Genomic DNA, 72,089 nt, shown 5'->3' with positions numbered 1-72,089 from the left:
TACTAGATGTACTTTTGATCACCTGATTGGTGATAATAGAGGCAGGCTGCCGAACAATTTTTTGGAGTACTGGAAGTACTTTTGATCACCTGGTTGGTGGTAATAGCGGCAGATTGCCGAATAATTTTTGAAGTACTGGACGTACTTTTGATCACCTGGTTGATGATAATAGCAGTAGGGTGCCGAATAATTTTTTGTGGTACTGGACGTACTTTTGATCACTTGGTTGGTGCTATTTTGGGCTTATAGGCCTTCGCCCTCCGTACAACATTCCAACCAATTTTTGCTGTTTTTTTTTTTTTATTTTTTTATTATTACCCTCTGATGGGGTTATACAGATATCTCCGAAAGATACGAAAAATAAATTACATCATTCAAAAATAAATCTAATCCTCTGCTCAATGGGTCACGCCCATAATTTCCTTTTTTGCATGTCATCCCCACCGCAATTATTTATCTTCTTTTGCTTTCTGCTTTACTTTTGCTTTTCTGCTTTTCTTGATCTCCCCGCTCCAATGGGACTCACCTCTTTTCTGCTTTTGCTTTGGCATCAGCTACAGACCTCCTTTTCCTTTTTCTTTGTTTTTCTTTCTTTTTATCTTATTTCTTTTGGCATATGGCAGACAACACAAAGGAGAATAATAATAGAAATATTGTAAGAAAACTTATCTTCTTCCTGTTTTCCACTAGTGCTCGTGGTATTCACAGGAGATGGAATCTGGTTTGTGAAGTGGTTTGTGAAGGTGATGACTTCGGCGCCGAAGAAGGCGAGGTAGGAGTGACCATTAGGTGAGCTCGGCCGCGGTTGAGGCAACGGGTGAGGAGTTGTTTGGCCTGCTCACGGAGGAAACTTGTTGCAGACGATCCCAAGTAGGAAAACCCAAACTCTTGTGACCAGTTGGAATCATATTATTTCCTCCTTTGTTTTTGAAAAGGAGAGCAGTACACAAATAACACCAGAAAAGACCAAAACAAGAGAGTTAACATGCCTCGCTTTCACACTTATCGACAATGTCAAAGAGAGTAGCCTCTTTGTCATTATCTTCTTCATCTGACTCATTGTTCCTTCGTGCTTTTGCATGCTTAGCTTCCTTTTCAACAATCTTGTCTTCTTCCTTGTAGAAGTCAGTCAAAAAATCATCCAACCCAATAGTCTTCCTCCTTCTTTTGGTAACGGCAGGGCTAGTGAGAAATGGGTCTTCTGACTCGAAATCAAGGAAGTTATCCTCCATGTTCACCATCTCTCTCTCTCTCTAGCAAGTCCTTTCTTCCTCTTCTTTTTTGGTTCTGAAATTTCAGAAATTGAAAAGCGCCAAAGTTTGTAGCTGCTTTGAAAAGGCCGCGATTGAGGCAGCAAGTGAGGGGTTGTTTGGCCTGCTCACGGAGGAAACTTGTAGGCGATCCCAGGTAGGAAACCCAAACTCTCTCCTTGTGACCAGTCGAAGGTGGGAGGGTTTGTGGGGGGAGGCGGAGGCGGTGCGGTCGTATTCTTCGACCATGTTGTCGAGATCTTCATCGGTGGTGACGAAGATGAGGGAGTCAAGGTCTTCGTTGGGGAGCTGGTACTTAAGGGAGAAGCGGCGGCCGTTGAAGAGCGTTCGTGAGAGGCGGGAGCAGAGATCAAAGAGAATGGAGTGGCGCTCGACGACAATAATGCGAGTTTCGCCACCAACGTAGCAGAGGGACTTGTCATGGGGGCAGGGGATGTGGTCGTCGTAGCTGCATATGAGGCGGAGCTTGGCGCCGGGGACTTGAAGGAGAGGGTCATCCCAGGTGTCGGCGTTGCAGGAGCGAGGGGAGGAGTCCACGGAGTCGGGGTAATTGAGTTGCATGCTAGTGGCTGTCGTAGTTGCAGTGGTGGTGACTGGTGGGGAGAGGCGGTAGTGGAGGTGGATCCATTTGGTTGTGGCCGTGTGAAACGAAAGTTTGGGGCTTTTTGTATATGCTTTTTGAAAGTTGGTGCCCCTTATTCTGCTTTTGACTTGATATTGAACAGGTACAGAGAGTCTTTGTGCTTCTTAAGGTATGTTGGGTGGATTTTTTAAAACTGCGCAGATTCTGCGAAGGTTTTCTAGAAAAGCCCTAAAGAGTGAGGTTTTCTGGGTTCTTGGTGTCTGCAGTTTCACGGTGGTGAGATGAAAAAATGAAAGAGAACCAACATAGCTTTTTGTGTCGATTCCCACAGACGGCGTCAAATATTGAAGCACAAAACCGGATGTCTTGGAACAAAGTAAATCCGACCGTAAATCTGCAGAAATGTAAATAACACAAGATGTATCGTGGTTCACCCCAATGTTTGGGCTACGTCCACACTGATATTGTATTTCTCTGAGAGGTGAGGGGAGTGAGGGAGAGAGCTTCTGAGGGTAAGAGTCCTTCCCATGGCCTAAGAAAATGGCCTCCTCTAATTGTGAAGGTGAGAGAGCCATTCCTTTATTACATAATTACATTTAAATCCCCCGAGTATTTGTACGAGATCTAAATACGGAGGCCCTAAATATGGTATAAACAAATTAACAGGAAGTTTTCTGTAACAAACCTTATCATTCTCAATCATGATGACAAACACCGGCCCGTCTTGACCACAGTGGGGCTTGTAAGAATATGGACAGTCAACACAATGCGAAGGAAATGTGCAGGGTGGCTTGATTGAATCGTCATAGCCAATGGAGGAGCGGTCTCTGTTCATTGCCTCACACTGCCAAGTGACCACCCATCTGGCCCACTCAACCATCTGAAGCACAAACGAGGGGAGCTTACAGTCGCCTTCCTTGTATCTCCAATGAGCTGCAAATCCAAACTCAGCTTGCAAATGCATCTCCTTTGTTCGAATTTGAACTTCCAATGGAATCATGCCTTCACCCATCACCACAGTGTGCAACGACTGATACCTATATTTATTAGATGAATATTAGGACAACAATGTGGAAAAAAGATTCACTAGATGACTAGAACTTTTTTGAGGTATGTTGACAAAGAAAATAGAGAACTTTAGAGGTATGGCATACCCATTAAACTTCGGTTGAGTTATGTAGTCCTTGAACTTTCCTGGGACCTCAAACCACAGCTGGTGAACAACTTTAAGTGCCTCGTAACAATCTTCCTCACTTTCGACAATCAAACGTAGTCCATGAATATCATGTATTTCATCCATGTTTAGCTTCTTCCTGTGGAAAATAAGCCATAAGCATGTTCATTTCAATCCAAGCATGGAGAATAATGTGCTAGCACATGGATGTCAAAGCATACAACTATAATTCATTCTAGTGATGCATTAAGAACTACGTTTATAAAAAAAATTACGGTCAACTTTTATGATGCAGTAGAGAGAGAGGGAGAGAGAACATACTTTAACATTTTGGAGTAGATGCTATACAAGCTCTTATGCCGCCCACAAAGAACATGGTAGGAAATGGCTTTATCCTTGAGAGCGCGCTCTAATATCTCCGTGGCAGAAGTAATCATTGCCTCGTCAAACGTATCTACAAGCTTAGAGGACAGTTCATTGTGCTGATCCGGGTTGAGATGCTTAAAACATAAATTTTCTAGCTGCACCTTCCAGCTAGAGATTCCAAGTCTGTTGGCCAAGGGCACAAAAATCTCTAAAGTCTCCTTTGCAAACCTCTGTTGTTTAGCCAAGGGTAATGCATCTAGTGTCATCATATTATGCAATCGGTCTGCCAATTTAATGAGGACAGCACGGGCATCTGCCATGGCTAGGAACATGGTATGCAGGCGATCTGCCTCAACTGTTTTGCACGCTGTATTATTATCACGGGCAAGCTTGCTCAAATGACTGAGCTTAGACACCTAATAAATTCCATAAAGAACTAGATTAGAACTACTTAAGGTCAATTTCATATACATATATTTATCGCAACAACACTATTTGAAATATAGAATCCTCACTAGGTTTCACTTTTGTAAATAGAGTATCATTACATAAATCTCAACAGCTGCTTTTTCTATTCTAATTTACAATTAGAACACCGTGCAACATGATTTTTAACTTCATACAGCTGCAACATTTGGCCATTACAATCACGTAACTCGTGTTAACATGAGCTCAACTATGGAATTAATTGATAACACAAGCATTCGTTCAGATAAGAGGACAACAGTTAACTTTTATTCAATATGATCTCTATTATACCATCTGTAAAGTACCAATGCAGATGTTGTAGAAAGCTAAGCAAAATCCATGAAACAATGGCAGGTAGATTTGACATACCATGAACAATGTATATCTCATTAGACAAAAAAAAAACTTGAATTTAGTGTTCAACATACGAAAACAAACAAATATTGATACTTGTGTAATTACTACCATTCAGTAATACAATAAACTGATGAAAATTATCAAACACATACCCCTTCTACTAAATCAGCAACCCCGGCTCCAAATTTCCCAAATATGTAGTCATAACACATAAAAGAATCATCAAGCGTGTCATGCAAAAGCCCTGCAGCAACAATTGTCGAATTAGAACCGATCAATGCGAGCAACACCGCCGTCTCCACACAATGCTGCAAATAAGGACCGCCACTTGCTCGCATCTGCAACAATACAATACAATACAATACAACAAAACTTCTCAACCCAATTCGCCAAAATCCCAAAACGCAAAAATGCACACAAAATTCAAACCCAAACAAAATTTACCTGCCCTCTATGCGCTTTCTCAGCCTCGTAAAAGGCCTTGATAATAAAATCTTCATAGAAAATCTTGTGCCTCAGCTGCGCACCCACAAGCAACTCCTTAGCATAAGGCTCAGCAATTCCCTCCAAAAACCCATCTTCCATGTTGAAAGTCAAATCATCAACAAGCACAGCTGATGAACCCACATCCAAACCATCAGTCTGAACCTCGAAGCTCGGCGAGTCGTAATCTATGCAGGAAGAGCCCAAAGCACCCCTCACAAACCCATTAAACAACCCATTACTTCTACACCGAATCGAATTCAAGCTAATATCTCCATTGCCAGACCTTTCCCTTGTAATTCTCATTGGTGGGCTCCTCACCGACCCTGAAACACCGCTACTGGAAGACGAAACCGGACCCTGAAACACTGAAACCGGGCTCGGGTCCCGGTTCATCGAAGCCCCATTGAACTTGCTCCCAGAATACCGAAACGAGCTGCTCAATTCCTTCAATTCCTCGCCTCTATCGTGCCATAGAGAGCCCAATTCCTCTCCTCCGCCTGAAAAACTCGAGGAGGACGACGCGTGCTTCACCGTCGGCGAGGAGAATAGGCACGAGAGCCCGCCAGTCACCGGCTTCTGCGACGTGGAGGGGGTCGACGCCGTCGACGAAGAAGATCGAGAGCCCAATTCGAAATCGTGTGAGGTGTGCGCGTTGATCTGGCACGGGTGCGCCGCGTACAGAGCTATTGTCGGGACCGTCATATCTTCCTTTTTGCGACGATTTCGGACCCCAACTCACAAATCGAGAGAATCCAGATAAAGCTTTCGCTCAAATCGAATTTTCTCGACGACCCACTAATTTTCTTGGCAAAAGCAACTAACTTTCCCGGGAAACAAACAACTCCAGACACCAAATGGATTTCTCAGAGACCCAGTAAGTTAATTTTTGAAAAAAAACACCCCAATTGGTAGAATGATTCCGTATCTAAAATTCTAAATAAATCAAAGATTGTGAAAAAATGTAGAAATTTATAGAAATTGAGCTCAATAAATACAGAAACAGAAAAAAAAAACTAGACCTAAATTTCGAGAAAAGTGAGTCAAGGACGCTAAGAAACGCACAGGAGAGAGAGGAGGAATGTGAAGAAGAAAAAGAAGAAGCTTCTTTCTTCGTGTTTTATTTTTTTCTTTCGAGAATCTGTCTCCTCTCTCTCTCTCCGTTTTGTTGTTTTTCATCAAGTGGTTATTGCTTACAGGCCTGGCAATGGAACTGTGAAATTACCTAAAAGTCCTGGTGACATGTGAATTTGGTTTTAGACCAACTGGATTCTATTTTTTATTTTTTGGAATTAGACAATCTGGATTATTGAATTTTTTTTTAATAAACAATATCATTTGTATTAAGAAATAAGAATGGGTTAAGCCTTATAATGGCCTAGCAAGAATGTCATTTAAATTTTCTTTTAGCGAGAATTGAACTAAGACCTCTTATTTACAAATAAAGATGAATACCAGTAAACCGTAGTACTAAATAAAAGATTATTGGATTAATTTAATCAAATCAAATCTAATTATAAATTTATGGGATCTTTTGATATGGGTCCTAAGTAATTAAAAATTAGACTTATTTCAAAAATCAAAAGTTACTAAAAATTGGACTTATTTCAAAAGTAAATATCTAAAATTGGATCTATTTCAAATTTTTCCTATAAAATTTCAAATGTTCCAGAAGCAAAAAGGTTGGTGCTGTGTATATGGATCTGGCACTGTTTTGTGCTTTAATTGGATACGAAAAGAAAAGAACCATAATTAGAAAAGTACAGAATGTTTTTTTCTTTTTTGGTAAAAGGCCACATATGTACTGTACATATATCAAATACACAAATTAAATAAGGAAATCGAACTCGAAACTTGAATAAAATACACAAATTTTGCAATACTTTTTCAAATGTAATTTGCATTTCTCTCTTACATTCCCTTCCAATTATCCTTTATGGAAACCCAAAAACAGCAAACACCAAATTGGAGAGTGCAAGTTGGTCAAGGGAATAATAAGGGTCCGTTTGAGATTGTGTTGTTTTTTTTTTTTAAAAAAAAAAAAATCTGTTTTTGTTATATTTTAAGAATAATTAGTTGTAAAATAAAGCAGATGAGTGTTTAGTAAATTGTATTTTTAAAAATGTTGTGAGTACTAATAGCAATGTAAAGCGTATTGTAAATTTTAATGCATAGGTAATGTATTTCTATACAAAGGCAAAAATGGACATGGTAATAGATGTAGTGGTGACGACGTGGTGATGATGGTGGTGGGGGTGATGGTAGCGACAATGGTAAAGGTATATTGTAGTGCTAGTGGTGGTGCTGGCGGGGTCAACAATAGTAGTGGTAGTAAGGGTGTTTATAGTTGAAGTTGGTGACAATTATTTTTATTCTACAAAGAATAAAATGTGTGTAGAAGAATAAATAAAGAGTATTACAAAAATTGAAAATATCATTAAAGGCTCGATTCATTTTTTATGAAAGTAGCTTTTAAAAATAACCTATATGCTGCTTTTAGACCATCTTCAAATAAGATGACAAATTCTAGTTGGAATGCCTTGTAATCAAATTTGAAGGTATGAGCTAGCTTCAATCGGTATGTCAATCCTATGTGGATTGACATTTGAGTTTTCATATGTCAAATTTGACATATAAGAGCATCTCCAAATGAGATGTCAAATATAATATGTCAAAATTTGATGGCTGATGTGGCAAATTGAATACAAGTGCTAAATTCACTTATTTTACAATGGATGTGTCAAATATTTATTTTATTATTTTATTGGGCCTAGAGTTACATTAACTATTAAAAAATAATCAAAATTAATTGTAGTTTTTCTTCTATTGGTTGTTAATGGGACCCATGTATTAAAAAAATTCAATTAAATATATTTGACTCCTTTTTTGTTTAATGTCAAAAAAAGGCCGCTAGAAAGCAAGAAGTCATATGACTCACATGTCATATGACTCACATGTCATATCATATATGGCATATCCATTAGAAAACACATACATGTCTTTTAATCCTGTTTAGCATATTTGACATCTCATTTGGAGATGGTCTAAGAGAAAATGTGATATCAAATAATTATTAATTATTTTATTGTGTAGATCCCATTAATGCACCAATTATAGATCTTGAAATTTTATTTTAATTGATTTTTTTTTAAATGGGTCCTACAAATATCATTTATAACAAAAAAAAACATATCGGTTGGAAAAAGAGACAATTTGTTATTGTCACGCCAGTTATCAAATTAACATTTGACATTTATCTTTTGACATCTATTTTGGAAATGCTCTTAAGAGCTACTATCAAGACTCCTTTGCTTTTAAAATAAACATAATATCTTGGTTTTACCAAAAAAAGAAAAAAAAACTATTGCTTAAAGTAAAACAGTTTTTGGTAATAAAAAAGTTATACCAAATGGGACTAGCATGCACTAATTAAACAACGTATAAAATAGTTAGTTTAGTGGATAAGTTTGTAGAGTTGTTCATTTATCCATTGTTTTTATATTTTATGCTTATCCACTCGAATAATTATCAAATATTGAAATGGTAAGAGAATATAGGACTGATTAGAAAAACCAATTATAAATGTCACAGTAGTGTGCTCATATCATATGTTGCAATCAAGCTTTTCGTCTAAAGTTAAATTCCACTAATTGTAGGAAAACTTGATCATCATTTAACAAACAAGATTATTATAACACATGTCTGATGATATGCACAATATCAGATAGTCATGTCCTTTTTTGTCAACATCAATATTCATGTTATTAGGTATGATTTTGGGCACGGTAGATCAAAGACATGCCAAAGGTATTAACCCAAACATGTTGTGTTAGAGAAATATCACACGTTTTTTAATTTTTTTTTGACAAATGATATTATCTACATTAAGGAAAATGGATTGGGTTTAACCTTACAATAAGCTAGCAATAATATGGTTCAAATTCGTCTTTAGCGAGAATCGATCCTAAGACCTCTCACATACAAGTGATGAGGAATACCACTAGACTGTAGTACTAAGTGGTCATGCTTACATTTTTTTTTGTTGGTAAATTTTTCGTTATAACCATCGCCTTCTAATGTGGTGTTATTAGGTCTATCTATGCCACGTTTGTGCTAGTATACAATTCACATTATAAACACGTTGCTCCTCAAGTTAATAACACATACTACTAATATTATATGACATTATGAACGTTATTTTAAAATTTCAAATTTTCTCCATGCATGTTATTAGAGCATCACCTACCGATGAGTTAAATCTAAAGTAAAATGCCACAAAACTAAATTTGAAGGTATAAAAAAGCTCAAACCAAAATGTGGATTAGCATATAGGAATTGTTTGTTGCCAACTTTAACATAAGAGAAATTATTGTCTATTATTTTATTAATAGTTTTGTTGTGAAGATTCCAGTAATACACTAATAGTTCATCATGAAAATTGGTTTTAATTGATTTATTTTTAAGTGAGGCATACAAATATTATTAGAACAAAAAATTCGTATCCGTTGGAGAAAATATAATATTTGCTATATCTGCCATCAAATTAGTACATTTTCATTAAGAGAAAATTATAGCAATGATCCATCAATTTTAACTCAATTGGAGAAATGATTTTTCAACTAAAAATTCATGACAATTGGTTCCTTACCTTATCAAAACGTGTAGTTATGATCATTTTCATCAACTTTGTTAAAACTTCCACCAAAATGAGTCACGTGTCATGCACGTGAGGTCAGAATCAAGAAGAAATTATGGGACACTAAATGAAAAATTGTACAAATGATCCATCAACTTTAACCCAATTGGAAAAATTGACTCTCAACTTTCACCCAATTGAAACAATAATCCCTCAACTTTAATACAATTGGAGTAATTGTCCCTCAACTTTAACCCAATTGTAGCAATGGTTAGTCCTACACGACTCGTTTTAACGAAGTTTTGACGGAGTTGACAAAAAAGAGCATAGCTGCACATTTTGAGAAGTTAAGAACCATTGGTCATGAATTTTTAGTTAAGAGATTATTGCTCTAATTGAGTTACTAATTGGGTTATAGTTGAGAGGCCATTGCTACAATTTTATTTTCCATTAAAGATGTTATATGGCAAATGCATACTGATACTGCGGCAATTTAAGCCATATGCTACGCCAATTAAAGTAGTGAAAAATTATAGGTTATTCAACAACGCAAAATGAGCAATTGATGTAAGTTTTTCTCGAGACACGAGTCCGTTTAATGTCGGTGGAGATCATTTTTATGACTAACTTCAGGATATAATTGTGGATCACAAGAACTAGCCGAGCGATATCAAGGGAGGGGAAATCAAACACATAACATCAAGAATACTGATAAATATTATAAACTAAGTGAGCTACAAATTTATTAGAACCAACATCTTAAATGCCGATAATATCGGCGAAATATCGCCAATATTATCGGTTTTTCGCGTTACCGATATTTTAATAGGTATCCAATTAGTTTTCGTCAAAATATCGTGATATTATCGATAATATCGCGATATTACCGATAATATCGCGAAATTTTGGATCTGTGCACATCGGAGAAGAACGCCGGAGCTTCTACAGCTCTTGGCTCCGTCGTCGGAAAGGCAGCCGAGGCTGCGTCGTCGCAATTGCCCAGATCTCTCTCTGCAATCCAGGCTCAGACCCAAGATCTGCGCCTCCGTTGTCGGAAATGAAAAATCCATTTTCTCCGAATCCCAAAACCCGCTCGGGTTTGAATCAAACCGTTTGATGGATCCCCTTGCCTGATGGTGGTCGCCGGGAGGTGAGAAAGGGAGGAGGAATTGTCCACAGGTGGTGATGATGCTCGCCGGAGTGTGCGCCACTGTGGTGCTCGGCGGATGTGGGTGTGGTGGTCTGTGCTCCGGGGGAGAAGAAACAAGGGCATGAATGAGGGAGAAGGTTCGAGGGATTGAGGAAGGGGGAAACACAGGGAAGTGGGGTGTGTGTGTCTGTCTGTCTACTCTGGGAAGGAGAGTTGCAGATGAAAGGAAATGAAAGAAAGAGAAATGAATGGAAGTAAGTGGGAAGAGAGGGAAAGAATCAGCATAAATGAGGGAAAATGGGGGAAAATGGAACCGTGAGGGAGAAAGATGTGAGGGAAAAGTGATGAGATATGGCGTGTGTGAGTGTGTAAAAGAGAGAGGGAGAGAGAGAGATATGTGAGATTGTGGGAGAGAAAGAAAATATATTTTAAAAAATGGAAAAGAAATTATGTCTGATGGATGATGGTACAAAAATGTGGATTTTCAAAACCTAATAAAACAATATTAAATTGTCCACTTGCTTCACACTTAAACCAACTTTCTTAGTTTCCAACGTACACAACCCACAAGGCTATTCAGAAAATCAGACCAAAGCAGTGGCACACTGAACAAGAATTTTGAGTTTGAATTCGCCTCAGATATTTTTACACATTTTCAAGCATAACTTGTTCGTTATAACTCCGAATTGAGTTCCGTTTACAGCCATGTGCTCGTAAAAATGAGAATTACTCAAGAATAGTAAAATAAGAGTGGAAAAATGAAGGGAAAATTGAGGTCCACGTGAAAGGCCTACGTGGCATCGTATTTTGGTAATTTCACTACTACTAAAAATAAAATACGATAAATCGCGGGACATGATGTCATAACCTAAGACACACCCCGACCCGGAATGTCCACCTAGACACCTGAATCGTGATGTGTTGGGCGACACCTGGAAGGTGACGAAACCATAAAATGTAGTGATGTGAAAAATGTAAATAAATTAAAACCTAAAAGTGACTAATCTATAGGGCGTATGTGAGCGGGATTGAACCATATCACATATTTATAATATTCCCAATACATACAAAACTATTTTGGGGATTTATCATTTGATGACTACTCTTCACAATACACTCACTCTACACATAGAGATGATGAAGATAGTGAAAAATTTTGAACCTCATAGGAACTCTATGTGGTACTAAGTCACTCATGTATCTTACCATGCAATGTATAAAGTGTAAAATATTGTATTAATTCATTATATATAAATGATTATGGTGTGTTTAATCATTTTTTCATTAATTACTACATATTTTCTACACTTACAATGTTTGCCAGCTCGCTATATAATCAACTTGATAATGTTAAATCCATCATGCAATGCATTTCCTTCCAATTTTTTGTGATAAACTAATAGATAATTGACTAAATAAACATCCTGCAAAGTTTCAATAAAAATTTCCAAGTTTTTCTTACAATTTCCGTGGTTTCCATATTATTTTTATCGATATCGATAATATCCCGATATTTCCATCGATATTTCCGTGTTTACGAACTACCGATATTTTCGATATCATCGATATTTAATACCTTGATTAAAACTAAATTATTATGTGGGGTTACAAATGGAATTTTATCGCGATGATAGAAAACAATAATGTTTATTCAATATGGTGCTGGTGTGATCTCACATATTCATTTCTTTAATATTTAACCTACTAACACTATTACATAAATAAATAATATAATAAAAAACTGTTGTGTGGAGTTTGTAGACAAGAAAATCACAGGGATATTACTGCCATTTCACTACAGGAGGGAGAGATAATTCTCCATTCTCTGCCGTCCTCGATAAGCGCCAGCACAATATAGTCCACTATAAGGACTAATTAATTAATTTGTATTTCTAATTTTCGAATTCATAGAAATATTGTAATTTTCTGTTAGATTCAATTCAGTCCATTGGGACTTCAACAAGCAGGCCACGTGGGCACTGTCACACGCAGCAGATACCGCCACGCGGTCCTCACTGTTGACTTACACGTGTTCCATAATGACGGCTATTAAGCGAGCCTTCATTTGGGCACGGTCACAGTCGATGAAGTCACTCTCCTTGCAGGTGCTGGAGGCCGAGTCAGCTCCGAACTGAGGGGTTGGCTTTGGCGTCGCAGGATCGTATGATTTGTATCCGACAGTCGGTAAAAGGTGCGAGGCTGTAATTGTTTGTGGACTACAATTACTGGACGCTCAATGTCAAACAAGAAGTTAAAAAGCCTGGTCAATTTTGTGGGATTAGGATTTTCTCTCCTCCTTTTTTCATCTCATTCTCTCTTCTTCTCTCTCATTCTTTATTTTATCTTTATTTTTCAATATAAAATTAATATAAGATGTTGATGTGACTTAACCGTAATCGTCGAAATATAAGGGGAGATAAGAAGAGGAAAAAAAAGAGGGAAGAGAATCCACTCCCAATTTTATGTGCCCTTTTTTGGTTTTTAACTTTCAATTTCTTGAGGGTAGCTCAGTAGTTGTGGTTGGTTAGTTGGTGAAAGTTTAAGTTGGATCTTACTGCTATTGGTTACAAAATTTTGGTTGAGTATATTTCAAAATTCTTTTTTTAATCGAACGATTGATTTTATTAAATGCAAATTGAAAAGTTTTCATCTTTGGTTAAAGTATTGAAAAGAAATTATGGACCAATACAATCTCAAATAAATGATACTTATTGTTTTTGAACAAACGCAGCCGATGCGCCGCTCGGTTACCTTCCCTACAAGTAAACTCGAACATAATAATCCTCACTTCGTTTGCAAGATCCCAAACTAAAACAATAAATAAATTTATTTATTTTTAGTCAAGTAAACTCACTAAAAAATTTAAAATACATAGACTAACTTCCTCAAAATTACAATAGACAGAATAAATTCATACAAACATGAGGTAGCATTTGACCATGATTAATATATACATATTACTATCTACTAAAACTTAGTTTCCGTCCACTGTTCATCATGTAAGAGGGGTTACTATTCACCAGCAGTGAACTTCCCAAGCTGCCCTCCCATTCCTTCCTTCCCAGTTCTTTTCTCCCTCTTTACTGCAAGAAAATGACCTTCTCGCCCTCAAATCCAACATTTGTTTTTTTTCCCGCCCGATGCTCTCCACGTGTTGATCATTGCTTCGGCTTCTCTTTGTCGTTCTCCATTTTTCCTCCTCCGAACGAGAAATTTTTCAAGATACCGGGAACTCCAACTCACCTCTGCCAGTTGGTGTTCCGAACCAATGGTTATTAGACAACTGGAATTTTTTTTTATTTAATTCATTCTCTTAAATGTTGAAACTGCACTCCCAAAAAGTAAAAATAAATGGAGTTAACGCGTCCGTCAATAACCTTTGCGTTATATTTTGTTCTCAGTAATCTTCTTTATTTTTTGATGAAATATCTTCTTGTCGCTGAAAAAAAAAGAAGGGGGAAAAGCTTATTTGCTCGGGTTTCATATTACTATCATGTGTGTTGCTTGGGACATTCGATAGTCTCTCTTTCATGGTACGGATCTACTCAAATCTTAGTCCCTCTTCTTTTCTGGAAAAATCTGCAGGAAATTTACGATTATTTCCGATGATGGCTTCTTGCCCAACTCTGGTTGTTTCTCCTCCTCCATCTTGTTTGTATTGTAGGTTTTTTTTGGAGTTGGAAGGCTTTGTGGCTTGATTTGTTGGCTTTTATTTTTTGGGTTTTACACCAAAACAAAAAAATAAAGAGGTGTTTTGCCGATTTTAACCACGAATCCCAGGCAAACAAGAACACTTGAATTATGGATATGAGGGCTATCTAACGAGGAAGAAGACGATGACGAAATCTTGAAAAACTTTTAACTCTATTTAGCTTTTTTCGGCCTTAGGACTAACGTTTCAACATTTAAAAGTGTGTTTCAATATGATTAAAAGAAAATCCAGATGTCAAATAAGCATTGGCTAGAACACCAACTGACGTGGAGTTCCCAGAACCTCAAAAAATTTCTCCCTTCGCACAGTGGAATGAGTTCCATCATGTCCACACGTCGATCATCGTCGAAGGGCTCTGCTTCGACTCCTTCTTGACTTTTCCTTTGACTCTCCTTCACTTTGTGTTCTTCTCTCATCTCTCACTCTTTCTCATGTTTTCCTTCTTTACTGAAGAAGCCTTCCATCCATTTCGATCTCTCCCATAAACCCTTATGTTGCCAAAGATTGCCTTCCTCACTCTCCGATCTTGACTTCTTTCTCTCACTTTCTTGCTGAAAAATACCAACCCAATAGAAATTTCTCCAATTCTCTCTTCAAAAACTACAAATCACAACGGCCAAACTCCAAAAAAATAAAAAAAATAAAAAATAAAAAATTGAATTCGAAAAGCCATTTGCTTTTCCTTGGATTTGGGTTTTCCTTCGATTCCTACACTGTCTAAACCTTTGCCTTGCAGCGTGGATCAAGCTAGGGTTTTTTCTGAGCTGCGATCACTCTGTCTTTTGTCGCCCGTCACTGTAAGTCTTCTTTTGTTTTTTTTCTAGAATTTTCAATCCTTTTATGCTTCATTTTCTGAAATCTTCATGTTTTTGTGCACATATATATATATATATATGTATGTATGTATGTGTGTATATTGTTAAATATACGTTGCATGTGTTACATGTGTGAAAATGCCCTGCCTCTTTAGATCAGTCTACATACCTGCTTCTGTCGCTCTCGAACCTCAATTTCTTTCGCTTTCAAATGCTGCCTTCTCTCCCCCTCTGATGTTGCGATCTTTGTCTCACAAATTACAAACCGCACATTCTTGCTAGAAAAACAACCCAATCTGTAGTAGTTTCTTCGGTTCTTCAGTTGGATGAGGAGAAATTTTGTACCTAGGCGTTTCCTGGTGAGTTTTACGGCTTTCTCAATATAGGTGTTTTAATTTCTTTTATGTGATTTTGGATTTGTAGATGGGTTTTCTGTTCAAATTTCTTTTTTGCGATTTTGGGGATTTTGTTTGTACCCTAGGATCCTACATGTGGGTGTTAAATTTGGATACATATGGATGTTTAATTCGGTTTTGTTTTCAGTTTCAGGGGACCCTGGATTTTCTTTTTCTTTTTTTTGGGCTTTTGTAACTCGAGGTGAGCAATTTCAGCTTCTCTCTTTGGGGCTATTGGGGTGCGTTTGGTACGCAGACGGAACGGAACGGAACGGGACGGGACGAGATGGAACGGGACGAAACAGATGTTCTATGTTATGTTTGGTACGTGCAGGACGGAACATGATGGTTGTTCCGTCCTGCATTTGGTATCACATGGACGGAACGGTACCAAAAGATTAAAATGACTAAAATACCCAAAACCCTTCTTACAGCAACACAGAACATCGCCACTGCTGCTTCTTCTTGATCTTCCACTCTCTTCTCTCACCCTCCAAACCCAACATTCATCGCCACCCCTTCTCCCACGAGAGCCTCGCTGGAACCGTTTTCCTTCTCCCAGGTGCCAAGGTGGATGCAGGGAACTCTTCGATGCCCTTCTTCATGCCAACGTCGTAGATTCGAATCTTGGGGTCGGGCACACCGCGACTGAAGAGGGATTTCGGGTAGGGTTTGTTCTTGATATTTGCTATTCTGATGTTACGGCAGACCAAGGGCAAGGGTATCAACAGTTTCAATTTGATGTTCTGAGTCTTGTTGGAAATCAACTTTGGGTTCCCCATGCAATCCAGATGTTTGATGGAATGCCAAATAGAAGAATTAAGGACCCAATGCCTAATTTTCTCACCTTGGATGGAACAATTCAAGTCTGGTTTGGCTCTTAATGAGTATACAAACTGTGCTTTGAGAGCTTTAAGGGCAATTCGAATGTTGAGATTTCTATTGGATGAGGGAGGGGTACGAGAACTACAAATTGTCGAGGCTGTGTTTAGGCAACTGTGTCAGTTGACAGAAACAAGTATTAAAATTGTTTCGGATCAATTGAGCATTGTGGTCATTACACTTTTGTATCCTGTAAGTCTAGAGCTCACTCTCTTGGCTTTAGATTGGAGCAAGTTACATATTACAAGACCACTAATCTTGATCCTTACAGCAGTGTTTCTGCCCTTTGAAGATTTTTCTATTATTTGTAGACATTTCCAAACAGTCTCGAGCAAGGAAAATATGGTGTACCACTTCAAGGTTAGTTATACTGTCGACGTAAGGTTGATGCCTCTTATGACTCACACTCATTTCCTTCCATATGAGGATATTATTCTTGCCTTGACATCTGCATATTGGAGTTCAGAAGCTATGCACTTACGTAAGTTCATTGCTACCTCTTTTCATAAGAGTGGGCTGCACCTTAAGCCGGTTGAGAAATTCATGGAAATATTTGAGAACGTGTGGATAAGCGGGATGACACTACTTATTAGTATGAATCACAAAGGGGCGCTAAACATGGAATCTCTCATTAAGTTACAGAGACTTTTACCATTCACAGGAGTTATGTTTAAGTACAACAATCTAGTGGCAGCCACCTACTTTAGTTCTGAAAATCAAAGACATGTTTGTCTTATCTTTGGTATTGATTCCATTGCTTTGAGAACTGCTTTTGAAAAGTATTGGGATAGTGAGGACTATGTAACATGGTGCCACTTCAATGTCACATGTAACGTTGATCTTATGGCAGCTATGTTTGTGACTCATACGACTCATGTTTTTTTAATAGAGATGTATTTTTCTGGTCCTACTACTTCTATGTCTCCTACTCATGTTCAGCCTCCAGTGACCACTTTTGTTCATGGTTTGCTTTTTCACCTTCATAATCATGAATTAGATAATGTCTCAGTAGGGATGATAACTCAAGTTGCTGCCACCCTTAGTTATTGATTGAATGTTAATGTTTTGTTTATTGCCAAATGGGTTGAGAAACATATAGTTTTCGTGTCATTGTTCACATGGAGTGAAGTGTTGAGCAGAACTTAGGAAGTTGCTGATCTTTTTTGTCATCATGCCAAAGTGCAAGTTCCCTTGGCAAATATGAGAGCCATACTAGAATTTGGAAGATTTTCTCGGGTGTACATGGAAATTATTACTAATGGCTGGAAATTGTATTATGTTCGACGTGAATGTAACTATAACACTCTTTGATTACTCTAGCTTTGGTGAACATGATCAATATTCTTTATGGGGAAGGAATACAACCATTACTTTCACGAGGTGGACAGGGGTCAAACAACACAGAGTGGAAGAGAAGTGTTTATCTGATTCACTTATTCACCTATGCAGTCCAGATTAATGACATGATGAATACTGCCGGTCTCACACCTAACACCATCAACTACCATCTCCTCGAGGATGGTAAGCAGCACATCCTCCTCATTATCATTCCAATTACGTGAGGTGGCCATATAATCTATCAAAGGTAATCAATTATCAATTTATTATCCATGTACTCAAGGCTACATGGCAACACCAAGGGATAGCACTTACAAACAAAAATTTTAAAGATCATAGAAAATGCACTTAATAAAAATAGAAAATCCACTTACACCAAGAGATCTCAATTACCACATTACAAATCCACTTAATAAACATCTCAATAGTCTTCAAACAATGAAAAACAATTACAGCAATCATCTCAGTAAAATGTCATCAAACAATAAAAGATAATTACAACAACTACTATGTCAACCCATTTTCAAGCCCTCCTTCCTCTCCACTCATCATATATTTCTCTTGCAAGATCATCCCTCCATTGAGTCCATATTTGGCTTGACTCAACGGTTTCAATGTAGGCTAATACTTTTGGTAAATCTTCCCCTATAGGCAATTCATCAAATGCAAGCCTTGCATTTTCCTCAGGATCAACCGCCATGTACATTCTGATAAAATTATGAAGTAAACTACATGCAGTGATCATTCGTCCTTGAATCTTAATTGGATAGTAGGAAGGACTTCGCAAGATAGCCCAACGTCTTTTGAGGAGGCCAAAATACCTCTTAATGACATTCCTAGCACGTGAGTGTTTCATATTAAAATATTCTTCATGATTCGTAGGTGCCCATGAATTGCCTTCCCACTCTTGCAAATGGTATCTAGTGCCTCTATACGGTGCCAGAAAACCCTCACCATTCGTATATCCGGAATCAACCAAATAGTATGTACCTATATTAGTTGATAATAAATTTTAGTTATTGGCCAACAAAGGTAAGGAAGAATACTAGGTCTTGTCTATCTTACCAGTTGGGACCTTGAGGCCATTAGCTCTAGTAACAGCGTCACCCAGAACTCTCGAATCAGTAGCTGATCCCTCCCAACCGGATAACACATATACGAATTTGAGGTCATGTGTGCATACGCCTAACACATTAGTTGCTATATGACCCTTCCTTGTTCTATATCTTGGTCTATCGACCTCAGGCACAGTGACCCCTATGTATGTTCTATCTAGCGCTCCTAAGCAACCCTATAAAAAAGAAAAACTTATATTAATTACCAACTACAAATAATTATGTTATTAATGATTTTACTATGATGCTTACCTTAAAGCATTTCCATCTCGATTCCGTGCAATCCTCCTGGATAGGGGTTGGTTTTGCAAACAACACCTCTTGCAAATTGAGCAACGCACGCAATACTCTGCGAATATACTGACTAATAGTTTCACCAGACCTAATGAATCTAACTTGCATTGACCTATTTTTATTGTGGTGGGCTAATATGTTAACAAAAGTAGCAACTTGCTCCTCTATTGTAACATGACCATCATCTACCAACCCACCACGAGTTTGTAGTAAATCACATAAAACTGCAAATGCATTCCTATCCATTCGCAGCTCCCACAAACAGTTAGTATCACTCAATTGTGTGATACGATTTATTTCCTCTCTCCTAACATGAAGTCTAACAAATGTCCTTTGCTCTAAACTAGCTTTTTCCCGTTGTCTCCTTTGTTGTTGTCTATACCTCAACAATTGGCAATTCATACTAAAGACTTGTGCCATTATAATCCAAACGTTCAAAAGAACAAAGAATTGAGTCTCATATTCATCCATACCTTCACATGAAAAAAAAACATACGCAAGATTCAATTATTGAATGAATCAAAATATGATACTAAATTTTCAGAAACGAAAGAACCGTAATAGGAATTGATAATGATAAAAATGTCCAAACTAAAACCTGGGATGACATATTGAACCACAAACAGTAAATTGCAAATAAGTAAATTGCAAATAAAAAACAAAGTCAACATAGGGTCAGTGGATACTATACATAGTACACTTCCAAGTTTCATACATTTCATCTGGTGTTCGATTTTTCAGGAAGTTGTGAACTTGAGCAACTGTTTCAGTTTTAGCCAATTTCATCTGGTGTTCGAATTTTCAGGAAGTTGTGTGCAACTGTTTTAGTTTTAGCCAAGACCAATTTTATAGCTAATTGATAGTTTTAGCCAAGACCAAAAGACAATATCACCCCCCACATTCGAACCAAATCTCCATAAAACATAGAACCATGAATACAGGCTACAGCAACATGTATTGAGAACCGAACCAGTTGTATTTAAAAAACAAGTACCAGTCTACCAGTGTTGGTAAAGACAGACCAAGTTTGAAACCAAGTCAAGCTCCATATCAACTCAGATCCCAAACAGAAGATAGACAGAAACCCCACCACAAAAAATGAAGCAAATCTTAGTTCAACCGAGTCAACTGGTTCTTCTTCTTCTGCTACTTGTTGCCTACTTTGTTCCCGCAACAACAGCCAGAAACCAACGGCCAGGATTTCTCTTCACAAGAACAACAGGAAGATGCACTCCTCAGTAAGCAAACCTCTCTGGATTCTTATCTCTCTTTTCTTTTTCTTCAGTTGGGATCGATGTGTTGGGGATTAGATTGCAATTACTCTCCGTAGTTAACTAGACTTCCTGGTCAAGCTAAACAATGACAAATCTGATGGAGATATTTTCCACAACATTTAGGTCGCCACCGCATCAATACAAGCTGAGTGAGGGAATCCCTTCGTATTCCGGTGACCTACGGCATGTTAAATCTTTGGCACTACAAGAATTGTAGCTATATGACACCCTTCTTTACACACTAATGAAAGATTTGTGCCTTTCTTAACTCTATATTCACTGAAGTTTTATTATCGGTGGGGTTTGAAATAGGGTCACTGACAATCGGTGTGGCTTATAGAAATGTGATTAACAATCGGAATTTTGGCATTTTTTTACCTTCCTCTTCCGTGACAATTTCAAATAGATGTATTGGAGTTTGTGCATCGGTGCCAAACTCTCATCTACCTGTTTCAACCGACTGCTTCCCATCATTTTTAATTAATTAATCAATTGTAAATTAATTAATTAACTTTCTATTTCTTGGCATATTTTACACCTCAACACACTGGGAATGTTTTTTCCATTCTTTGTTAGGAATTGTGATCCTAGGAGTATGGTGGTTGTGTTATATGAGTCTGATGTTGGGCTTTGTTGATGCTTTTAGAGGAATTTGTGGAGCATGATGTTGTGCATAAAGCACTTATTGCCCTTTTGAGGCAAGATGTTAAAGGTATATTTGTGATCTTCAAATTAAGTCATAGTGCACGATTACAGATTACATGTTTATTACAAATTAACTGATGTTTCATTACATCAGATTGTAAGTTAGCAATTTTATTTATAAGTAAATATGTATATATGAACAAACGCATACACATTTTATGCAGATTTATGTATTTTTCTTACTACGTCCTTAAGTTCAGCACTTGATACATCTAGGATCATCGAAATCTCTCTCTTTCATAATGTACCTCATCTTCTTGTATGCACAGCTTCTTTGACAACATTATTTAAGCACACTGGGAGTGTTGAGGAACCAAGCACATATGAGATCATTCGGGAAAAGGTTTAAAGCTTCATTAGAGATAAGGTGAGAAGATTACTTTTTTGAATGCCCAATATGATTGTTATCATGCATCTCGTTAAGATAACCAGATGTTAAACGATCAAAATTATAAATTCATCAAAGGTTCTAGTTTATATTTAATCCAACAGAACCCAATACAACAGAGGAAAATCCAAAACATAATCCAATCCAACAAAACCCAAAAACATCAGATTTGTACATTTCAGCACATAAAAATCGAAACTTGAACACTGAAAAACAATGAATCCAGATCGAACCTGGAACGGAGATGCAGAGATGAAGTTCACGGAGAGGCACACGGAAGAGGATGAGGAGGAAGTTTGCGAAGGGAAGATGCAGGATGAAGAACTTCAGCAGCAGAGAAGAGGAACTTCAGCGGCACAGAGAAGAGGAACTCCAGCGGCAGAGAAGAAGAACTCCAACTGCAGAGAAGAGGAAAGGAAGGATTAGGGTTTGTCGTATAATTTAAAAGGTGTAAATATTGAAAAAGCTAAGGGGTATTTTTGTCTTAAAAATTTATCATTTTTGTGTTCCACGGGATGGAAAAACCTGTTCCAGGGGGGGGAGGGAGAACCAAAATTTAACCTATTTTCGTTCCATGGGACACGCGTTCCACATAATTTTAGCGCACCAAACGTGGGACGGAACGCGTCCGTTCCACTCTGTTCCGTTCCATCCCACGTACCAAACGCACCCTTGTGGAACCAAATTTTTAATTTTTATGATTGTGAAAGTTGAATACAACACTTTGTTTAGTTTCCATTTAGTACATGAATGCATAACTCTGTTTTTCTCTCCTCCTTAAATTCATATATGGAAATATGAAGTTTAAGGAACTTTGTTCTTGCTAATAGGTTTAATAATAATGACGTTTGAATGATCTTTGTTTTCAGGAAACTGATTTTAAAGAATAGTAGTTGGTGATTCAGGAAATAGTTAGATTTTTTAAAGCTGACACATGCTTTATGAATATCAGGCTTTGAGATACAATATTGTTCTATGCTGTCATCCAAATTCCCAACTGCATGTTTCCACGACAGTTTCAAAGAGGTCCTTGAGACAATCAGATGCTATACTGAGTAGCCACCATCATAATAATTAATAAGGTTAGGTATTGAGGTTTTTCCTTTACTTATTTTTCTCTTGAAATATGAAACCATATGATTTTCCTGCATGTTGGTGCATGTAAATAACACAATGTTTCATAATCTTTTATTTAGAGTTTTATAAATATGTTAAAAGTGGATAAATTTTGACAATAACCTAACATGGCTATTTTTGAAGATAAGAGTGAGCGTCGTTCTCTTGGTCACTAGATGCCTCGAGAATTTATAGTCACTCACCCAACTCGGGATTTGAGTAATCATGAATAAATTGATTTCGTGTTACCATATGTTGTACTGGTGAGAGGACTTTGGGATGGGAGGGAGGACTAGAGAGAGATGTTTGAATTTGAGAAAGGCAATTGGTATTGAAAATTGAGATACCATACAATGTATACCATGGCATGGTCGGTTCCAGCTTTTTCTCTTACTTGGTATGCATTATTTCTCCCTCTCTCTTAATTTTTTTTTCCGTTTAATTTATTTATGCAATTTGTGTGTGAAAATTCTTGAAGGTGTTGGTTTTTTGTGTAGGATTTCTCTTCAATTTTGATTTCCCATTTAGAATAATGATCGTTTCGTTTCCTTTTTTCTTTTTTCTTTGTTGGGGTTTTCAATTGCCATGTTTTAATTTAATTTTATTTATCTGCGATTTGGTTCCTATAAAAATAGAACCATTTCCTGTATTTTCTGGATAATTCTTTTATCCCCGTTTCTTCTGCGTTTAATTTGCTTAGGAAAATTTGTTTTGGAACCGAAAGTGTATGCCTCTTAATGTGATTAAATTCTGTTAAGAAGGATTTTGGTCTCTAGATTTTTCATAGTGGAATTCTTATGGTGATAATTTCTGCCGATGTCTTTGTTTTTGTACATCTCCCAATTATATGTAAATTTAATGAATTGTGAAATTTTTGGTGTAGTGTATTCAATGAATTGGCCAAACGGATTGATAATTAACAATGGTAATAGTTTATTTCACTTTGGAAAACTGTTGCTGGCCAAAGAGAGGTCACAATGTGCCATTTTGTATGAACTATATGTGAATAGTGATAGATTGTATGGTGATTGAGGTTTGTGCAGGTAATTACTATAAATACAAATGGATATTGCACACAAATTACTAAAACTTCAAGCAAAAATAACAGACCCAGATACCAATTCACTTCAATCCCCAAACACCTCGATCCGTTCCAGCTTTTTCTCTTCCTTGGTATGCATTATTCCTCCCTTTCTCTTTGTTTTTTTTTCCCTTTAATTATTTCTGGGATGTTGGAACCTGAATTCCAAAATCATTGTGATGTTGGAACCCAAATTTGGGATGCATGTAAACTGAAAGTCATATATATTTAGATGATTTTATATGCATGATTGAGACAAAGTTGGAAAGACCTATTGACATAGATAGTGTCACCATTGTCCTCCATCTAAAAGCTTGGTCTCTTTTCCATTAATTAATCTCATTTCTTTGCCTGCTAAAGCTTTAAGTCATGTTTATGACATATCCCTTTCATTTTTCTTAGAAAATTCATCTTTGTCGTGACAGTCCCTACTTATTGGCTTAATTAGGCTTTATATTTTTTTTTACCAATGATTGTGGAAAAGATGATATGATAGATACTGTAATGAGAAAAGATGCCATATATGTGGTTGATGTCATTTTATAAACAACATGCGGTTTGATTTTGTGAAATTAGTGTCATTTCAGGTCGAGGATAATATGATCATTGAATCTGTTGTCAAGACATACTATAGTAAGGATTTTGCAATCATGAATTTGGTTGAAATGACTATTAGTAATGATTGAAGTGTTTAATTCTTAATGTTTAATATTAAAAACTATTTAGTAATTATTCTTAAGATATAAAGTGAATAATGAAGGCAAGCGAATTGAGGTGTTTCTAATTTGTATCAGTTGAAGCTCTAAAAATTTAGTGTTTGTTTTTGACAATTTTTGATATTTTCTATTATTTTAGGCCGCACATGAAGTGTAATGTGGTATGCATGCTAGGTAGAATTTAAAAGAAAATTAGGACCTCTTGAGATTGCAGGTGTTAACTTAGTTCTTAGATTGTTTGTGTATCAAGGTTATAGGTGTAATCATTCTCAATTAAATTCTCTAAATCCTACTGTTGAATTCATTCTTCTGTTTGCTTCATTATATGATATAGGAGGGCATAACTTTTTGTTTTTTTGTTTTTTAACTTCTTTAAGGTTTTCCAGACCCCTTACTTTTGAACGTGCAAGTCATCATGAAAAAAATCAAGATTATGAAACGTTGAAGATACTATATAGATTATGAAAGATTTTGTAAGTTTTATTTGGCAGGTATTCCCTCAATATTACATTTGGAATTGATGTAATTGATGCAGTTATCGTTACTCCAACTTTTAAGTAAACAATTATTTTCCCCTTTCTACTTTGAAAAAATAGAATTCTCTTTAGACATTTAAATTTGTTTCATTCATGATGAGGTTGTGTATAAATTGCATTAGTTGCATTGGCGTTCGTAACTCAATTTTTGACTTTAACATTGTTTTTGAAGATTGTAGTTGCATAATCTTTCATATAATTTTCAACCCTGCAACAACGCGCGAGTACAAATTCTAGTGTGTGTGTGTGTCTATATATATGGGATATCAATTTTTTTTATAAAAATGGAGATTAGTTGTGGGGCCCACACGACATCGAATTTTAACAATCCGAACCGTCTATATTTCAAGTTGCACCTCATAGATCATCCTTGCAAAATATTAGCCAAATTGGAAATATTTAAGACATCTAATTGGGTTCAAAAAAAAAATTAACGAATACTTTGTTATATAAGAAACAATTAAATTTTATTTTGATAATTAAATAGGCAAATGATTTTGGATTGAATTGAATTGAATTTTTGAAAGGATGATTTATGAATTGAGACTTACAAACTAGACGGTTTGGATCGTTGAAGTTCGATGTGCAGTGGGCCCACACCTAGTCCTTTTTTTACAAAAAATGAAGATCCTTTTGCATAAAGGGCATGATGTTGAAAACATTGGCATTGTTATGAATACCCACACATAGATTTTCAATGCCCACAAATGTGATATAGACTTTGGAAACAAAAGGATCGTATTTTCAAAGTTATGTGTTTGTAACTTTCAAAATGTAAGAATCTGTTCGTATGGAGTTGCTCTATAAATAGAGCGCTCCGACTGCTATCAAAACACACAGAAAACAAAAGGAAAGATCAATAACATCAGTATATATTCCTCCCACTTTTATTTGTCATCCCCTTGAGTTATAGTTACAGTGTGATATTTTATTCCTGCTTCGTCCTGTTACTAGTAAAGGTTATCTCTCTAACTTTTACATATTTATAACACGTTATCAGCACGAGTCTCTAAAATCTAACCATTTCTCATTTCTCTTCGTCGAACGAAAGAAAAAAATGTTTCCTCTAAGGATTTTACTGTTCATCTTCTTCCTCTGCCTCAACTGCGCGATATACCCTCACGACGAACTGTTTGCTCCATGCTTGCTTTTAGTTCTCAACCTAACAGTTACATATATATTTGATTTCTTGTTTGATGTAGATCTTGATTACTAACCCAGTGTTTATTTATGTTGATTTTACTGCAATCCAAGATGGTGCGGTACAATCGCCCATCTTGAACTGCAAATTTAATCTTACTGCAATCCAAGATGGTGCGGTATCATCGCCTATCTTAGACTGCAGATCTAATTTCATTGCAATTTTAGGTGGTGCGGTATAATCGCCCACCTTACCCTGCTTATTTAAATTTGCCTGTTGTTTAATTTTATTGCAATTTTAGGTGGTGAGGTAGAATCACCCACCCTGCTTTGCGTATTTAAATTTTCCTGCTACTGGAGTGGTGCGAAATAATCGCCCATTCTATGTTATATTATTTCAATGAGAATGGTGCAGTACAATCGCCCTCCTCATTCACCTTGAAAATCTCAACTGAAAGTTTCGAGTGTTTATCATTTTGGCCTGATGATCAAAATGAAATTTTTTTGTAAGAACCAGAAGTTCTAACACTACATACCTCTAGAATACATATTATTGCAAGTTCTTACACATCTCAATTTTCTTTCAGAAAAATGGCGAACTTGGCAAAGCTTGATTTTGTTACCCTGGACAGTACTGGGAAGAACTACCTTACCTAGGTAGTGGATGCCAAGATCCATTTGGAGGCAGCAAATCCTGGAGAAACAATCAAGGATGAGAACAATGCATCTTCTCAAGATCGGGTGAAGACCATGAACTTTATACGTCGCCACCTTGATGATACAATCACCAGAAAACGATGATTCTTCTAATAGCTCGTTATGAGTGGACTCACCTAAGGATCCAGGACTTCAAGTCAGTGGCTGAGTACAATTCTGCGATGTTCAGAATTAGCTCCCAGATGAAACTCTGTGGGGAAACCATCACTGAAGAAGACATGCTGGAAAAGACTTTCAGCACATTTCATGCCTCAAATGTTCTCATGCAGCAGCAGTATAGAGAGCGAGGTTTCACTGAATATAACCAGTTGATATCTGTGCTCTTGGTTGCTGAACAAAACAATAAGCTCATGCTGAAAAATCATCAATCCCAACCTTCTGGATCTGCACCATTCCCAGAAGTGAATGATGCTTCCCTCAAAGTGAATGCCACATCCTCTGGTGGCAATAATCATAAACGAGGACGTAGCCACATGTGAGGACGCTGGAATGGGAAAGGCAAGAATCATGGTGTCCAGTTTCACAACCAAGTTCTAAGGCATAATTCAGGCCCGACCTTCAAAAATATGAATCGCCACAAAGGCAAAGCTTATATGAACAATGCTCCCAAAAACTTTGAATGAGCCTGTCATAAGTGTGGTGACAATGGGCATTGGGCGCGTACTTGTCGTACCCCAAAACATTTGGTGGATCTATATCAAACCTCCATCAAGGAGAAGGGTGTTAAGACCAATTTTCTCGATCAAGCTAAACCAATGGATATACTTGATTCAGTGTGTGACTTATCAGGGCAGTTGAACACAACTCACCTAGATGTTTCAGACTTTATTGTGGAAAGGGGGAATGAAGTATACCGGTCCGACTGAATCGTTTATGTTTGATGTACTGAACTTGTAGTTTAAAACTAGCATTTCAAATTCAATCAAAATGGCATTTAAATTTCCTGTTATAACTTGCTTTTAACTGTGATTCCCTTACTCAGAAAGCATGGATAAAAGCTATGGTCATTCTCAAAACATGAGAAATGGTGGAGATATCAGTCTTGCAGACAGTTCAACCACTTGATGCTTACAAAAGTAAGGGTAACAACAATATCAAGTCAATCAGATGTAATTGAAGGCTTAGGAAAAGCCCAGATTATGTTACCAAATGGAACAATATTGTCCATACAGAATGCGTTATACGCTACTCGATTTACTCGAAATTTGTTGAGTTTTAAAGACATATGTTTAAATGGATACCACATTGAAACCAAAAGTGCAGAAAATGTGAAGTATCTATGCATTACCTCCAATGATACCCAGAAACATATATTGGAGAAGTTGCGTGGTTTGTCGTGTGGATTGTATTACACATACATAAAGACAGTTGAATCACATATTGTCATGAACTAGAAGTTCATTGATTCAAAAGTTTACATGCTTTGGCATGATCGTCTGGGTCACCCAGGATCTACCATGATTCGTAGGATCATTACCAACTCTAATGGACATCCATTATTGAGCAGACACATTGCTATCTCAAATGATAACCTTTACAAAGCTTGTTCTCAAGGGAAGTTGGTAATTAGACCATCACAACTAAAGGTTGATACTGAATCCCCATCATTTTTGCAAAGAATTCAAGGGGATATTTGTGGGCCTATTCAACCATCTTGTGGTCCATTTCAATATTTTTTGGTTTTGGTTGATGCATCTACCCGATGGTCACATGTTTGTCTCTTGTCTACTCGGAATGTAGCTTTTGCGAGACTTATTCCTCATATAATTAAGTTGTGAGCACAGTTCCCTTATTACCCCATTAAGTCAATCCGACTTGATAACGCTGGTGAATTTACATCTCAAACTTTTGATGATTACTGCATGACATTGGGCATTGATATTGAACACCCTGTTCCTTATGTTCATACTCAAAATGGCCTAGCAGAAGCATTGATCAAGCAGCTTTAGCTAATAGCTCGCACTTTGCTTATGAAAACAAAATTGCCAGTCTCTGCATAGGGACATACCATCTTACATGCTACATCATTGGTTCGATAGAGACCTATAGCCAACCACCAATACTCCTTAGTGCAACTCGTGTTTGGGCATTAGCCAAACATTTCACATTTACTAGTTTTTGGTTGTGCTGTTTATGTACTTATTGCACCACCACAACGCATTAAAATCAGACCTCAGCGTAGACTAGGAATTTATGCAGGTTTTGATTCACCATCTATCATTAGATATTTGGAACCCTTGACAGGTGATATGTTTACAGCTCGTTTTGCTGATTGTCACTTTGATGGTACAGTCTTCCCATCGTTAGGGGGAGAAAAAACTGTTCTAGAAGAACGTTAAGAGCTGACCTGGGTTGTTCCCACCTTATCTCATTTTGATCCTCGAAGCATTCAATGTGAAAATGAATTAAAAAGGATTGTTCATCTTCAAAGTATTGCCAATCAAATGCAGATGCATTTAATGATGCTATAAAAGTGACAAAATCACATATACCAGCTGTAAATGCACCTGCAAGAATTGATGTCCATGTTGGACAAAATAAAGTGGCTGCGAATGATTCATCTGGTGCACGCCTGAAGCGTGGTAGACCCCCAGGTTCAATAGATTCAGCCACTCGAAAGAGAAAGACGAGGGCATAACTGAATCCAAATGAAATCATTAAAGAAGAGAAAATGAATGATAAATCCACAATTCATAATTCTGTACTTTCAGAAAAATAAAATGTCCTTGATGAGACATATTTACCTGAAGAAACATAGAGGTACATGAAAGCAAAGAAATCTCCATAAATTGTGCTTGTACTAATGAATTGTGAGGTCATAATGAAATAATCATCGACGACATGTTCGCATTTGTAGTAGCCACTGAAATCATATTAAGTGATGATCTTGAGCCCCGCTCTGTTGATGAATGCAAATAGAGATAGGATTGGCCTAAGTGGAAAGATGCAATCCAGGTAGAATTAAATTCCTTGGAAAGACGAAATGTTTTTGGACCAATAGTCCAAACCTCGCTTAGTGTAAACCCCGTGGGTTACAAATGGGTATTCACAAGGAAACGCAGTGAGAAAAACGAGATTGCAAGATATAAAGCACGACTCATTGCATAAGGCTTTTCGCAAAGACCTGGAATTGATTATGAGGAGACATACTCTCCTGTAATTGACGCAATTGCATTCCGTTACTTAATAAGTTTAGTGGTCTTAGAAAAACTTGACATGCGACTTATGAATGTCATCACCACGTATCTATATGGAGAATTAGATACTGACATATATATGAAAATCCCATAAGGACTTGGGTTGTCTGAAACAATTGACAAACCACGAGGTATGCTCTCAATCAAATTAAGGAGATCATTGTATGGGCTAAAACAATTTGGACGAATGTGGTATAATCATCTCAGTGAGTATTTGATCAAAGAAGGATATACCAACAATGTCATTTGCCCTCGTGTGTTCATCCAACTCTGGATTTGCTATAGTGGCAGTATATGTTGATGATATGAATCTAGTTGGAACCCTTGAAGAGCTTAATAAAACTACTGAATATCTGAAAAGCGAATTTGAAATGAAAGACCTTGGAAAAAACAAAATATTGTCTCAGCCTGCAGATCGAGCATTGTGCTAGTGGAATTTTGGTCCACCAATCAGCTTACATTAAAAAAATCCTTAAGTAATTTGGCATGGACAAGGCTTATCCACTTAGCACGCCAATGGTCGTTTGTTCTTTGGACATTAATAAAGATCCATTCCGTCCAAAAGAAGATGAACTGGTCCTTGGTCTAGAAGTACCATATCTGAGTGCAATATGTGCTTTATTGTATTTAGCACAATGTTCTATACCAGATATAGCTTTTTTCAGTCAACCTGTTAGCAAGGTATAGCTCTGCTCCAACAATTCGACATTGGAAGGGAGTTAAAAATATATTGCGATACCTTCGGAGGACAACAGACATGGGTCTCTTCTACTAAAAGAAATCCACAAATGACCAGGTCCTTGTTAGATATGCAGATGCTGGTTTTCTTTTTGATCCGTATAAAGCTCGCTCACAAACTGGATATGTATTCAAGAATGGAGATACAACAATCTCATGGCGCTCAACAAAGCAAACATCAGTTGCTACATCTTCAAATCACGCAGAAATACTTGCTTTACATGAAGCAAGTCGTGAATGTTCTTGGTTAAGATCAATGTCCATCATATTCGGAATTCATGTGGTCTAACTTCGAAGACAGACAATCCAATTATCATCCATGAAGATAATGCAGCTTGTGTTGCCCAAATGAAAGAAGCATTCATCAAGAGCGATAAGACTAAACACATATCTCCAAAGTTTTTCAGTGTACATGAGCTTCAGAATGCTAAAGTTATTAAAGTAAGACAAATCTGTTCCAATGCAAATCTGGCAGACTTGTTCACTAAGTCTTTACCAAACGCACATTTCAAAAGTTAGTGCAAAGTATCGGATTACGTCGACTTACCAATCAGTTAAATTTGGAGAATGCGGAATCAGGGGGAGCATCCATGATATATGCATGTTGTACTCTTTTTCCTTCGATTAGGATTTTTCCCACTGGGTTTTTCCTATCAAGGTTTTAAGGAGGCAACATAAGCATACTTAACTCTATATCAACAATCCAGTTAAAGTTATACTCTTTTTCCTTCGCTATGATTTTTTCCCACTGGGTTTTTCCGAGCAAGGTCTTAACGAGGCAACTGATGTTGATATGTGGCCATCCAAGGGGGAGTGTTGAAAACATTGGCATTGTTATGAATGCCCACACACAGATTTTTCAATGCCCACAAATATGATGTAGACTTTGGAAACAAAATGATCGTATTTTCGAAGTTATGTGTTGTAAATGTCAAAATGTAAGAATTTGTTCGTATGGAGTTGCTCTATAAATAGAGCGCTCCGACTGCTATCAAAACACACAGAAAACAAAAGGAAAGATCAATAACATCAGTATATATTCCTCCCACTTTTATTTGTCATCCCTTTGAGTTATAGTTACAGTGTGATATTTTACCCCTGCTTCGCTCCTGTTACTAGTAAAGGTTATCTCTCTAACTGTTACATATTTATAACACACAGAAAAAGAATAACGTCAAAAATAAAAATATTATTTGATTTATAACTTTTTTAGTAGAACAACAACATTAGTAAATTAATTAGTTAGTTAATGGCTGGAAAGAAAATAGAGATCAAACTTGTATTAGGGTGCATAGATAAGATATCTTTTCGCTTCTGTTATAGTGTCATCTGCAATATTTGATTCATCATTCGATAAAGCTCAAAAGAGTAACACCATATTAATTTATGAATTGATGTGTGATTGAGCGTTACTAATGGTACTTGTATACTACTCTATACTAAAATTGAGGTGAAAAAAACATTGTTCATTAACAATGTTTTCACAAAAATGCCATTCTGCTGCTTCTAATCCCAACTTATTTTTTGTGTTGCACATTAGATTTACGAATTTGCCCCTCACATACACGTGTTGGTCATCGTGGGAATCTAAAAGAGCTGGTAACTGGGGAGTCTCTCTTATTCCACTACATATTCTCAGCCTTTTCTTCGTCCTGCGTTCTCTGTCTTTTTTCTCGCTTCCATGCGACGCACTAGTCACCACTATACTCCTCCCAACCACCACCAATATATCCCTATCACTCTTCTTAGTCAAAGTATCACAATTTTGTCGCTGTTTTCGTGTAAACAATACTTAAGTTTCACATTGATTTTTTGGCGACCTAATTCCGGTCGATAGCCGGTGAATTGGACCTCGCCATTAACTGGAAACAATTCCTCTCACTCCCAAGAGATAAATTCAGGTATTGCATGTTGGATTTCAATTCATTTTAAGGCTAATAAAAGGTAATCCTAATATCCGCAGTTTCCCATTGAGTTTTAGAAATCCGACAGGCAATTTCAACAAAACAACAAGAGCAAAATTCTAAGGAAAAGACGTGCCCAAATTCCTTATAGAAATCAACAATGAGTGCTGGGAAAGAATGTGGATTTGTCTTAAGAAAAGGAGAAAGCATTAACTAGCTTCTGTTCAACCAATAACGTTACACAGATTTTCCTTAAGATAATGAACTAAGCACGGGGAACTATGAAAAAGATCATCATGCTGTCGTCAGTTTTCACACGGGAAGAAGGAAAAAGTCTTATCAGGCATAACTTGTTTTGAAGTTTTGGGCCAAGATTTGATTCTTTGGCCCAATCCAATCACGGCGGTTAATGTTGGGGTCCAAAAATCTCACTTAATGCCCAATCATTCTAAAAGCGTCACTACCCAAGCTTAAATCCATGCAAAAGTGCGAAAACGAGATGTATGCAAATTTATGATCATGTCATGCCAATAAAATAATAGTTTATTGAATGTTTGTAAAATCACGCCAAGCCTATGAAAATCAAGCATATTTACCGTGCCATGTCGTATTATAATATTAATACATTAATATTGCACTTCGAGTCACGCTAAGCATGTGACGAGCTTAAATGAATTGAAGCCACGTAATGGGTCTTGTTGAGTGGTTCGTGATGTAGATGGATATAAAAGTTTACTGGGCCTATGCTGAAGAACTGTGGAAGACTTTAGGCTGTTTGGGAGCACCAAAATCCAAGCCCATGATTTTGGCTTCACGTGGGAAGGCTTGAAAGAGAACAGCTTTATTGTTACCCTTTCCCTTACAAACCAACTAAGATATTCAAGAACCAACCAAGCCAAGGCTGAGCTGACCAGATCATGTTTAGCCTAGAATCGTGTGCTTCATTAATAGAGAAAGAATGAGTCTTTCCTTTCTAAGCTTTTTTTTTTTGGTCAATACTTTCCTTTCTAAGCTTACGTTGGAAAAACAAGGGAAAAATAAGGATGAGCATTGCCAAAAAGAGAGTCTAAGGAAATTGACGTTGGAAGAAGACGCTTTGGACAATGTGCCCAGCCCAGGCTTCACAAACCCAGTGACACTCTTCAATGCTATACCAAAAGGGAACTCCGTACTGTACCTATGAAAAGAACAAGGAAAAACTTAGCAGATTTGGAGAATGAGAAGAAACTAAAGGATTCCCTTAGTTAGAGCTTGGAAGGATCCATGCTTCTATAAATAAAGATATTAATACAGTGTAATGGGGACACAACAACGCGGGAGGAAGAAGAACGACAAGTGCAAGAACGCACCAAGTAGAACAAGCTTTCTCTAAATGTAGAAAACCCTAGTTCTTTGGAGATAAGTTTTCCTTTCATTCCGAGTTTTCCCAGAAGCTTTTCTAGTTCCTAAAAAACTACCCAAGCATTAGAAATCCTTGATTAGCCACTTCAAACCATATAACCAAGAACAACCTAGCTCTCTCTTTCACACCAAACTAGTGCCTTTTAGCTTCCACACCACGCATCATTCGGGCAAGTCATAATTTATTGTGATTACCAGTCATTCCCAGTGTTTATTAGTTTAATAAATACTCCTCAAAGATGCTAGAATCAGCGAGGGAAACATTCGACTATCGAGTGAAGCACTTCGAAAGCTCTTAACATAACACCAGACCAAGCATCCAAGAGCTGCTGGGAGAACAACAAAGCATTATCTTGGACTTACATTTCCTTCGGGATGCTTTCGGCATAGTCCTCGGTAACTTAGAGATGGGGGATGTGAAGGTTTTGGATCGTCTCTTTATAATACAAGTCCATCAAAGCATTCGACACAAAAACCCCCAACATAGAGCAAGTTTGTCTCTACTTATCTTTGAAAAGTAGCCTCTCTGCATGCATTCACATGCCAGTGAGAGACCTTTCTATTTATCACAGATGAGCCTTATCTATCCAATCTAAAAAAATAGGGGAAACAACTATATAAAAGAATGTAGAAAAAGTCAAATGCTGCTTGATAGAGGGCAATAATGTTTGTTCTTCAAACTGAAACATATAACTTACCAAAGGGAAAAATTAAAATAATAAGTCATGTACTCCTCATTTTATGATAAATCTCCCTCTATATCGCTTTCTTCATCCCTATGTAATTTATATTTAATTTACAACTTGCAAGATTAGGGATATATAGAGACTTACAATGCCAAATTCTCGACGTATATGCTGGACCCTATCTAATCTACATCCCAATTTTCGTCGCCTTAGAGTCTTAGTGATGTGTACACCATAGTCATCTCTGGCCTTATTCTAAAACTGCGTCAGAGAAGAAGTCGTCGTATTCCCTCGCAAAAGACTAGGTGAAAAAAAAATTGTTTGAAATAAATCAATTAAACTTTATATCAACCGCATAAAACCCCATATAATTTGCAGTTTTTTGTTATTGAAATAATATGCGCAATATGCGAAGAAAAATAGATAGAAATCAAAACCTTAAAATAATATTGACACAAATCATGAGAATAAAGCAAGCCTTCGAGTACTCTTATGATTGTTCGTATGCTAAATGCAAAATGAGATCTTTTCCATCCTAAAGATGATGAGGAAGAGATTTCGGACCTAGAAGTTCCATTACCTTAGTGCAATTGGCATTTAGCTCAGTGCATTAGACTAGACATCTCCTTCGTTGTTAATCTTTTGACAAGATATAGCAACGTGCCTACACACAGACACTGGACTGGTGTTAATCACATCTTTTGTTATCTTAACGGTATTACCGATTTGGGCTTGTTTTATCCCTATGCATCCTTGAGAGGAGCCTTCGCCCCCCATTAGTCTCGGAGTTGATTCTTGCCTTGTTGGTTATGCTGATGTAGGTTATTTATCTGACCCACATAAGGCACGTTCTCAAATAGGTTATGTTTTTACTGTTTGAGACACCACAATATATTGGAGGTCAACCAAGCAGACCTTAGTTGTGTCTTCTTTGAACTATGCTAAAATTCTTGCCACATATGAAGCTACGCGTAAATGCTTATGGCTGAGATTGTTGAGCAAATTCGAAGCACCGAAATTCTTCTTCTCACATCATTAGCAAGAGCATCAGAAGATTTAAATCAAGCAAATCCATTCTTAGGACAACCTACCCAACCTTTTCACAAAGTCACTGCTAAAGTCTACCGTCCAGAAGCTTGTTCAAGGAATCGGCATGTGGAAATTGTATGATTTGCAATGCTTATAGTTCTCATTTGGAAGTTTGTCAAACTCAGGAAGAGCATCCAGAAGTATACTCACTTAATCTTAATGTTTTTGTCCCTACGATTAGAAGCACTTTCCCCTTTGGAATTTTGTTACCTGACTAAGTTTTAATGAGACACCTATCCTGGACTGATCATGCATTTGTGTGTTATACTTGCGTCCCAAAGACATTTAGTTTTGACTTGATACAAGTTCTCACGCTTCTCCTTAGACTATTAATATAATTCTACCCTAGATTTTTACCATAGTGAGGTTTTGCGATTTTACCTTTTATGTATTCCTTCCAGTTTGTTTTGAGACTCCCATTGACTCATTATGCTGACTAGACGAGAACACTTCATCAACTATTTTTACATCATCCATGAAGAACTGTTGCGACAACTACTTGAATATTTTTACACTTAAGGAGAAGTGTTATAACATTAATTCTAGTACAAGTGTGATAATACTTGGTAAATTTAGTTTACTCTTTATACTAATGATTCTTTCCTATTATGATTTGTATTATTCGGAGACCAAGTTTCTCTGTTTTTATAGTAGTATTTTTTTTTTTCGAACAAACGATACTATCGACACTAAAGGATGGAGAAGTGGGCTCTCTGACCTCATAATTTACTATAAATAAATGCACAAACAAAAAAAGATACACATCCTAAAGTTTCACTCTTCTTTGCTGCACCTCTCACAGAAAATAGTTCACAACACACCTATATTTATGTAAATTTTCCTTCTCCAAAATTTCAAGTAACCCACGGTGTATACTTTGGATCCCACTATGTGCTTTACCTTTCAATTCTAAAGCCCTTCTTTCCCTCCCTTCATTATGTCACAGTCGTCTCTCTCTCGCTCTCCTCTCTCTCCTCTCTCTCCACTCAATTTACTACCTACAGAAGACTCAGAAGACTAAACAAAAGAACTATAAATTAGACCCAATCCAAATCAGCCCTCTAGGGTTTCCTCTCCAACACAAACATAAAAGCCACAGACAAAAACCCTAGCTCCATCTCTCTCCCTCTCCCTCTCTACCACATTGATATTCCAATTGATCTGATCCAATCCAATCCAATCCAATCCAATCCAATAAAGAAAAAATTTACAAAGGTAAGCTCTCCGACAGCTCTCAATTTCTCTGTCTTTCTCTCTCATTCGATCTCTACCCTTTTGAACAATCGTCGGATTCTGGAATTCCAGAGCTGCCTTTGTGAAAAACCCAGATGGGAAATCCATATTTTTGCTTAGAAAACACCTATTCGGAGCATAAAGTTTGAAATTTTGAGAAAAAAATTAATTGGATTTTGGACCTGAGGATTTTTGGGTCCATGGATGATCTCGAAAAAGCAGTACTTATATTGTTTGATGAGTCGGGCACCGTTGATTCCGAGCTGAAACAGAAGGCAAAAGATTACTGTGATAAAATTAAGGAAGAACAGGCGATATGTAGTGTCTGTATTGAGAGGTTGTGCTTTTCGAATTTAGTTCAAGTTCAGTTTTGGTGCTTACAGGCTCTGCATGAGGTTATTAGAGTCCGGTACTCGTCGACGAGTCTAGATGAGAAGTTTTTTATCAGGAAGTCGGTGTTTTCGATTGCATGTCTTGGTGGGTTTGATGATAAGAGTACTGTTAGGGTTTTAGAAGGTCCTGCATTTATAAAGAATAAACTTGCTCAGGTTTTGGTGACTTTGATTTACTATGAGTACCCATTGATTTGGTCGTCGGTGTTTGTTGATTTTTTGTCACAACTGAATAAAGGGGCAGTGTTGATTGATATGTTCTGCCGGGTTTTGAATGCTTTGGATGAGGAAGTGATTAATTTGGACTACCCTCGGACACCGGAGGAACTATCAGTGGCAGCGGGGATTAAGGATGCTATGAGGCAGCAGTGTGTAGCACAAATAGTTAGAGCCTGGTACGAGATTGTGTCTATGTATAGGAAGTCTGATGAAGAGCTTTGTGCTAGTGTATTAGAATCAATGAGGAGGTTTATCTCTTGGATTGATATTGGTTTAATTGTGAATGATGCCTTTATCCCGTTATTGTTTGAGTTGGTTTTGGTTGATGGGCTCTCTGAACAACTCCGTAGTGCTGCAGCTGGATGTTTGTCAGCAGTAGTATTGAAAAGGATGGATCCACAGGCAAAACTACCGCTTTTGCAAAGTCTTCAAATGCATCGGGTTTTTGGACTAGTAGCTCAGGATAATGACTCAGAGTTGGTATCTAATATAGCTGCATTGCTTACTGGGTATGCGGTTGAGGTTCTTGAGTGCTTTAAACGGTTGAATTCTGAGGATGCCAAGGGTATTTCAATGGAGCTCTTGAATGAAGTTTTGCCCTCTGTATTTTATGTCATGCAGAACTGTGAGTTGGACTCGGCATTTAGCATTGTGCAATTTCTTTCAGGTTATGTTGGCACAATGAAGACTCTTTCCTCATTGAGGGAAACACAGGTGGGTCATGTAGGTCAGATTTTGGAAGTGATCCATTCACAGATCCGCTATGATCCTATGTACCGTGAAAATCTAGATATATTGGATAAAATTGGAAAAGAGGAGGAAGATAGGATGGTGGAGTTTAGAAAGGATTTGTTTATGCTGCTGCGTAATGTAGGTCGTGTAGCACCTGATGTCACTCAGATATTTATTAGAAACTCATTGGCTACTGCTGTTGGATCATCCTTAGACTGGAATGTTGAAGAGGTGGAAGTTGCACTTTCTCTTTTCTATGCATTTGGCGAGTCAATAAATGGTGAGGCAATTAGAACTGGGAGTGGTCTATTGGGTGAATTGGTACCAATGCTTTTATCTACAAGGTTCCTTTGCCATTCAAATAGGCTAGTTGCACTGGTGTATCTAGAGACAGTAATGAGATACATGAAGTTTGTTCAGGAGAATACCCAATATATTCACTTGGTTTTGGCTGCCTTTCTTGATGAAAGGGGTATACGCCATCCAAATGTCAATGTGAGTAGAAGGGCGGGTTATGTGTTTATGAGGGTTGTGAAATTGCTGAGAGTGAAGCTTGTGCCTTTCATAGAAAATATTTTGCAGGTATGATACGAACCATTGTACCCCAACTGCTTTCCTATATATCCACTTACATATATTTCAGTTCTTCCACACTTGATTAATTTGCGTTCCCTTTGTCTTTTTATCTCCATTGAATAGCTTCCCTAAATTTACCATAAATTAATCCAAATGGATCTTATCAGAATTTACAAGATACAGTTGCTGGGTTTACAAGAATGGATTATACATCAAAAGAGCTTTCAGGATCTGAAGATGGTAGTCACATTTTTGAGGTATTGACTTAATATTTTTTTGACATCTGTCAAACCTTTATGTGTGCGCATCAGTGTTTATGAAATGGAAGGAAGTATTCTCACTCAATAAAAATTAAAAACTGTGGGTGTTCTGTTCCGTTCTAATGTGTATTTGGTCTCTTCGCAGGCAATTGGTTTATTGATTGGCATGGAAGATGTACCACCAGCAAAGCAGTCTGATTATCTCTCTTCACTTCTCACTCCTCTTTGTCAGCAGGTTGTTGAATTTGCACGTATAATATAAAATACATAATTGCATGGAAGTCACTCCCCCTCCTTAACACCTTCAAAATATTTTGTATTAACTCAAAAGGAAGAACCGAGTTAAAATGTGAACTAAGCAATTGACGTGGTCTTCCTACCATCTAGGTTGAAGCATTGCTCATGAATGCCAAAGTACTGACTCCAGAAGAGGCACCTCAAAAATTTGCTAATATTAAGCAGATAATTGTGGCAATTAATTCTCTTAGCAAGGTTCTTCAACATCCTCTGACTCTCTAGCTAATGTGTTTCTTGCCCAATTTTTTTTTGGTATTAAATAGCGTATGTGTCTAAAACAGTTATAAAACTCTTGACCAATTCGCTTACAATGTTTGGTAAAATTAAAAGAGAGGAGTTTTAATGTTGCAAAGGTTTTCTTTTTGGTTGAAGTTTTTTGTTTGGTCGAATATGTTGTAGTTTATAATAAAAGTACAAAATTCTTCAGCCTTTCCGCCCTGTCTTTCATGCCTTTAAATTTAGTAAGCACTTTATGGTTTCAGAAAATTAACTACTGAAATTCATGTGCCACCCAGGGCTTCAGCGAGCGTCTTGTGACTGCTAGTCGCCCTGCACTTGGTCTCATGTTCACGGAGGTTAGCATCGATATCATTTTTTTTGTGTTCACCTTCCTTACATGGTCAGTTTAGTTTTTCTGAATGCTTTTTTTCCTCTGGATTAGAATTGTGGATTTGGGCTTTTTGAGTTTGTTGTGAATAAGAGTTTCCAGACCTTGGGTTTTCCCTTATTTGATGAACTTTATAATCAGCAATCCTAGGCTTTCTGATACTCAGATTCAGCTTATAAATTATGACATTTGATATTACATTCCTTTTAGTAAAGCCTTCTAATTAGTGATTAGATTATTTCATGTTTTAACAATGCGTGTTTTTCCCCTTGTTATCCAGACATTAGATGTTCTTCTTCAAGTACTAGTGGTGTTTCCTAATGTAGAGACTTTGCGCAGTAAGGTAAAGCATACTGTGTGGGATACCAGATGTGCTTTGATTTGGTATTTTATCATCTGCACTTTAACCCTGATGCTAATAAATGTGTTATCCAGGTAACATCATTTGTACACCGCATGGTGGACACTCTAGGAGCATCTGTTTTTCCTTACCTCCCAAAGGCACTGGAGCACTTGCTTGTGGATAGTGAGGTAGAAAGCAGTATAACTGAATTCTTTACTTTTGAGTTTTTTAGTTGGATCTAACTTTGACAAAATGATTTTTCTGGTAATAAATAGAGAGAATTTTTGCCAGCTACTAGTCACCAAGATATAAAATTAGAAAATAACAGTTCTGCTCAACAAAAAATTATTTTGCACCAGCTGTCTTTCCCCTTTTTTTGTCGCTAACATGATTTGGTTATGGATTCAATTTCATGCAGCCAAAGGAATTGGTTGGTTTGCTTCTATTGCTCAATCAACTGATATGCAAGTTCAACACATTATTCCGTGACATACTGGATGAAGTATTTCCTGCTATAACTGGTAGGATATTAAATATTATTCCGGTAGACACACTCCCTTCAGGACCTGGATTCAATACTGAGGTATGATTCACTGTTTATTAGTGTTTGTAATTCATGACTAACTCTTAATTCTTTTTCAGCATTAAATTAGCTGTTCTTGTACTAAGTATATGATCTCTCATAAATTGAGTTTTATGATAACAGTGAATATGCATGTTTTTGCAAGTCTTATCCGTTTATTTCATGAATGAATCATACAAAAAATTTATTACTCAAATGAGTATTTTGTGTCTTTCCCTCCCCTTTCCCTCTTTTATAAGCCAGGTGGGTGTTTATGTGTTTTCGTTTCCTTAATATTTGGTTTTCATTTTTTGACGGGGGATTGAAGAGAAAAATATGGAAAAGAAGACTCCAATGTAGGCAATTTAAATTCTCTAGCATTACCAATGCTTGGTGGTTCAAGTGGTAAGGAGCTTGTTCCCCTTAAGCAAGGTCTTGAGTTTGAGCCTTGTGAATGGAGCAGCCATCATTGGGAGAGCTTGCCCTCCGAATGGGGTCTGACCCGGCTTGAGGGATTAGTCATCGCCTACGTGCGGGGGATACCCTGGATTCATCAAAAAAAAAAAAATTCTCTAGCATTGAATTAAATTTCAGTGTTGCTTTAAACAGATCATATTTATAATATTCTCCAATTCCTCTTAATTCTTTTCCTATCTTGGTAGCAATGAGTTTGATTATGTGTGCTTCATTTTTATTGCTGTGAAAGCTTCTGTGGATCTAATTCTACTTTAGTGCGTCATTTTGAATGTTACTTGAACAGTATTGAAAGTTTGTTTGAGTTCAAATCTCAAGTCTGGAACTTTAATACTCTTCATTGTCCTTGCAGGAAAATCGGGAATTGCAAGAACTTCAGCGAACATTATATACATTTCTTCATGTGATAACTACACATGATCTATCTTCTGTATTCCTATCCCCCAAGAGTAGGATCTACTTAGAACCAATTATGCAGTTGCTGTTGTTCACGTCTTGTAAGCACAAGGATATTCTTGTAAGGAAGGTATGTGTACTTGGTTTATCTTTGTAAGTTTGGTTTTTATTCATTCTAATTACTCTGCATAAAGATTAAATTCTAATATAATATTTTTTTAACTCAGGCATGCGTACAGATATTTATTAGGCTGATTAAGGATTGGTGCGCGATGCCTAATGGCGAAGAAAAGGTAAGAGCTTACCTTTATTCTTGCCTCCTACTTGATAATTTTGAAACATATTTCTTCTCATCTTAAAATGGTGTCCTTGCTTTCAGGTACCTGGTTTCCAGAGTTTTATAATAGAGACCTTTGCTACGAACTGTTGTTTGTACAGCCTGCTGGACACCTCTTTCGAATTTCGTGATGCAAATACTGTAAGATTTGAATTTCTAATCTTTTTGATATTTTTATTGATAGTTTGCCTTCTCATACCATAGGGTATATACACCATAAAACAAATAGTAGACTTTGTTGCTGACTAGAAAACAGATCTGAAGACAGGGATTTTCTACTTAAATAGTGTTTACTTGTCTGAGAAGTTCTTCATTTGAAATGAAAAATTATAGCTTAATGAAATTATCATTCGATTGATTTTTGCATACATCATGTATGGTAAGAGGAGATTTGATTTTGGAAAAGTTCTGGAATCCATTTATGCGGTTGTTGAGAGGTTGAGTTAAAAAGTGTGGTAGAATAGGTAGTAAGAGCCATTAACTAGAGTTAAGCTACAATTGAAAGGATTATTTTGCACTTTCTTCTGCAAGGGCCAAGGTCTGGATAGCAAGTTGGCACTTGGTTTGTGGTGTGTGTTCTTATAAATCGGAAGAAGCTGAAATCCATTACACAACTGTTACATTAAATCTGTATTTGGCTGATCTCTAATGTCCGTCTCTAACTTTTCTTGTTTACACAGGTTTAATATCTTTTAAAACAAGTGCCATTTAGCAACTGTATTAGGTACTCTTAGAAATAAGAAGAAGCTGAAATCTGTATTTGGCCGATATATATCAGTCTATAACTTTCTTATTTACAACTCTTAAAACAAGTGCCATTTAAGCAATTAGGTATCCTAAGAAGTTGGAAGTTTTACATGCAAGAAAAAAACAATTTTTTGTTTGTTTCCATTCTATGTTAAGGGAAATTGCTCATAAACATTGCTCAATAAAGTACAATTGAAGTGCGCAATGAATTTCCTGAATGGAGGAGTGTTGTGTTCTGGGTCCGTATAATTTGTATTTCCTATTATTGTTGCGGATGTTGAATTTGTTTTGTTTTGTTTTACTTATTTTACCTATCTAGCAGCATTATATTGTTTTGAGAAATTGTGTTGGCTTAGAATTCTATTGATGTTTGTAATGGGTCTTCATACTTTACCTTGAAAGTTCTTATTTTTATCTGTGGCAGCTCGTTTTGTTTGGAGAAATTGTACTGGCTCAGAAGGTTATGTTTGAAAAGTTTGGCAATGATTTTCTAGCTCACTTTGTCTCAAAGGGTTTTCCAGCAGCACATTGCCCCCAAGATTTGGCTGAGAAATATTGCCAGCAGCTGCAGGTATCAAAAAAGTCATCGTACAGTATTTTGAATCATGAGTTTTGGTTCTCTTTTTCTTATTTTGTTTTTGCATGGCTGCGTATTCCACTTTTAACACTTGGTAAGAGGTCTAGACGTGCAAAAGATGTCTCTGAGACTGAAAAGAGAACCCCCCCTCCTCTCTTCTGATCAGGAAAACTGGACTATAACCAACGTTGGTGATGAATGGATGGACATTACATGGTACTTGAAAACCAAAATTAGTTAATTAAGGCATATACCAATCCTCGAATAAGTATGGAATTGCCAATGATTGAGCTACTTTATATACTGTTGTAATCTCCTAGCTTAGGATTAGTCTAGGCTTCTAAAGAATTGGTGAATTGACTTGTCTCTTGATCACCAAATGGCTGGAGTTAATTCCGGTGGATTTAGGAATAGTTTACGGAATGTTCCTTAAACTATATTTGCTTGAAGAAGAAAGCAGAACTGAATATTTAGTAGAGCAGTACTGATAATTCATTGCACATTTTGTTCTTCAGGGTAGTGATATAAAGGCTTTGAAGTCATTCTACCAGTCACTTATCGAAAGTTTGAGACGTCAGCAGAATGGGAGCCTTGTTGTCAGATAGCATCGTCACAGTCGCCGAATGACATTATCTCGTGTCAGAATGTTCCCTGTTTTTGTTGTGTCACAATTCTGGCAATGCATTTTTGTTCACCCAAGGTAGTATAGCTGACTAGTTGTATATATTTTGGTTTGAAATATTGTATCTTCATGTATGTCCTATATAACGCACTTACTCTGATAAACGTTTCAGGTCCTTTCTGTATACAGCTTTTGTGCGGCTATGTTATGAGAAGGTATAGATTCTTCGTATTAGTTTAAACGGAATATGATAACTAAAGTATCTGAATGACTTGTTTTTTTTTTCCCCGTCGGATTGTTGTGCTGCAGTTGTATATTTACGGAGGAAGTTGTACTCTTTGTATATGAAGTTCAGTTACATCATGGAGCTGCCTAGTCTGAGATCAAGTCCCTTGTGTTTCGGTATTCTTTAAGTCGTTTATGGTTTTTCCAATCTTTGATTCATCCAAGTTTTTATGCTTCTTTAGTCATACTTTACTGTTTGAAGCTCCAGTAGTTTAGACTTGTTTGTATACCTTTTTAATGTCAATTAACACAAAAAAAGAAGAGAAGGAAAAAGAAAGGATGAATCCCTCTGATGGTTTGTGTGTGGAGGGGTGGGGGAGGGAGGATTGTACCAAGTTTTCTATCAAACCTTTTGGAAGCATTAATGTAAACATTCTTTGTTTTGTCACAATTGCTATATATATTTTTTTGACAGTTTGTAGAGTTCGACAATTGGCATGCTATTATAATATAATATCGAACTCGCTATTTACGAAGTCAAACATAAGAAAGAGCATACAAATGAAAAGGAATACCGAGAACAATTATGTCTTAGTTACTTTAGATGAAACACGGCTGCAACTTTCAGCTATTGACGCAATTGTGGGCTACATTGCTTAATTCTCGGAAGTCAAGCACTCGTGTGGAAGCAATTGTGGAATCCACTACGTGAATGACCCGAAGTTACCATGCGTGTGGACGGGTGTTCGAAGCACACGTCCTTTTAATTAAATAAAAATTAAGAGCCATCAGCCGATCGGATATAATGGTTTGATTCTTTATCTGGTTGGATAGAATGATTTAAAAGAAGATTTTTGTTGTAAAACAATGGGCATGTTTGCCCACATGTATATAGTAAAGGTTCACAAGTTAAATAGTGAACTTTTTGTTTGCTTTCATAATGTTTGCTCTACAAATAGAGCATTACAAGGAGATAAGTAGGGAGAGGTTCACGGGAGAGAAAGGAAGGAAAAGAAAGAAAGAAAAGAAAGGAAGGAAGAGGAAGAGAGAAAAGAGAGGAGAGGAGAGGAGATAATAGAGAGTTATCTTTGTACTCTTATTATTTCAGATTATAATGAAAGCACTACTGCTGCCCCGACGACATACTCCAGTCACACTGATTGTAGAGGAACCTCGTAAATTTTTTGTTCTGTTTCATTTATTCCACTGCACTCACTGTCGATTTTACAACACGTTATCAGCACGAAAAGCTCTCATGTCAATGGAAAGCACAACGCCACAAATCTTGTTCACCTCCTTCAGCTGGAATCTCACAGATAAGAAAATCCTTTCATTTCATCTTCAAATCTCAGTACAATTGATTTTCTTGAAGCAACTATATATATTGTTGTATGACTGTATATCATCATTTGCAGAAGCAAAAGAGTACAGACTTAAAATTCGTAGAAAATTGGATAGCCATGTAAACAGCCTCGGAACTCCAACTTGTGGACCTCGGATTGAAATACTTTCTTCTTAAAAGTTGTTCGTCTGCTCAATATCTACAACATATCAAAATTTCAGAAAACTTTAATGGTGCGATCGTCGCAGATGTCTGAAATACCAAACCAGTTTCCAATTTCCGCAGAAAACTGGACAGCCACCTTATGAGTACCAAAACTCCATTTCGGTAGCTCAGATCGAAATTGTTTCTTTACGAAAGTTGTTTAGTATCCTCTTATCCATATCATACTAAAACTTGAGCTAAATCTAACGGTTTGATCTTCTCATAAGTTGCAGACACTCTTGACTTCAAAACTTATGGGAACCGTTTCGACTTTTTCGAAACTCACCGGAGGAGGAATACCAATTGGAACCTATTGTTACTATTATCTCCTGAGTAACCAAAATGACTTCAGAAATGTGAAATAAAAATAAAAATAAAAGGAATCAAACAAAAGAAGTGGCAGACCAAGAAAAAGAAAAAGCAAAAGATGAGGATTTAATCATTACATTTTCTGTTTTGGCATATTTATGTGCATGGTGTTGGTTTAAAACCCATGTCACAAGTTCTATTTATTTAAAGCAATTTATTTACAGTGGGTATAATTATTATCCTTTGCTTTAAAGCTTTGATATTTATGTGCATGATGTTGGTTTAAATCCCATGTCACAAGTTCTATTTATTTAAAGCAATTTATTTACAGTGGGTAGAATTATTACCCTTTGCTTTAAAACTTTGATATTTATGTGAATGGTGCTGAATCAAAGCCCTTGTCACAAGCTTTATTTACTTTAAAGCAATTTATTTACCATGGACGGTTTTACCGCCTATTGCTTTAAGTTTTGATGGTGTTGAATTAAAGCCTTTGTCACAAGCTTTATTTACTTAAATGCAATTTATTCATTATGGCTGGAATTACCGCCTATTGCTTTAAGTTATTTATTGTACTTATCTTTTGTTACGATGAATCTATACAGGACTTGAACTTCCTTGATCAGATCAGAACCAGCAGTTTCTTGATCTTCATCATATAAAAATGATTGGACCTGAAGTTCCATCACGCAAAAAGATTAGGTATGAAGTCCCTTTATCCTGAAGATCAGGACATGAAGTTCCTAGATGAGTACCGTAAGTTTGAAATGCCGCAGTGCCTCAACTTAATTGTAATAAAGGACATAAGAGTCTCAGTTCATAGATTATTAAAAAAGGACCTGAAGTTCCTCATGTCCATACTCAAAATGGTTTAGCAGAAGCATTCATTAAGTGGGTGAAATTGATTACCAACGCTCTGCTCATGAAAATGAAATTGTCAATTTTCTACATAGGGACATATAAACTTTACATGATGTATTATTAATTCGGTTAAGACATGTTACCAACCATCAACACTTCTCAGTAAAACTCGTGTTTGGGAACCAGCCAAGCATTATACTTTTACGAGTTTTTGGTTGTGTTGTCTATGTGCCTGTAAGGCTGCCATAACGTACTGAAATGAGGCATCATCGCGGATTAGGCATTGATGTTGAACACCATCTATCATTCAATATTTGGAAGCCCTGACTGGGGATATGTTTACTGCGTGGTTTGCGGACTATCATTTTGATAAGATAATTTTTCCGCCATTAGAGGGAGAAAATAACATCATTCCAGAAGAACGATGACAAAATATCATTCCAGAAGAATGATAAGAAAATACTGTTCCAGAAGAACGAAGAGAATTTGTCTTATTTTGATTCACGAAGCAAACAATGAGAAAATGAAATAGGAATAATTGAATGATGTAACGAAAGTGATGAAATCATATATACTTGCTGCAAATGTGCCTACAAGAATTGATGTCCCTGTTGGACAAAATAATGGGATAGTAAATGATTTATCTGTTGCACGCTTGAAGCGTGGCAGACTTTTAGACTAAAAAGGTTTAGTTATTTGAAAGAAGAAAAATATGGCACTATTGAACTATTACATTCCCGAAGCATAACTATTGCATGCCAGAAACATGACAATCACCGCATGGATACACGTCCCAGAAAGGACAATCCGCAGACATGGGAATATTGATGTCTCATGCATGAAGCATGATTGACGTATAGGTTCTAAATGACTCAACTCTTGGAAGTGGAGATTAAAATCCAAGCTCTATAACGCTCAAGAAGAGGTTATGATCTGCATTCTTTAAATTATGACTATCCTGGAAGAGATAGTGTAATGCCCTTGAACAGGCAATGGATATCCAAAAGAAATGAAAAGTTTTTATGCATGCGCATGCACATGAGAATATGGGATCACGGATTGATGATAACCAATGGTAATTTTGGTTTTTATAAGTAGCTACTAAATTTATCAATGAGCTGTGTTGATATTGAGTCCCGTTCTTTTTTGTCAACAAAATTTATTAGCCAAAATGGAGAAAGGCAATTCCATTACAATTTTGTAAGAACGTGGAAAAATGGACCTATATACTTGAATATAATACAAATAGCCAAAAGATGTTGAACCAATGAGGTTATATATAGGCATTTGTAATACAATGAAATACACTTACATGATATGACACAAGGTTACTAATTATACTCTTGTAAACGATTTCATATGAATGGATAATTATATATAAAGGGTTGTGAGTCGCCCACATCATATCTCCATAAGTAAATTCCTCAAGTATACATGGGAGAAAATTGCTCTGTATAAATTCCAAAGGAAAATGTGTCATGAAGTGTAGAAAATCCCTGGAGGATTCAAATTGCTTAAAGTAAGCTCCCGAAGGGTAAAGCATAAATTATGTACTAAATACCAATGGATGATATAAATTGCCTTAGTGAGTACTATCATTATGATATTGTTGCAACATACTAAAATCTCTTGCAAGAGTCAATGACATTAAATTAGAACTCCTCAAGAGTTGATATTAAATTGAGATTCCTGAAGAGTCAAGAAAAATTATAAAGTGTTGAGCGAAATATTGTCTCGAGTTGCAGATCGAACAATCTACCAACACGAATCTTATCCATGATGTTAAAGAACCATATGGATTGAAGATTATGAGTTGAATACTCAAATGATGTAGACACTAAGAATAATCATTTATCTTCGTGAGGGTAAAGATAAATTAATATTTGGTCTAGAAGTACCACATCTTAGTGAAGTATATACTTTATTGTATTTAGCACAATACATTGAATGAAATAAAGCTTATCTATGAATATCTCCGAGAAATTATAGATATGTACATACACATGAGTTAAAACAAACAAACATGATGAAGCCTTTACAAGGGTTGCTCATGTGAAGCTTCAGTACTCGGAAGTACCCCAGAAGGGGGAGGCATTGGAGATTGATCATGTGGCACCCTAGTACTTAGCAAAACATCAGAAGGGAAAGGCATCAGTTACTTTCGGAATCTAGCAACGAACCTCTGGTGATCACTTTGCATCCGACTTTTGGATTCCTGCAGTTGGTCGAGCTTTCTTTTCATGCTTGTCGAGTAATTATTTGTAAGCACGTGTAACACTTTATTCTTGTGCTCGAGCCCTCTGATATCTTGTTTAAGACTTGCCACCTTAGCCATCAATGATTCAACTTGGCGAGTTTGATTAAGTAGGCGTTGGCCCATATTGGATACAGAGCCCGCACACTAAACACTGAGAGCCAAGGAGTCTTGAACGGCCGACTCATCAGACCGTTTTGAAAGGATTATGTTATCCTTTGGAGTGAGAAGATTCTTAGCTACCACAGTAGCGGTTATGTTATTCTTCATCATAGAGTCCCCAACTGTAAGAGAACCATTAAAAGATAAGAAGGACGAACACCATATGTTATCATGACGCTGCTCGTCTGTATCACTTCTAAGACTCAAATCTAAGCAAATGTTAGATGGGCAAGTCATTTTCAGAAATGATGAAGGGAAAAGGAGGTCAAGTAAAATTTTAGAAATGCAAGAAGGGGGAAATTTCTACAAGCAGCAACTTTCTGAGCATACTCTTGAACACAATGGATGTCTATATAAAAGAAGAGGCAACATAGCTACTCATTCAGAGATCGAAGAGGCACGGCTCTCCGAATTTCAAAAGCCAGATTTTCCTGAATAAAGTTCGTTGGCATTTTTCAGACGCAATCTCAGTTTTTTTTTGGATATCGCGTGCAACTTTGTCAAAGATTTCTGACAAAGTTGAAAACGCGTAAATCTTACTATTCTAATTACACCATAATTGCTGACAAGAGTAAAGGCACAGCACCACCACTTGCTATTGGGAAATCTCTATATATGTCGACCTCCGTTCTCCATAACAAGGCAGACCTGCAAGAATGTCCAACTCTTCCTCATCTCCGAGAATGCATCTTCAACACAGCATCTCGAAATACTTAGTTTTCTTCATCTCCGAGAATACCTCTTCATACAAGTCACACCAGAGCAAGATTATCTCATATCTTTAGGGACGAGAGCAAGAGTATCTCATATCATGCAATCTCCCTGTCTTTTCCTTTGTCCTTGTTCTTACCTGCAAAAACAAGGATAAAGAAAGCAATATGTCAGAACCTCCACTCAAACTCCCAGTAAGGAACCGATTGCCTGGAACCTTTCCTGATTGCTTACCTAACTCTCAAGTAGTCATCTTCAACTGTTGTTGGAGTTGGGTCTCCAGTCACTAAGAAGTGATGAACCATCCAAATGCAAGGGTTGCATTCCACTCCTGCATCAGAGGGCAAATATTGCAGGAGAAGATGCCACATATGCATTGGGGAAAAAGAGGGAAAATACTACTTAAGCAAGGGGAGCAAGTAAGGAAAGTGAAAATGATACATTGAAGCATGTGGAGACAAGCGCAACAAACACATGCTGATTCATCCCCGACAAAGCCGAAGATCACTTGCCACGTGAAGCTCTTCACGATACAACTTCATTTAAGATCAAGCCTTGAAGGTCCTTGAAGAAATCACAAGCCCAATTCAAGATCAAGTGTCCACCACCCTTGAATCAAATTCCGCTCCAGATAAAAGGAGTAAATTCAGACTTTTGAAGCAAAGTCTAACAGAAAGCCCTCCAACTCAGCTCAAGAACAAGCCTGTGGAAAGTTAACAACAAGTAAATCACCTCTTTCGACAACTTTTTTTGCTAAGAGACTGAAGCAGAATGATCAACGATCAGCCTAAATATTTTAAGATCAGGGGGAGATACTCATCAGGGGGAGCATCCAAAACAGATCAAGATTTTAACAAGTTAATTGAAGACTTATGTGGGTATCCAAGGGGGAGTGTTGTAAAACAATGGGTATGTTTGCCCACATGTATATAGTAAAGGTTCACAAATTAAATAGTGAACTTTTTGTTTGCTTTCATAATGTTTGCTCTACAAATAGAGCATTACAAGGAGATAAGTAGGGAGAGGTTCACGGGAGAGAAAGGAAGGAAAAGAAAGAAAGAAAAGAAAGGAAGGAAGAGGAAGAGAGAAAAGAGAGGAAGAGGAGAAGAGATAATAGAGAGTTATCTTTGTACTCTTATTATTTCAGATTATAATGAAAGCACCACTGCTGCCCCGAGGACGTACTCCAGTCACACTGACTGTAGAGGAACCTTGTAAATTTTTTGTTTTATTTCATTTATTCCACTGCATCCACCGTCGATTTTACAACAATTTCAACATATTTCAATAGATATCAACAAGCGATTGTGGTTTAGATTTCTCACTTGATTTTGTTGTCTTTTAGCTTTGCAAAAAAATTGTCCTAACTTCCAAGCAGTTTCTTGTACCACTTATTCCCAAAGGTTAAATAATCCCATTCCACTTAGTACAGAGGAATTTTCTGATCGAAATGATCATCCTTATCTTATCTGTGCGTCACGTGTCAGATTGACATCCTTCATCTATTCCTGTTCATCCCAATGTATTTCCCTTCAATCACTAACGTAAAAGTCAAAAGCAAAAATAAAAAACGAAACAGTTATTAAACATGCCGTTCAATGTGAGGAATTAAAACAAATATTAAAAGTGAAAAATCCATTATTTCTTTTACATTTCTTTGACATCCTTGATTTTCTATTTTGATTTTGTGTCTTTTCGTGTACATTTCTTTTACAATTCTCCCACCATCCTTCCTCTAGTCTATATTTCTCCATTTCTCTCATGTCTCTTCTCTCCGTCACTAACACAAAATAAAAACTGAAAAATAAAAACGAAATGGTTTTAAAATAGAATAAATCCATTATTTTTCTTAAAAAGACAAGATACATGTTTGAACGGAAATTACACGGAAGGTCGAAGTATATAGTTACTTGACTTTGTTAGTTATAAGTTTGAAGCAAGAACATTGACTATCTAAACAAAATGTGTTGACCTCCTTCCAGATGACTGTAATTTTGTTTGTCTATCTCAGTTGCTACAGCAGGTCCTGCCTGCAGTGCAGTCCCACACAACTTTAAGGAAAGCAATAAAGCAATGAAATGATGAATCTTTTCTTCCTTTTCTTCCCTTTTCTATCTCCTTTTTGGTCGTGCCGAGTGACATATTTCAAGTTTACATTTGCTCATCATGTTTGCTGTAACCTACACAAGTCTATAATCTCATGTTACATGATTGGGGTCGGAGTTTCTTAAAGCTTGTGGTTTCTTAACTAAAAAAAAGTAGGTCATGGTTTCATACAGATGCAGGTGTAGCCACCTGATTTAGAACGAATGTACTTCCCACTATGTATCCGAGTTCTAAATTTTAGTCACCATAATGTGTTACAGCACAAGACAAGCAATATTGTGGTAGTCGAATTTATGAACAAATGAAACATTGTCACTTATCGACTTCATGGATTTGTTTTAGTGTTTGCATTCCAAAGTTTTACAACAACCTTCCAATCTGTCATCTAATTCTAGTGTTTAAAGCCAAAGAGCAAACATTTAGAACCAACAGAACCAACCATGATATGAAGAGATCCGGATTTCCAAAGAACAAATGTTAACACTAAAGTCTGACTCCCTACATCCATAATTAAATATAACCATTAAAATTGAACATGCTTGCAAGGGATTCTTATAGCTCATTGGTTATGTCTATTCACCCCTACACTCGAGATCTTATTATGCTCGAAACCACTACACTTGAGGTTCTGTGCTCGAAATCCCTTCACTCGAGATCCTGCTTCCTATATCCGATACATGCGTGAATTTCAGAGTACTAGGAAATGAGAAGTGAGAACATTTGAACCAGTCTTTTGCCGCAAAAAGAAGATTCCACTTCTCTGAGGTCTCAAAAAGACAAACACTTGAACCTACTAAGAAACTCCACTAATTAGTTTTAGCACGTGATTAGATAAATTAACCTCTAGACTTGGACTTGGTCCTTCATAATATGAAACATCCAAAAGTGTTGTTTTTTTTTTTTTTGGAGTAAACCTTCCAAGTCTTGGAGGGACCAAAATATGAACACTACTTTAGACTCATGACTGAAATTAAAATAATATTTAGAATATTAAGAATTATATAATTTTCTTGTACCAAACATGAATATCAACAAAAAGGGAAAAGATTATTATCATTGGGTCCTTGACTACTTGCAGTTGTGTAAAATATTACCCTATAACCCTATATCTACCCCCCAAATGTTTCTCACTTTTGATCCAATCCAACCATATGTTTAGTTTTTAAATTAACTTGTAGCCTCAGTAAAATATGAGTCTCATAAAACTAGCATTCAAGTTTTTCACCCCTAGTTGTTTCAACGCCAACAAACCAATCATAGACAAAAAATCCCACACGTCGAAAGAAATCTCATCGCGGAGACTGTCACTGTCGGATTTGAGTAACTCATCGGTGTGCACAGTCCTCAGTGATCTGTCAAATTCACTTATTGGATCAAACCTTCATATTTTTTCACACAATGAGCTTAAAAAGATTACACAAAGTTTCTCCAAGAGCAACTATCTCGGTGAGGGTGGGTTCGGGCAGGTGTACAAAGGGTTCATTGATGACAAGCTTAGGCCTGGACTGGAAGCTCAGCCTGTTGCTGTTAAGGTCTTGGATTTAGATGGCAAACAAGGACATAGGGAGTGGCTGGTAATATTTCTTTTTCCCCATTTCAAAGCTTTGCTCCTAATCATTTCGTATGCTTCCCAAGTTGTAAAAAAATGCTAATTATCAAAACACTTGTGTATTTTGTAGGCTGAAGTGGTTTTTCTTGGGCAACTGAAGCACCCGAATCTTGTTAACTTGATCGGGTACTGCTGCGAAGACGAATACAGGCTTCTGGTGTATGAGTACATGGAGAGAGGAAACTTAGATCACCAGCTATTCAAACGTACAATTCCGATCATGCATGCATGAATTTTCTTTTTTCTTTTTTTTTTTGTTTTTGAAACGAGCACAAAAATTTTTGGATCAGAAAGTTTATGAATTTGTTTGTTTGTTCATTAATGCAGGTTATGGTGGAACCCTACCTTGGCTAACAAGAATCAAAATAGCAATTGGAGCTGCAAAAGGCCTCAGTTGCCTCCATGAGGAAGAAAAGCCAGTCATATACCGCGATTTTAAGACTTCGAACATCTTACTAGACTTGGTAATTAATTTTCTGTCCTTTTTGCTCTCGTTTGCTCTTCATACAAGCGTAAATATTGCTCGTATGATAAAATTATGTCTTCCTTTTTTCTGCAGGATTACACGGCTAAGCTGTCTGATTTCGGTCTAGCCATAGATGGCCCCGAAGGAGATGAAACACACATTACAACGCGTGTCATGGGAACTCATGGCTACACAGCTCCAGAATATGTCAAGACAGGTAATGCAACTCCATAATTTGAGTAGTGTGCTCTTTGTACTATCTCAACCGACATTCTTTTGTACCATTTTTACCCACCACAAAACCTAAAATACGCCTCAGTTAAGATGGTACAAATAATAGCATGAAATTTAAAATTTTCACTAATCATACTCTCTTTGTTTTCAGGTCATTTAACAACGATGAGCGATGTATATAGCTTTGGCGTAGTTCTTTTGGAGCTACTAACTGGTAGAAAGTCCGTGGATGATAGCCGTCATGGTAGAGAACAGAACCTAGTGAAGCGGTTCAAACCTTTTCTGAAGGACTCACATAAACTTGACCGCATGATGGACCCTAGGCTCGAGGGTCAGTACTCGACCGTAGGGGCAAGAAAAGCGGCTGCATTAGCTCACCAATGCCTGAGCCACAACCCCAAGTGTAGACCAACAATGAGCAGCGTTGTCAAGACCTTGGAACCTCTTATGGACTTGACTATTGACATCCCAATCGGACCCTTCGTGTACATTGTTCCGACTGAGGGAAAAGACAAAGTCGGTGTGCACAGGGTTGAACGAGAGGGGCGAGCTTACTGTGATGTGGTGAAAAATGAGAGCACAGGTGAAGAAAAATTGGTGGAAAAGAAAGCGCAGGGCAGCTACAGGAGCCGAAAAGGTCATCTGTTTAGAAACCGGATTAAGTCATTGAGGTCTAGTACCGTTTATTCTGATACCGCAGTATATAGAGTTCTTGGAACTGGTTTGTACTCTCCTAAATAAGTAATTGATGCAATTGGGAGAAGGATGCACATGCTTAGAAAAAGAAAAGAAAAAAGCGATATAATGCACAAATAAAACTGATTACAAACTTTTAATCGAAAATAAAACTCGAAACACACTTAACACATAATATATATATATATATATATATATCTATATCTATATCTATATATATATATATCTATATATATATATATATATATAGATAGTGGAATACATTATAATTGAGAATAAGTGTGCAGTAGATGGTGGATGTGGCTGTGGGTTGTGCTTGAAATCAAATTAACTACCTTGCAGTTGCAGTGATCTGTTTATTTAGTACTATAATTTGTTGTCTGTCGACTAAATCGAGGTTTATTGACATTGTTGTTGGTTTGTGGGAGGATTGTACCGAGTTTTCTGTCAATCTTATTGGAAGCATTAATGTTTAACATTCTTTGCTGTTGAATGTGACTTTTTGGCGATTGTAGCAATGTTTTCTTAACTTTGTTTAAAGTGGCAACCTTAATTCGTGGCATTATGTTTTGTTTTCATACTCTTTGTTGATCTTTTTTCTTGACAGATTGTTGAGAATTAGACAATTGGCTTGCTATTATACTATTATATCAAATTATATGAAATAGGTGGTACTATTCAGTGTATTCACATGCCGATTTTTACTTTTCACACATTTTTTGCTAATTTTTGTCGTTTGATTTTCTTTAATTCATTCAATCCAATCGCCGTAAAATTAAGGTGTGTAAGAAGTGAAAAATGGTGTGTGAATAGCACCATCAATAAAATATGACCGCAAACTCTCAGCTATTGACGCAATTGTGGACTACACTGCATAATGGTCGGAAGTCAATCACGCTTGTGGAAGCAATTGTGGGATCCACTACATGAATGGCAGAAGTATGGACGACTGTCTGAAGCACATGTCCTTTTTAATTAAATAAAAACTAGGAGCCATCATCCGATGGATATAATGGTTTCATTTCTTTGTGGTTGGATAGAATGATTTAAAAGAAGATTTCAACACATATCACAACCGATTGTGTTTTTTTTTTCTCACTTGATGTTGTTGTCTGGGAGAGAATCATTGAGCATAGATTGAGGTAAGAGACACGGGTTTCGGACAACCAAATCTGGTTCATGCCAGGGCGCTCAACCATGGAGGCAATCTATCTCTTATGAAGATTGATGGAAAGATATAGAGATGGGAAAAAGGACTTACACATGGTCTTTATAGATTTGGAAAAAGTGTATGATAGGGTCCCAAGAGACATTCTTTGGAGGATTTTAGAGAAGAAAGGAGTACGAGTAGCATATATTCAAGCTATAAAGGATATGTATGATGGAGCAAAGATTGCCGTAAGAACTCATGAAGGACAAACCAAAAGCTTCCCCATAACTGTAGGGTTACATCAAGGCTCTTCCTTAAGTCCTTACCTTTTTGCATTGGTAATGGATGAGTTAATAGGACATATTCAAGATGATATTCCTTGGTGTATGCTTTTCGTAGACGATATAGTGTTGATAGATGAAACTCAGGAAGGGGTAAATGCAAAGCTTAACCTTTGGAGAGAAGTGTTGAATCTAAAGGTCTTCGCCTAAGCCAATCAAAGACAGAATATATGGAGTGCAAGTTCAGTGCAAATGGAGGCCAAAATGAGTTAGGGGTGAGGATCGGAGATCAGGAAATTCCAAAGAGCGACCGCTTTCGCTACCTAGGATCTATCTTGCAAAAGAACGGAGAATTAGATGGAGATCTCAACCATAGAATACAAGCTGGATGGATGAAGTGGAAGAGTGCATCCAGTGTGTTGTGTGACCGCCGTATGCCATTGAAGCTCAAGGGAAAAATTTAAAGGATGACAATAAGGTCGACAATGCTGTATGGCACAGAATGTTGGGCGGTGAAGCATCAACACGTACATAAAATGGGTGTAGCGAAGATGAGGATGCTTCGTTGGATGTGTGGACACACGAGAAATGATAAGATTAGGAATAAGGATATCCGAGTTAAAGTAGGAGTAGTCGAAATTGAAGGAAAGGTAAGAGAAAATCGGTTACGGTGGTTTGGACATGTGCAAAGAAGGCTTACTGACGCTCCAGTTAGAAGATGTGACTACGGGACAGAGGTTCAGGGCTGAAGGGGTAGAGGAAGACTTAGGAAAACTTTGGAAGAGACTCTAAGAAAAGACTTATAGTACTTGGATCTAAAGAAGGATATGACACATATCCTCCGTTAGATCCAAGTACTCTAAGTCTTTTCTTAGGGTATCTGCCAAAGTTTTCCTAGGTCTTCCTCTACCCCTTCGGCCTTGAACCTCTATTCCGTAGTCACATCTTCGAACTGAAACGTCAGTAAGCCTTCTTTGCACATGTCCAACCCCATTTTGTGTACGTGTTGATGCTTCACCGCCCAACATTTTGTGCCATACAGCATCGCCAACCTTATTGCCGTCATATAAAATTTTCCCTTGAGCTTCAGTGGCCTACGATGGTCACACAACACGCCAGATGCACTCTTCCACTTCATCTATCCAGCTTGTATTCTATGGTTGAGATCTCCATCTAATTCTCCGTTCTTTTGCAAGATAGATCCTAGGTAGCAAAAACAGTCGCTCTTTGGTATTTCTTGATCTCCGATCCTCACCCCGAACTCATTTTGGCCTCCATTTGCACTGAACTTGCACTCCATATATTCTGTCTTTGATCGGCTTAGGCGAAGACCTTTAGATTCCAACACTTCTCTCCAAAGGTTAAGCTTCGCATTTACCCCTCATGAGTTTCATCTATCAACACTATATCGTTTGCGAAAAGCATACACCAAGGAATATCATCTTGAATATGTCCTGTTAACTCATCCATTACTAATGCAAAAAGGTAAGGACTTAAGGATTGTTGATGCACAAAATCAGTGAGGACTTTAGTACAACAGAAAGTATTAAGTTTGTAATCTTTGCTAGATTGCTCTGGTCATTAGTGTGGATAAGTATGTAAATGGATAGAGACAGGAAAGCAAACACAAGATGTACGTGGTTCACCCAGATTGGCTACGTCCACGGAGTAGAGGAGTTCTCATTAATTGTGAAGGGTTTACACAAGTACATAGGTTCAAGCTCTCCTTTAGTGAGTACAAGTGAATGATTTAGTACAAATGACATTAGGAAATATTGTGGGAGAATGATCTCGTAATCACGAAACTTCTAAGTACCGAAGTGTGGTATCGTCCTCACTTGCCTTATCTGTCTCATAGGTAGATGTGGCATCTTCTCTGGAAGTACTCTTCCTCCATCTAGGGGTGGTATCTTTAACTGGTGGAGATGCACAAGGTAATGTATCAATTTCACTTGAAGCTTACTTGTAGTTTCAGGCTTGGTCAATCGCGATACAAACCATGTAGTAGGAGTCTCCCAAGTCGCCGAGCTAGGGGATCTGCTGAAAGAGGTGACGGACAAGGTAAGCAATCAGAGCTCTAAGCAATCAGTCCCAGATCAGAAGTTTGATTTCGAGTTCCAGCTGATTGTTCTCATTTTCCCTATCTTGCAGGCAGCATGAAGGATAAAGAGAAGAAAAAGGAGAATAGATGATATGAGATACTCTTGCTTTTGAAGAAGTAACTTTCCACAGGCTTATTCTTGAACTGGGCTAGAGGGTTTTCTGGTTTCCTCCAGAGTATAAGGCCGACTGAAGAATTTGAGAGTCAAAACAAGTCCATCAAATCTAGAGTACGTTCGACCCTGCTGATATGGGATACTTTTTCTGTTGACAAAGTAGTGGATGTATCGGCACGTGTTCTGTTACGCTTGTCTCCACATGCTTCCTTGTATCCTTTTCACTTTCCCTATCTGTTCTTCAGGCAGATTTGGTATTTTCTCTGGAAGCATAAGATGTTGAAGATGAGTACTCGAGAGGAATGCCAGGTAAGTAATCAGATAAGGGGTTCTAGGCAGTCAGTTCCTGACTGGAAGCTTGATTCCAAGTGCTGATATGGGATACTCTTGCTTTTAACCCTGATGATATGATATATTCTTGCTCTGGTGTAGCTTGTTTGTAGAGGTATTATCGGGGGAAAAGAAAGCTGAGTATTTCGAGAGGCTTCGTTGGGAGTGCCCTCTCAGGTATGAGGAAGGGTTGAGCATTTTTGTAGGTCTGCCTGTCCGTTGAGGATGGTGGTCGACATATATAGGAGTCTCCCTAACAACAAGTAGTAATGCTATTCCTTTACCCTGCTTGGTCATAGCACAGTAGTGGGAGCTGCCAGCTTCACGTGTGTCAGAGCATTTTGAAAAAGTGGTCTATGGTATCTGGAAAACTGATGTTGCGTGTGAAGATTACAGACAAGCTTTATCCAAGGAGATCTGGCTCTCGAAGTTGAGAAAGGAGTGCCTCTTCGATTTTCGAACAAGCAATCCGGTCGGGGATCTGGCTCTCAAGATTCAGAAAACGGTGCCTCTTCGATTTTTGAGAAAGCAATCTTGCTGGGAGTCTGGCTCTCGCGATTCAGAGAGCGGTGTCTCTTCAATTTTTGAGAAAGTAATCATGTTGGGAGTCTGGCTCTCGAGATTCAGAGGGCGGTGCCTCTTCGATTTTGGAGCAAACAATCTTGTTGGGAGTGTTTTCTCGAATGTGAGTAAAGGTTGGGCATGTTTGCTAGTCTACCTTGCCACGGAGCACAGAGGTTGACACACAGGGACTTTCCAATTATCCAGCAGTGGTGCTGTTCCTTTACCCATGTGGGTAATAATATAGTAGCTAGACCTTCAAAATTTATGTGTCTAAACTTTGTTAAGTGCTGTTTCTTTGCTATTCTTTTATCCTTCTTGGTCATAGCGATGTAGTGGGAGCTGCAAGCTTCACGTATCTAAACTTTGTCAGAGATCTTTGGCAAAGTTATCTGTGGTACCTATGAGTTGATGGTGTGTGTGGAAAGTGGATGATTGAACAGTAAGATTCACGTGCTTTCTACTTCACCAGAAATCTTCAACAGAATGCCCGTAATTTCAGCAAAGCTGAGTGTGCATGTGATAGGTGCTGACAAGGCTGAAAAAAGCTGTGCCTCTTCGATTTTTGAGATTGGCCCTTGTGGTCTCTGAGCAGCCTAGCTTTTGAGAAAGCAAGTGCCCCTTCGATTTCTGAGATTGGCCTTCGTGGTATTTGAGCAGCCCAGCTTTTGAGAAAGCAAACGCCTCTTCAATTTCTGGGCAGGCGCCTCTTCGATTTCTGAAGCTCCGTCGAGTGCAGATTTTTATAGAGGTTGGCATTAAGTTCCAAAGCACACTTGAATCTCCACCAGTAGAAGCTTCATTCTTGCACTTCTAAGATCTTGATTTATCCAACCTCTTCTCTCTTCAACACCTTTGAAAATGTCTGGCCCCTCCGACCGTTGTTTTGATTTGAACCTTGTTGAAGAGGCAGCCACGCCTTCTCCAGACAACATATGGCGCCCATCCTTGTTATCCCCTACTGGTCCTCTTACCGTTGGGGATTCCGTGATGAAGAATGATATAACCGCTGCGGTGGTGGCCAGGAACCTTCTCACTCCCAAAGATAACAGACTACTTTCCAAACAGTCTGATGAGTTGGCTGTTAAGGATTCTTTGGCTCTGAGTGTTCAGTGTGCAGGTTCTGTGTCTAATATGGCCCAACGCCTATTTGCTCGAACCCGCCAAGTTGAATCATTGGCGGCTGAAGTGATGAGTCTCAAACAGGAGATTAGAGAGCTTAAGCATGAGAATAAACAGTTGCACCGGCTTGCACATGACTATGCTACAAACATGAAGAGAAAGCTTGACCAGATGAAGAAATCTGATGGTCAGGTTTTACTTGATCATCAGCGGTTTGTGGGTTTGTTCCAAAGGCATTTATTGCCTTCGTCTTCTGGGGCTGTACCGCGTAATGAAGCTCCAAATGATCAACCTCCGATGCCTCCTCCTTCTAGGGTTCTGTCCAGTACTGAGGCTCCGAATGATCCCCCTCCGGTGCCTTCTCTTTCTGGGGCTCTACCGACTGCTGAGACTTCTCCTAAGCAACCTTTGTGAAGGCTCCCTCTTGTTTGTTTATTTTGACTCATGTGTATGTACATATTTGTAACTTATTAGAGATATAAATAAATAAGCTTTGCTTCATTTCAACGTAGTGTGCTAAATACACCAAAACCTTCTTCACTGAGTGGGGTCGGCTATATGAATCTTAGAACGCCATTGTGCTCGGTTCTGTGTCATGTCCTCCGTTAGATCAAAGTACTCTAAGTCTTTTCTTAGAGTCTCTTCCAAAGTTTTCCTAGGTCTTCCTCTACCCCTTCGGCCCTGAACCTCTGTCTCGTAGTCGCATCTTCTAACCGGAGCGTCAGTAGGCCTTCTTTGCACATGTCCAAACCACCATAACCGATTTTCTCTCAGCTTTCCTACAATTTCAGCTACTCCTACTTTACCTCGGATATCCTCATTCCTAATCTTATCATTTCTCGTGTGCCCACACATCCAACGAAGCATCCTCATCTTCGCTACACCCATTTTGTGTACGTGTTGATGCTTAACCGCCCAACATTCTGTGCCATACAACATCGCCGACCTTATTGCCGTCCTATAAAATTTTTCCTTGAGCTTCAGTGGCATACGGCGATCACACAACACGCCGGATGCACTCTTCCACTTCATCGCTCTTTGGTATTTCTTGATCTCCGATCCTCACCCCTAACTCATTTTGGCCTCCATTTGCACTGAACTTGCACTCCATATATTCTATCTTTGATCGGCTTAGGCGAAGACCTTTAGATTCCAACACTTCTTTCCAAAGGTTAAGCTTCGCATTTACCCCTTCCTGAGTTTCATTTATCAACACTATATCGTCTGCGAAAAGCATACACCAAGGAATATCATCTTGAATATGTCCTGTTAACTCATCCATTACCAACGCAAAAAGGTAAGGACTAAAGGATGAGCCTTGATGTAATCCTACAGTTATGGGGAAGCTTTCGGTTTGTCCTTCATGAGTTCTTACGGTAGTCTTTGCTCTTTCATACATATCCTTTATAGCTTGGATATATGCTACTCGTACTCCTTTCTTTTCTAAAATCCTCCAAAGAATGTCTCTTGGGACCCTATCATACGCTTTTTCCAAATTTATAAAGACCATGTGTAAATCCTTTTTCCCATTTCTATATCTTTCCATCAATCTTCGTAAGAGATAGATTGCCTCCATGGTTGAGCGCCCTAGCATGAACCCGAATTGGTTGTCCGAAACCCGTGTCTCTTGCCTCAATCTATGCTCAATGACTCTTTCTCAAAGCTTCATTGTATGACTCATTAGCTTAATACCCCTATAGTTCATGCAATTTTGTACATCGCTCTTGTTCTTGTAGATAGGCACCAAAGTGCTCTTTCGCCACTCATTTGGCATCTTCTTCGTTTTCAAAATCTTATTGAAAAAGTCAGTGAGCCATGCTATACCTGTCTCTCCTAAGACTTTCCACACTTCAATCGGTATATCGTCTGGGCCCACTGTTTTTCTATGCTTCATATTCTTCAAAGCTACAACCACTTATTCCTTCCTGATTCGACGATAAAAGTAGTAGTTTCTACACTCTTCTTAGTTACTCAACTCCCCTAAAGAAGTACTCCTTTCATGTCCTTCATTGAAAAGATTATGAAAATAACCTCTCCATCTGTCTTTGATCGCGTTCTCTGTAGCAAGAACCTTTCCATCCTCATCCTTGATGCACCTCGCTTGGTTTAGGTCCCTTGTCTTCTTTTCCCTTTCTCTAGCTAGTTTATAGATATCCAACTCTCCTTCTTTGGTATCTAGTCGCTTATACATATCGTCATAAGCCGCTAACTTAGCTTCTCTCATAACTTTCTTCTCCTTTTGCTTCGCTCTTCTATACCTTTCACCATTTTCATCGGTCCTGTCCTTGTATAAGGCTTTACAACATTCCTTCTTAGCCTTCACCTTTGTTTGTACCTCCTCATTCCACCACCAAGATTCCTTTTGATGTGGAGCAAAGCCCTTGGACTCTCCTAATACCTCTTTTGCTACTTTTCGGATACAACTAGCCATGGAATCCCACCTTTGGCTAGCTTCCCCCTCTCTATCCCACACACACTGGGTGATTACTTTCTCTTTGAAAATGGCTTGTTTTTCTCCTTTTAGATTCCACCATCTAGTCTTTGGGCACTTCCCAGTCTTGTTCTTTTTTTCTCACTCTTTTGATATGTACATCCATCACCAACAAGCGATGTTGATTAGCCAAGCTCTCTCTCGGTATAACTTTGCAATCCTTACAAGTTATACGATCCCCTTTCCTCATTAGAAGAAAATCTATTTGTGTTTTTTACGACCCACTCTTGTAGGTGATCACATGTTCTTCTCTCTTCTTAAAGAAGGTGTTGGCTAAGAAGAGATCATATGCCATTGCAAAATCCAAGATAGCTTCCCCATCCTCGTTTCTCTCCCCAAAACCATGGCCACCATGAAAACCTCTGTAGTTGCCTGTCTCCTTGCCCACGTGTCCATTTAAATCTCCTCCTATAAATAACTTATCCGTCTGGGCAATTCCTTGCACCAAGTCTCCAAGGTCTTCCTAAAATTTCTCCTTCGAACTCGTATCCAACCCTACTTGAGGTGCGTACGCACTAATCACATTGATGAGTTCTTGTCCTATTACAATCTTGATTGCCATGATTCTATCTCCTACCCTCTTGACATCTACAGCATCTTGTGTCAAGGTCTTGTCCACGATGATGCCAACACCGTTTCTCGTTCTATTTGTGCCCGAATACCAAAATTTAAACCCTGAGTTTTCTAGATCCTTTGCCTTAAGACCAACCCACTTAGTATCTTGTAGGCACATAATATCTATCCTTCTCCTCACCATAACTTCCACTACTTCCATAGATTTTCCCGTTAAGGTTCCTATATTCCACGTTCCTAAACGCATTCTACTATCTTGAACTCTACCCTTCTGTCCTAGCTTCTTCACCCTCTTCTGTCCAATAGGATCAAAGTACTTCTTTTGTGTGTCCTGTGTAAAGTTGATAAGAGGATATGCTCCCAAACAACTTTGAGTGGAGTCGTTCGAAAAGAAGTTTCTATGGCCCCCTTGCTCATTTAACACTGCATCCGGGTGCCGATGGAGATACAGCGACCCTTGCTCACTTATCACTGTGCTTGGGCCACACAGCGCGCCACTTACGGGTGACGCCCTAACTTTAGCGCGATTTCGTTCTGGATTCATTTTCATAAGGATTCGACGTAATCGAGGAGTGTCGGCTGTCGACTACCTGACGCCCTCCCCCTCATCCTTTATCTGGGCTTGGGACCGACAATGTAAGATAAACTTACACAGGCGGAGTTCCTTCATAAATAACTAAAAAAGCAAAAATTTAAGATGAAAACTGAAATAATTATCGATCGACATATATTATCCTTACTTTTTCTTAAAAAGACAAGACACATGCTTGAAAAGAAATTACATGGAAGGTCAAAGTAAATAGTTACTTCACTTTGTTAGTTATAAGCTTGAAGCAAGAACATTGACTGTCTAAACAAACAAAAATGTGTTGACCTCTTCCCCAGATAACTGTAACTTTGTTAGTCTATTTAAGTTGCTACAGCAGGTCCTGCCTGCAGTGCAGTCCCAAACAACTTTAAGGAAAGCAATAAACCAATGAAATGATGAATCTTTTCTTCCTTTTCTCCCATTTTCTATCTCCTTTTTGGTCGTGCCGAGTGACAGATTTGAAGTTTACATTTGCTCATCATGTTTGTTGTAACCAACACAAGTCTACCATCTCATGTTACATGATAGGGTAAAAAAGTAGCTCATGGTTTCAAATAGAAATGGGTGTAGCCGCGTGAGTTAGAACGGATGTACTTCCCACTATGTATCTGAATTTTTAAATGTTAGTCACCAAATTAATGTGTCACGCCACAAACAATTTTAGTGGTCGAATTTATGAACAAATGAAACATTGTCACTTAATGACTACAGGGATTTGTTTTAGTGTTTGTCTTCCAAAGTTTTATTAAACCTTGCCAATCTGTCATCTAATTGTTGTGTTTACAGCCCAAAAGCAAACATTTAGAACCAACAGAACCAACCATGATACGAAGTGATTTGGATTTCCAAAACACAAATGTTAACACTAAAGTCAGACTGCATATGTCCATAATTAATTATAACTCTCAGAATTGACCATGCCTACAAGGAGTTCTTATAGCTCAAAGGGTTATGTCTATTCACCCCTACACTCGAGATCTTATAATGCTCGAAACCTCTACACTCGAGATCCTGTGCTCGAGACCGCTTCACTTAACGTCCTGCATTCGAATCCTGCTTCCTACATTCAATACACACATGAATTTCAGAATACTAGAAAATGAGAAGTGAGAACATGGGTTTTCACATTTGAACGAGTCTTTGCCGCAAAAAGCAGATTCCAGTTCTTTGAGGTCTCACAAAGAAACCAACTAAGAAACTCCATTAATTAGTTTTAGCACATGATCAGGACAGATTAACCTCTAGACTTAGTCCTTCATATGAAACAAGGCCTGGCAAACGGGTCGTGTCTGTTGTGTTCGTGTAACACCTGTTATCTTAACGGGTTGTGTCGTGTTAAACATGTTACCTTAATAGGAAAGGTAAAGTGACCCGACCCGTTATGGCCCGTTAAGAAAAATATATATTTTTCTTAAATTTGCACATACCACACTTTGCCACATAAATTTTACTTCAAAAAATTAAAACACATAATTTAATATATATATATATATATAATTATATTATATAATTATTTTAGTTTTTAGGGGTATAAAATTGTTAAATTAATATATATATATATATATATATATATATATAATTATAGTTTATTCATACTTTCATTAACTATAACATAAGATTTTGTGGTATCTACTAGTGTAATTTTTTTTTAAATTGAAGATCGAATTCATTCATTGTATCCATATAGGGCGGAGTGTAGCTGTAAAAAATCATCAAAATCAGAGTTAAAATAATCGTTAAATTGTGATTTTTCGTTTTATAATCGTCGAAAAGTTTTGTCCCGTTACTTGATCTCTGAACATTTGTTTTTTTGCAATTTTTGGCGTATGCGATCTCGAAGTATATACAAACATGTTTGACGGTTGGATCGTTGAAACTAGTTTCGTAGAATGCGTATCCCATCAAAACAATAGATTCACTAACACTTAAGGGGCATTTGTTGCATCGGATTGTCTTGGACTGGACTAGCTGCAGGGACTAAGCTGGACTGGCTTGGACTAAACTAAGTTGGACTATCTTAATGAAACGTTTGATGCAGTGTCGGACTAACAAACTAAATAATATTTTTCTTGTCCTTTCTTTTTTCTATTTTCTTTTTCTTTTTCTTTTCCTTTTCCTTTTTCTCGAACACTCTTCCCTCTCCTTTCTCTCAGTTTTTCAGAACTCTATCTCCTGAACACTCTCTCCCTCTATTGAAAATAGGTTAGTTTTTCAGAAATCTCTCTCTTTGGGATTTGCAATTTGCGATTCGAATCTGGGTTTCACGATTCGAAGGTTGATTTTGCACTTCCACCGAATCTGGGTTTTTTTATTCCATCAAATTTGTGCAGATGTGTGGAAGACTGAGATGAAGCTGTGCTTGCAGATAGAAGTGGGAATCGGCCATGGTTGTTCGCACGCCAAGTTTTCTGTCTATGTCTATCGGCGAGGGCCTAGGCTTACTCGGAGGTGAACGGACGACGGCAAGAGAATCTTGTTAACTTGATCGGGTACTGCTGCAAAGACGGATACAGGTTTCTGGTGTATGAGTACAAGGAGAGAGGCAACTTCGATCACCAGCTATTCAAACGTACAATTCTGACCATGCATGCATGAGTTTTATTTTTTGCTTTTTCTGTTTTTGAAACGAGCACAAAACTTTTGGATCAGAAAATTTATGAATTTGTTTGATTGTTCATTAATGCAGGTTATGGTGGAACCCTGCCTTGGCTAACAAGAATAAAGATAGCAGTTGGAGCTGCAAAAGACCTCAGTTGTCTCCGAGGAAGAAAAGCCAGTCACATACCGCGATTTTAAGACTACGAACATCTTACTAGACTCTGTAATTAATTTTCTGTCTATAGCTCTCTTTTGCCCTTCATACGTACAAGCGTAACTATTGCTCGTCTGACAGAATTATCTCTTCCTTTTTCCTGCTGGATTACACGGCTAAGCTGTCAGATTTCGGTCTAGCCATAAATGGCCCGGAAGGAGATGAAACACACATTACAACGCGCGCCATGGGAACTCATGGCTACGCAGCTCCAGAATATGTCAAGACAGGTAATGCAACTTGATATTTTGAGTAGTGTGCTCTTTGTACTATCTCAAACCGACCATCTTTTGTACCCTTTTTACCCATCACTAACCCTAAAATACACTTCAGTTAAGATGGTACAAATAATAGCATGAAATTTAAAATTTTCACTAATCATACGCTCTTTGTTTTCAGGTCATTTAACAACGATGAGCAATGTATATAGCTTTGGCGTAGTTCTTTTGGACCTACTAACTAGTAGAAGGTCCGTGGATGATAACCGTCATGGTAGAGAACAAACCTAGTGGAGCGGTTCAAACCTTTTCTAAAGGACTCACATAAACTTGACCGCGTGATGGACCCTAGGCTCGAGGGTCAGTACTCGACCATATGCAAGAAAAGCGGCTGCATGCTCACCAAGGCCTGAGCCACAACCCCAAGTATAGACCGACAACGAGCAGCGTTGTCAAGACCTTGGAACGTCCTATGAACTTGACTAATGACATCCCAATCGGACCCTTTGTGTACATTGTTCCGACTGAGGGAAAAAACAAAGTCAGTGCGCACAGGGTTGAACGAGTGGGGCGAGCTGACTGCGATGTGGTGAAAAATGAGAGCACAGGTGAAGAAAAATTGGTGGAAAAGAAAGCGCAAGGGCCGCCACAGGAGCCAAGAAGGTCATCGGTTTAGAAACCGGATTAAGTCATTGAGGTCTAGTACCGTTTATTCTGATACTGCAGTATATAGAGTTCTTGGAACTGGTTTTTGTTGGTATATGGTCCAGCCCATGATCAATGTTCTAGATTATTCTAGTAAGCAAGTGAGATGGCTGGAGCATGTTAGACAATTCTAGCATGTTATTAAGTTGATGGAAGAAGCTAGAGAGTACTAGCTTCCTTGGTTGCAAATGGAAAGATCTAGAAACTACAATTTTGTGGCTAGTTTAGAATTATCTATGTTAGAGGTTTGAAGAATACACTAGAAACTAGTAGAATGCCAAACCCTCACCTATAAATATGGGTGTGATGTTGTAGTGAAGTAACTAATTAATAACGAAGTGTGAGTAGAAAAGGATCAAGTCCAAAGCTAGAGTTCCACTCCAAGAGTGAGAGTGAGAGTGTTCCACTACACATTGTGAGTAAAGTTTAGAGTGATAGAAAGTGTGTCATACTTTCTTGTATCCATCAAGCCTTGTCTTTGGCTTGGTAAGACTACTCTTGTTGTACTCATCTTTTTCATATAGTTGATAGGAGCATATTTATGCGACTTAGTTGGCTTGTTCTTGTGCATTTATGTCGTGTTTCCTTAGTTATTTTAATGTTTAAAGTCATTTTCGTGTGTTTTCAGATTTTATGGACAAAGTAGGCAAGGAGATGCATTTTGGAGCATTTTGGAGCAAAATGGGGCTTGGAATGGATAGCAAATGCATGGGCCAAAGTGGATGGACGAATTTGAGAACTAAAGAGGCCAAGAATATGAAGAATTATGGTCCAAAAGATGAAGAAAATAGCCCAAAAATCTGTCACCCCAACTTGCATTCCTTGCCATGCAAACCACATAGAATTCCCTTTGGATTCCCATGCCATGCTTGATCACTCTTGTCCCCTACATAATTTCTGATTTCATGCTTCAATTCATTTAATTATTACACTCAATTGCTTGATACCTCTTGTTCCCTTCACTCATTAGATTTTAGACAACATTTACATCCATTACATGCACCAATTGATGCTCCATCATTCACATTTGGAATCCAATGCCATGTGCAACACATGTTGTTGCACCTTTGACCCATTTGTTGACACATTTCACCTCCCTTTCCATCTCTATGCAATGTACACAATCATTCATGCTCCCTAGCTACAACACCACTCCATTTTACCCTTCACACTTTGCATCATTACTTCATTTTCACCCTTGGACCATTGCACACCACACACACAAATTGCCATGCATTTCATCCTTAACCTAACCTGATTTTCTAAGGTTTTTGGGGCCTATAAATACATGTTTACACCCCTTGGCCAAAGGACAATCCCCCATATTCATCATTTTATCACAAAAATTCGTCCATACACACCCTAGGAAGCAAAACACCCCAAAAACACCATTCTAGTGCCTAGAAAACATAACAGCCACTCCACCTTCTTCCACCCTCTTTGCCTAGTTCTCCACCACCCTCCAACCATCAAACACTCCTCCACACTCACCCTAAGCCCTTCCATACCATTCCCCATCCATTCTACATCATAAAACTACCCAAAATCTGTCCATAACCCAATCTGCCGCAAACATAGGGAAAGGAGGAATCTTGGATGCACTTGCTACCAAGTTGGAGCATTTTAGGTGTTTTCTTTCCTTTGATTTTAATGTCTAATTTTATGTATCTTTGCTTTGTGAGTATGAGGAACTAAACCCCTCTTAGTTAGGGGGTGATTCGAAACTATGTTCATACTTGCAATATGATTTGATTACATCCAGTTGTGATTCATAAGTTATGAATTCAATTTACTTATCCGTTCATATAAAAACTAATTTGTGAATGTTGGTTAAGAGTGCACGCTTAATTTTCATGCATGAATTTGACGCTAGAATATAAGGGAGTTTCACCTAATCGTTATAAACTTATATTCACAAGTAGTGAAGGTTGCTAGTCACAATCACGTTAAGTAAACTCTTGGCATAAGTTTCATGCAAATCATAGTAATGAGTGCCTCGTCAATGCTTATGTTTTTCATAGAACTTAATGATTCTTGCTTGTATCTCTATTATGCAATTCATGTAGGGAACTTGTAGGGAATGTTTTGGGTTGTCGTATGCAATCATCCAACCTAATAACTTGTGGAAAAAACTGAGGGTTAATTAGTGCAATTCACGGTTAATTTGGGGCGTTGAGTATTCATAGCTTATCGAAAAGTAACTGGAAATCGTTTTGTATGCAAGTGTGACATATGTGGAGAAGAACCTCCTAGCTAATCTTCCATCCATAAGTTTCATTCAAATTCACTTACAATCTGTTTTGTTTTACAAAGTTGTTTTGTTTTCAAATTCATTAAAACCAAAATCCCCCTTTTACTTTATTGTTTCAAAGTGTTTAATTTCTGTTTTGGTTGTGTGTTAGAGTGTTTTGATTCACCCAAATTTGTCTAAGAATTTGTTTACTTTGTTCTTGTCTTAATTTAATTATTTTCGTCGAAAATCAACCCCATCTTATTTCTTTGAGTCATATTAATTAGAACTTGTCTTAGATTATGTTTTTAAGTGTTTTAGTTCATTAGAAAACCAAAATTTGTCCAAGTTTGTGTGAGAGTCCCAAAATTGCCCAGATTGTGTTTTTAAGGTAGTTTTGAGTGTTTAGGGGCTGTTTTGAGTCTTTTGGTTTGTTTTAGTGTTTTAAAGTATAGTTTTGCATTCTTTGAGTCTAGTTAGTGTTTTAAACTTTGTTTTTACGTTTTCAAGTCAGTTTCCAAGTGATTTAGCAATCCCTCCTAATCCCCGGCCTAGAAGGATCCCTACTTACATACTTTACTACAATTGATAAAAAGAGGGTTTAATTTGTGTGTTTAGTTATTTTACGCATCAAATTTTGGCGCCGTTGCCGGGGATTAGCAACTTTGCTAATCTCTTGGATTGTTTTCTTTCGAATTATTGTATTTTGTTTAAGTTTCTGTTTAAGTTGCTGATTTGTTTTGTTTTCTTTGTTTTTAGGTACTAGTTTATGACCCGTAGCTCACAACCTGTTCGTGAGCATATCTCCGACTTTGACGGTGATTTTGAGAGGACTTTGAGAAGGAAAAAGAAATTGCAAGAGTCTAATCCTCCTTGTCCCGAGCCTGAATTAGAAGAGCAAGAAGTTGAGGTTGAAGAGAAGCCCACGACACAAGTGGGTGGAGAAGAGCAAGGTATAGCCATGGACAACCGTACGCTCAAGGAGCTTGCCGCCTCGAGTTTGGATAATGCCGCACCATTGTGTATCCAATATCCCATGGCTGCTCAAGGTAAAACTGAAGAGTTCGAGTTAAAGTCAAGTTTGCTCCACCACATTCCAAAGTTCCATGGGCTGTCCATGGAGGATCCGAACAAACATTTGAAAGAATTTGAAGTGGTGTGCTCAAGTATGACTCCGGTTACCGTTGACGGAAGTATTTTAAAGATGAAGGCTTTTCCATTCTCTTTAATGGACAAAGCCAAGGATTGGTTATACGAGTTGGCTCCCGGTACAGTTACATCTTGGGAGAGTATGAAGAGGGCGTTTCTGGAGAAGTTTTTCCCAACTTCTCGCATCATTCTTCTTCGTAAAAGAATAAGTGGAATTCAACAAGATGAAGGTGAGTCTTTTCCTACATATTATGAGCGATTTAAATCACTTGTTGCTTCTTGTCCACAGCATCAGATGAAGGAGGAGTTGCTTTTGCAATACTTCTACGAAGGGCTCCTACCACTTGAACGTCAAATGCTCGATGCTTCGGCGGGTGGAGCA

General features: G+C 37.8%; 4 protein-coding genes and 1 pseudogene across 5 annotated transcripts in view; 4 read left to right on the top strand and 1 right to left on the bottom strand.

Annotated features, from left to right (window-relative positions):
• Positions 1–5,929, bottom strand: part of LOC103426071 (probable GTP diphosphokinase RSH2, chloroplastic) — an 8,112-nt gene extending 2,183 nt beyond the window's left edge. The window contains exons 1-5 of the mRNA XM_008364158.3: positions 4,664–5,929; positions 4,372–4,557; positions 3,350–3,810; positions 3,009–3,167; positions 2,540–2,891 (exon numbers count right to left, since the gene is read on the bottom strand). Coding sequence (XP_008362380.1) covers positions 2,540–2,891; positions 3,009–3,167; positions 3,350–3,810; positions 4,372–4,557; positions 4,664–5,407 — 1,902 coding nt within the window. The 5' untranslated portion in view covers positions 5,408–5,929. The remainder of the gene's footprint in view (positions 1–2,539; positions 2,892–3,008; positions 3,168–3,349; positions 3,811–4,371; positions 4,558–4,663) is intronic.
• A 20,863-nt stretch (positions 5,930–26,792) lies between these two features.
• On the top strand, positions 26,793–27,777 carry LOC139193397 (uncharacterized). Its single transcript, XM_070816394.1, has 2 exons — positions 26,793–27,156; positions 27,695–27,777. The coding sequence occupies exons 1-2, from the start codon at positions 26,793–26,795 to the stop codon at positions 27,775–27,777; spliced, it is 447 nt and encodes a 148-aa protein (XP_070672495.1).
• An 8,836-nt stretch (positions 27,778–36,613) lies between these two features.
• Positions 36,614–44,800, top strand: LOC103405363 (exportin-T-like). 2 transcript variants are annotated; one of them, XM_008344346.4, is made up of 15 exons: positions 36,665–38,885; positions 39,047–39,136; positions 39,285–39,374; positions 39,527–39,631; positions 39,952–40,011; positions 40,324–40,386; positions 40,479–40,574; positions 40,805–40,969; positions 41,775–41,948; positions 42,046–42,111; positions 42,198–42,296; positions 43,327–43,473; positions 43,995–44,179; positions 44,274–44,316; positions 44,411–44,800. In XM_008344346.4, exons 1-13 carry the CDS (start codon positions 37,161–37,163, stop codon positions 44,082–44,084), a joined length of 2,970 nt encoding a protein of 989 aa, XP_008342568.1. In that variant the 5' UTR covers positions 36,665–37,160; the 3' UTR covers positions 44,085–44,179; positions 44,274–44,316; positions 44,411–44,800. The 2 variants fall into 2 exon arrangements, with proteins under 2 accessions (XP_008342570.1, XP_008342568.1); XM_008344348.4 differs by lacking the exon at positions 39,527–39,631 and having other exon boundaries at positions 36,614–38,885.
• An 8,610-nt stretch (positions 44,801–53,410) lies between these two features.
• Positions 53,411–55,388, top strand: LOC103405413 (putative receptor-like protein kinase At1g72540). The gene is made up of 5 exons (XM_008344414.4): positions 53,411–53,849; positions 53,955–54,090; positions 54,212–54,348; positions 54,444–54,567; positions 54,736–55,388. The coding sequence occupies exons 1-5, from the start codon at positions 53,466–53,468 to the stop codon at positions 55,323–55,325; spliced, it is 1,371 nt and encodes a 456-aa protein (XP_008342636.3). The 5' UTR covers positions 53,411–53,465; the 3' UTR covers positions 55,326–55,388.
• Positions 55,389–66,977: 11,589 nt separating this feature from the next.
• On the top strand, positions 66,978–68,306 carry LOC114822451 (serine/threonine-protein kinase RIPK-like; annotated as a pseudogene).
• The last annotated feature ends 3,783 nt before the right edge of the window (positions 68,307–72,089 follow it).

This window comes from Malus domestica, chromosome 17 (genome assembly GCF_042453785.1).
Source record: "Malus domestica chromosome 17, GDT2T_hap1".
NCBI lineage: Eukaryota > Viridiplantae > Streptophyta > Magnoliopsida > Rosales > Rosaceae > Malus > Malus domestica.
Note: the sequence above shows the minus strand (reverse complement) of the source record. Positions and strands in the feature narration are given on the sequence as shown.

Bases quoted from the DNA above. Each gene is read 5' to 3' on its own strand.
- LOC139193397 (XM_070816394.1), top strand. From the start codon at position 26,793: ATGATTCTTCTAATAGCTCGTTATGAGTGGACTCACCTAAGGATCCAG. The intron at 27,157-27,694 runs GCAATAATCATA...TCCCTTACTCAG, and splicing joins GAATGCCACATCCTCTGGTG to AAAGCATGGATAAAAGCTAT.
- LOC103405413 (XM_008344414.4), top strand. From the start codon at position 53,466: ATGAGTCTCATAAAACTAGCATTCAAGTTTTTCACCCCTAGTTGTTTC. The intron at 54,349-54,443 runs GTAATTAATTTT...TTTTTTCTGCAG, and splicing joins CGAACATCTTACTAGACTTG to GATTACACGGCTAAGCTGTC. The intron at 54,568-54,735 runs GTAATGCAACTC...CTTTGTTTTCAG, and splicing joins TCCAGAATATGTCAAGACAG to GTCATTTAACAACGATGAGC.
- LOC103405363 (XM_008344346.4), top strand. From the start codon at position 37,161: ATGGATGATCTCGAAAAAGCAGTACTTATATTGTTTGATGAGTCGGGC. The intron at 39,137-39,284 runs GTATTGACTTAA...GTCTCTTCGCAG, and splicing joins ATGGTAGTCACATTTTTGAG to GCAATTGGTTTATTGATTGG. The intron at 41,949-42,045 runs GTATGTGTACTT...TTTTTAACTCAG, and splicing joins AGGATATTCTTGTAAGGAAG to GCATGCGTACAGATATTTAT.